Source organism: Elgaria multicarinata, chromosome 6 (assembly GCF_023053635.1).
Source record: "Elgaria multicarinata webbii isolate HBS135686 ecotype San Diego chromosome 6, rElgMul1.1.pri, whole genome shotgun sequence".
NCBI lineage: Eukaryota > Metazoa > Chordata > Lepidosauria > Squamata > Anguidae > Elgaria > Elgaria multicarinata.
In genome coordinates, this window is record NC_086176.1 from 118,345,060 (window position 1) to 118,416,038 (window position 70,979).

General features: G+C 47.1%; 3 protein-coding genes across 5 annotated transcripts in view; 2 read left to right on the forward strand and 1 right to left on the reverse strand.

The window, feature by feature from the left end:
- Positions 1 to 13,094: 13,094 nt before the first annotated feature.
- Positions 13,095 to 20,285, forward strand: NUDT2 (nudix hydrolase 2). 2 transcript variants are annotated; one of them, XM_063128716.1, is made up of 3 exons: positions 13,095 to 13,234; positions 15,486 to 15,633; positions 19,884 to 20,285. In XM_063128716.1, the coding sequence occupies exons 2-3, from the start codon at positions 15,498 to 15,500 to the stop codon at positions 20,195 to 20,197; spliced, it is 450 nt and encodes a 149-aa protein (XP_062984786.1). In that variant the 5' UTR covers positions 13,095 to 13,234; positions 15,486 to 15,497; the 3' UTR covers positions 20,198 to 20,285. The 2 variants fall into 2 exon arrangements, with proteins under 2 accessions (XP_062984786.1, XP_062984787.1); XM_063128717.1 differs by having other exon boundaries at positions 15,491 to 15,633.
- A 3,918-nt stretch (positions 20,286 to 24,203) lies between these two features.
- LOC134400387 (uncharacterized) lies at positions 24,204 to 46,132 on the reverse strand. Of its 2 annotated transcripts, XM_063128718.1 has the most exons (6): positions 45,540 to 46,132; positions 34,644 to 35,114; positions 30,732 to 30,872; positions 29,066 to 29,122; positions 27,726 to 27,816; positions 24,204 to 25,302 (listed from the first exon to the last, which is right to left on the reverse strand). In XM_063128718.1, the coding sequence occupies exons 1-6, from the start codon at positions 45,592 to 45,594 to the stop codon at positions 25,095 to 25,097; spliced, it is 1,023 nt and encodes a 340-aa protein (XP_062984788.1). In that variant the 5' UTR covers positions 45,595 to 46,132; the 3' UTR covers positions 24,204 to 25,094. The 2 variants fall into 2 exon arrangements, with proteins under 2 accessions (XP_062984788.1, XP_062984789.1); XM_063128719.1 differs by lacking the exon at positions 29,066 to 29,122.
- A 23,291-nt stretch (positions 46,133 to 69,423) lies between these two features.
- LOC134400388 (myogenesis-regulating glycosidase-like) overlaps positions 69,424 to 70,979 on the forward strand; it is a 2,568-nt gene continuing 1,012 nt past the window's right edge. Inside the window, exon 1 of the mRNA XM_063128720.1 lies at positions 69,424 to 70,979. This exon is cut by the window's right edge and continues 1,012 nt beyond it. Within this exon, the coding sequence (XP_062984790.1) occupies positions 69,607 to 70,979 (1,373 nt within the window). The 5' untranslated portion in view covers positions 69,424 to 69,606.

The window sequence follows — 70,979 nt, forward strand, 5'->3', positions numbered from 1 at the left end:
TCTTAAGCATACTACTGCTGCTCCTGAAATCAAATATATTTATTTCAATATATGTATATTTTCAAGCTTAGATTTCCTTTTTATTGTGTACACTCCCTAAAACTTTCTCAAGCGTTTATCAATCATGAGGGACTGACCTGGTTCGCATGACACGACAGCCCACTGTGGCTTAATTTACCCGCCGGAGCTGTTGCTTTGTGCCGAGAGCCCACGGGTGTTGTTTTTGCATGGAGCCCATGCCACACTAGAGGCCTTCAAGAGGCAGCTGGACAAGCATCTGTCATGGATGCTTTAGGGTGGATTCCTGCATTGAGCAAGGGGTTGGACTCGATGGCCTTGTAGGCCCCTTCCAACTCTGCTATTCTAATGATTCTATGTCATGGGAACCCAAGAGGCAAGGGTTGTTTGAGAGTCTGTCGTGTTGTGCGAACCCTGCTGCCTGGGTTCTTGTGACATGACAAGCCATGGCAAGGGGGGTGGGGATTGCCTGTGGGCGCCATGGGAAAATTGCTTTCTTCCCAAGCAATTTTGTTTTCTTAAAACTACATTGTTGGAGAATGATCTCATAATTGCTTGACAAGGCATGCATTTGTTTGATCTATAGGGAGGGAAAAGAATAGGTTGCCGTGTCATGCGAACCAAGCCACTATCCAAATACAGGTGATTTAATTCCAATTTATTACAAGTTATTCATGCTTCCCTCTCAGGTTTAAATGCTCCCAAAAGGAAGGATGCACTATCATAAAATAAGTAGAAAACAACTCCCAAACTATATAATATTGCTTTATAATACTTCTGGTATACATATGAAGCTGCATTATACCGAATCAGAACATTGGTCTATCTAGTCCAGGATTGTCAACACTGATTATGGGTTCCACCAGTGAGCTACAGCTTCTCCTTGTGTGTTGTGACCTTTACTGTTTGGGTTGTTTTTATTATTTTGGGTTGTTAGATGCTCTGTGTTCCAGTATAGGAAAAGAGGATGAGAATCAAAAATGCTGAATAAACAAAAAACAAAAAAACGTATTATCTGATTCTTTCCACACGGCATCACCTTTTCCCTCCCTACAGATCAAAGAAATGCATGCCTTGTCAAGCAATTATGAGATCATTCTCCAACAATGTAGTTTTAAGAAAACAAAATTGCTTGTGAAGAAAGCAAACCATTAGCTGCTCTGCTCTGTCTGGATAATATCACTTGGGATATTGGGGATAAAATACATGCACAGAGAAATAACTGAAAATTATTTAGAGGATAGGGGAGGGGTGACTTTCAAAGAAAATATCCATGAAGCTGAAATTATCACTAGAACAGCAACTCATTTTAACAACCTAGAAAGAAGAACCCCTTGCTGTATGGGGGATTTCTGGATCGTGAGGTGCAGAGAGCACTTCCCACATAATTTTTAGTTTGCATTTGGAAGAGAAAAATACAAGGAGAAGTTGGGAAATTCACCTGATCCACTATAGTTGCGACATTGTGCAGAATGATATTAAGGCTTAGGTCTGTAATACTAAATATAAGTCGTTTGGAAATAAGTTCCACTGAAATCAACAGGACCTACATCTGAGTAAGCATGCATAAAACAAGGCTGTAAAAAAGCCCTTTCCCCCTCTCTGAAATGTTTATTTTCATTACTACATCTTGGCAATGCGCCCTAGCAGCTCAAGAAATAGCCATCTGTAATTTAATGCTAGTCCCTAGAAATACAGCTGACTGGCCATGCCACCACCCACCAAGAATGCATGGAAGACTTTATACAGGTTTTGTGTGTTTGATTGCCATCTTGGGAGGGCTTCTTAAATAAATAAATAAATTCTGAGCCACAAGCAGAACCATATCAATTTACAATGCAAATCACTTTTAAGATGCATTCCACCTTACATTAAAACCAAGGGCATAATCCTCCCTCCTCTCCGGTAGACTGGATGGTATGCTCAGTCACCGGATTATGCCCAAAGTCATTTCAAGGACATCACATCCTAGAGCCCATTTACACAGTCAGCTATCCTGAGCCATGTTTACGCTGACTCTGTTAATCTACTTTTTATCCCACCCATCCTCTAAGCAGCTCAGGGTAGCACACATGGTTCTCCCCCACCCTCCATTTTACCCTCACAACTACCCTGTGAGGTAGATTAAGCAGAGTGGTCCAAAGTCACCCAGTAATCTCCATGGCAGAAGGAGGAACTGAACCTGAGTCTTCTGATTCTAAGCCCAAGCACTCTACCCACCGTGCCGTCACTGTTCTCAAAACGGCTTCTGTCCCCACGGGTCCCCTATTCCCTTGCGATTCTCACACAGATACAAGCAATTTTTTCAAAAGCAAATAGCCCTTACTCCCAACTACACAGAGGAATAAACAGCAGGCTTTCTTCAGAAAAAGGAACCACTGTCCTGTCTTCAGTGCCACCTGCCGGTGCGAGTAGGAGACAGCTGTTATTTCATCATGTAAATATTGATTAGACCCACGGCATTTGATTATGTATGCACGAGGCAAAGGTATCCACAGATGGATGACAACAGCAAAAAGCAGACAAAATCTAAGACTGACCTCCAGGAAAATAACTTTACAACAGTTTCATGCTACATTCTGAAAAGCATTTACGCCTCCTGGAAGCTAGTTCTATGGCAGGCTGGCCGGCCAGTACCCCAAGGGAAGTTGTTCATAAGAATAAACGGCACCAAGGGAGGAGATCTGGGTTAGTGCATGGGGAGGAATTTGTCACCCAGATTTAAATTTCAGCTCCAGCAGGAGCAGCTGTTGCTTTTATTTCAGTTTCTTCTCTCTCTCTTTTTTTTTTTTTTTGCAATGCAAAATGGTCACAGGACACATAGCAGAACAACAAAGCCAAGCAGGATGGCTCCCTCATTCATGCTTTGTTCAACCACAGCAAAATAGCTCCATCACATCCTTTCAAAAGGAGCTGCATTTTGCATCTTCTGATAATGTATACAAATGCCACTTGCTGTAATGTATACATTTGTAATGTATACATTATGTATACAAATGACACTTGTTTGTTGGTTTAAGCCTTCCAAGCTTTGCCACAATAAATTGAGTTGTATTAAAAATATTGATGTCCCACCTTTCCATTTCTAAGAGCAACATAATAAGAAAGGAAACCTGATGAAAAATTCGGAGACAGGAGCACACCAAATAGTATAACTTGTTCTACAGTCTCAGTTTGGCAGGTCAAGGAAGGAAAGGACCCTCTCGTGCAAGCACCGAGTCATTACTGACTCTTGGAGGGATGCCAGCTTTCACTGACGTTTTCTTGGCAGGCCTTATAGCGGGGTGGTTTGCCGTTGCCTTCCCCGGCCGTTATTACTTTTTCCCCAGCTGACTGACAGGTCAAAGGCCTGTTGTAGTGGGAAAGGGGACAAAAGCACCAATGACAATAGAAGAAAAAGGGAGTCGTGTACTCTGGTGCTAAGTAAGGTTTAAAATCTTTAATAATGATTTCTTCAATAAAATAATAATATGTAAATTCAAATAAGACAGATTGACGCGTACACTAGCTCGATGTTTCGGGCTCTTAGGTCCTTCATCATGAGTGATAACAGGATCACTACCCTATTTGACATTCTGGCTAGTCAGCCCACGCCCTTATCTGAGATAAGTAGTAGCCGTTTATCCTTGAGCTACCATAGTTGGTATCTTTTACAGTTTAAACAGTCCTTCTGAGGATAATACAGCAAAAGAGATTCTACATTTTTTGGATAAACGAATTTTGACAATGATACAGGTCAGTCTTTGTTAGCTTCGGCTATTGGGCAGTATAAAAATGTAATAAAATAAAATAAAATGTTTGCGTCTGTGGGAGAGCAGAGAACTAGGAGAAACTGGCAGCTAAGAACTATTTATTAAGGGAAGCTTTTTTCGTTTGGCAAGTAGATAACCTATGGGCCGGGGAATTATGGTTATACGTAAGCTTACACAGCACATTAAAAATATTGGAGTTATAATATAGGCGCCCTGGGTTCAAGGCAGTGGAATCCTTCGAGAAAGACAGGTCGATTAAAAACTGATCGCTAAAAGGCGTTTGTTTGCATGAGTGTTGTTCTTCCTTCGTATTGTATATTGAAGATAATGTGTAAAAAGTATGTCTATTTTTAAAGAGTTGTTTTCTGATAGATTGTATGATTTGTTTGCAGCTCCTGATGAAGGACCTAAGGGCCCGAAACGTCGAGCTAGTGTACGCGTCAATCTGTTTTATTTGAATTTACATTTTTTTAATTGAAGAAATCATTATTAAATATTTTAAACCTTACTTAGCACCAGAGTACATGTCTCCCTTTTTCTTCTTAGGTCAAAGGCCTGGCACAAAAGGAAGAATTTTACAACACAACAGAAAACCATCAGAGATGGGAAGAGACGAACCCCCTCAGGCAAGCCGTTCTAAAGCCTGTGCATAGCTAGAGAAAACTCGTGCCCATATCTCTGTCAATCACACCTCAATTGCTGGAGAGACATCATGGAGACACACACAGAGAGAAAGAGAGAGAGAGAGTCCAATTGATTTTAATAAGTGGACAAGCTCCTATGAGAGGAACTGGTCCTTTCAGTATTCTGGCCTATATATTTATTTAGGGTTTACCAAGAGGTGTCTTTCTGCCAACGGAATGGACACCATTCGTGGACTGAATTCACCTTCATTCCTATCTGCCACCCAAATCTTCTCCAGAGGCTTGGGGGACAACACAGAGCAGATCTGGGGGACATGCAGGGGGCTGCAGAAGGGAGGTGGGGATGGAAATTCCAGCTGCACAATCAAATGTCTGCTTGGATTTAGCCATTATTAAAATATTACTGTACTGCTCCACAACAAAAATCAAAGATCAATTTAGATTAAATTTATAAATTTAAAATGTCAACATTTCGCAATTCTCCTCAAAATGCCTGGGCAAACAGGAACATTTCAGCACCTATCATATCTCCCCGTTCACCTTCTACCACGTGGATGAACATCACTTTGAAAGCAAGCAATGCTGGCCATTTGCCTAGCCCTCCCTTAGAATGTAGTGAACCTCTACACAGGAAATTTTTATTCTTTTCATTTAATTTTTAATCCAACAAAGTCCTAAACTAGAGGCGTTCAAGAAGCAGCTGGACAGCCATGTGTCAGGGATGCTTTAAGGTGGATTCCTGCATTGAGCAGGGGGTTGGACTCGATGGCCTTATAGGCCCCTTCCAACACTACTCTTCTATGATACTATGAATCAGAACATTGGTCTATCTAGTCAATGACCTAGGGAGGTGGTGGCCTCTCCCACACTAGAGGTCTTCAAGAGGCAGCTGGACAGCCATCTGTCAGGGGTGCTTTAAGGTGGATTTCTGCATTGAGGAGGGGGTTGGACTCGATGGCCATATAGGCCCCTTCCAACTCTACTCTTCTATGATTTGGTTGTTTTCCTGTTTCTAAATTCTGCTTGAATAAAGAGTTTGCTAAAACATGAAAGTGGGTGGGAAACATTGATCTAATAAAAGGGGAGGGGGGTTGTGACTCATTCTCATGGGTGTCTGTGCCCCAAAACTAGCAGGTTAACATTAGTATTTGACCTTATTAACTTAACTCCTACAAGAGCCTTATCAATTTCCTGATCACTCTCCACATTAATTTTAGTTGGATGATCTCACTGGAGAAGCCTCCCTACCACAACTGATATAGGACAACTGCTTCAAACAACAGCTGTTGTGGAGCCTGGAAACTTCTCATTTTCATGGTGCGTGAAATAAGTCTGAGTTAAACTTGGTGAGTGATTATTTAAAAATTGTTTCTTTCCTACAAGCAAGCCTTCCAAAAGTCCAAGGATGTTTTCCTCACTATGTATCTATATAAAGAGATTTTTTTCGTTACACACTGGGGAAGTTATTATTGCTTCGTTCCCTGGGTGTTGGTTGCTGTGTTAGTGGTTTCTGTTACATGGCAACCAGCTTCTTCCTTTCAAGTTATAGAAATGACCGGGGTGGAGGCGGGGGGAGAAATGCCCGTACTTCACTAAGAGCTTCTTGTTCCAGCTCAGGGAGAAATTTTCCAAAGTCTTAAGAGGGTCATTGCACTCTGCTGCTGGAAATTATGCTACTGGCAATTCCTAGAAAATTAGCAGCAAAGAGTACAAGGAACATGCTGCATTTTACGGAGTTTACCCATAGCTGAAGGCAGCACCAAGTATTCAGATAGGATGGCAACAGGCACAATGGACCAGCAAAGCCCCCTCAATGCATAAGTCCAGAGAACCCATAACGTAGGTGTATACTGAAGCTGGACCGGGACCCTAGGAGGGCTTGGAAAAAACCATAGTACTGGTATCAAAGTGGTTCTTCCCCACAATCTAGCAAAACTTCCTGACTGTTAGAGCAGTACGACAATGGAATCAGTTACCTAGGGAGGTGGTGGCCTCTCCCACACTGGAGGCCTTCAAGAGGCAGCAGGACAACCATCTGTCAGGGATGCTTTAGGGTGGATTCCTGCATTGAGCAGGGGGTTGGACTCGATGGCCTTGTAGGCCCCTTCCAACTCTGCTATTCTACGATTCTGTGAAAGTCTAAATTGGAGGGCGGCATGAATACTTCAGCACAGAAAACTAATCCTTTTGGCACACTGACATGAGACCCCCAACCCTGGAATAAATCTACTTGAGAGGATGCACAGCAGCAGACTGTTTGAAAGATTCAAAGGGTGTGTCGCTGTACCTCCCAAGTAAATTTAGTCAGGAGGAAGAGCACCAGAACATTATTTGAATCCCAAAGAGAGTAACTCATTACAAAATGGTGGTGAAGAAGCAGGATAGTGAATTCATTCACCACATTATCCCTTCTCATTTCAAGGAATGCACTGAAGGCAAATACTGTTTTGAAGAACTGCAGAAGGAAGGAGATCACTCTAGCTGTCCTATACTCCCATAACTCTACTGGAGCGTTGCAAATATGCACTAAAAGAGTGGTCACCCATTCATTCATATTCTGGTCACATGCCCCACTTCAACCCTTCCTTCTACCATCAACTGCTCCCGGCCTGTGGCAGCTGCCTGTCTCAGGCCAGAAGTAACAAAAGATGTGTAGACAGGTAAGTGCAGTTATCCCTCAGCTGCTCACCTGGGGGCAAGTGGCAAATTGCATGGCTCAACTACCCTATCCTGCCCCCTGCTACTAATAGATTAGTCACACCACAAGCACAAACCCAAAAGAATCAAGGAGGAGCCATGACAAAAACAGGCCTTCCAACAAAAGGAATAAGTTTAGCGTGGTATGCCAGCATGGCCAGCTGTGCCACACAAAGAATTTGCCACCACAAGATTTAATGTGCACATGCTTACAAAACCCCTTTAAAATATCTGCAGGGCCCCTCCCCAACGGCAGTGGCATTTCAGCAATTCCTGGGCATGTACAAGCGTATAGAACCATATGCTGAGTGATGCAAGCACAGAATCCGTTCTCTGTCTTTAGCCTGAAATTTTGATGCACAACATGGTGTATAAGACTACAAACTAAAAGATAACTTGAGGAAAGACTTCAAAATCTCAGTCTGTTTGGTTTTCCAAAAAGGAATGGTTAAAAACATATGAAGAGCCCTGCTGGATCAGACCAAGCGTCCCATCTAGTCCAGCACTCTGTTCACACAGTGGCCATCCAGCCATCGGCCAGGGACCAACAAGCAGGACATGGTACAACAGCACCCTCCCTGCCATGTTCCCCAGCAACTGGTGCACACAGGTTTATTGCCTTGAGTACTGGAGATAACACACAACCATCAGGGTTAGTAGGCACTGACAGCCTTCTCCTCCAGGAATTTATCCAACCCCCTACTAGGAGGAGGGCTGGTATTGACATTCAGAGCCCTAAACGGTTTGGGGCCATCCGGACTTCCTTTCCTGCCAAAGGAAGTGAGGCAGGTGGCTACTAGGAGGAGGGCTTTCTCCACTGTGGCACCCCGGCTGTGGAATGAGCTCCCCAGAGAGGTCCGCCTGGTGCCTACATTGTACTCTTTTCGTCGCCAGCTGAAGACCTTTTTATTCTCTCAATATTTTAACACTTAATTTTAACTTAAATTTAAATTTTACAGTTCTAACTCTGTATTTTAATCTTATATCCATTTTGCTGCGTGGTTTTATCCTGGTTGTGCTTTTGATACTATATTTTGTATTTGTGTTTTTAACCCATTGGTTGTTTTATTATGGTTTTAATTTTTGCGAACTGCCCAGAAAGCTTTGGCTATTGGGTGGTATAAAAATGTAATAAATAAATAAATAAATAAATAAATAAATAAATAAAGCCATTCAAATTATCTGGATCCCCATGGAGGTGTTCATGCAGCTTGGCCGTGCATCCGGCACCCATTTTGGCCACTGCAGTTGGAAGGTGCTGGGTGGGTCTTCAGCCAGCTTAACCCAACTCATGAGGGTTGGGAGACCAGCACTTTCTAGGACCACTCCTCAGGGCTCCAACATGCTGCTACTGCCTGGAATCAAGAAGGAAGACCAGATGCACCAGAGCAGGAAGACCAGATGCACTCTGCGGATGGGCTCTTTGGCCAATAAGGCCCCTTGGACAAAAAGTAGCTGTTATGAACATAAGAACATAAGAAGAGCCCTGAGGCTGGAGCAGACCGAGGGTCCATCTAGTCCAGGACTCTGTTCACACAGTGGTGAACCAGCTGTCAGCCAGGAACCCACATGCAGGACATGGGTGCAACAGCACCCTCCCGTTCGTGTTCTCTAGCAACTGGTGTAAATAGGCTCACTGACTGATACTGGAGCGAGCACATAGCCATCCGGACTAGTAGTAATTGATGGCCCTCTCCTCCAGGAATTTGTCCAACCCCCTTGGCCATCACTACATCCTCTGGTAGCAAATTCCATAATTTAATTATGTGCGGTGTAAAAAAACACTTAGAATCATAGAATAGCAGAGTTGGAAGGGGCCTACAAGGCCATCGAGTCCAACCCCCTGCTCAATGCAGGAATCCACCCTAAAGCATCCCTGACAGAGGGTTGTCCAGCTGCCTCTTGAAGGCCTCTAGTGTGGGAGAGCCCACCACCTCCCGAGGTAACTGATTCCATTGTCGTACTGCTCTAACAGTCAGGAAGTTTTTCCTGATGTCCAGCCGGAATCTGGCTTCCTGTAACTTGAGCCCGTTATTCCATGTCCTGCACTCTGGGAGGATCGAGAAGAGATCCTGGCCCTCCTCTGTGTGACAACCTTTTAAGTATTTGAAGAGTGCTATCATGTCTCCCCTCTATCTTCCTTTTCTCCGTCCTGAATCTCCCACCAATCTGCTTTATGGGATGACCCCCTTAGGTTCTAGTATTATGAGAAAGGGAGAAAAATGACTCCTTATCCTCATTCTCCACACCACGCATAATTTTGTACACTTCTGTCACACATTTCTAAACAATCCCAGCTGCTCCCTCATTGGGGAGTTGCCCTTGATCATTTTAGTTGCCCTTTCCTGCACTGTTTCCAGCTCTGCTAAAATTACAAGAAACACTGCCCCAACCCTGTTCAGTTCCATCTGTACAAAAAGGGCATGCTCAAAAGGAGTATAGCTTCATCATAGCAATATCCCACTCAAGATGAGGCAGCATCTTGGAACCCACAAATATCCCCAGTTTTTCATGTGCTAAAACTTTGCTCAGTATAGAAGGATAAATTCTGCAGGTGAGATAAGATTGGCAGAGATAAGACAGGAGCCAATTCCTATGCTTATTTCTTACATGACTAAACAGCTAATCCATGGTTAGTTGTTGGGTTAACAAGCAATCCAGGTTCAAACGACAAGCTCAGCAACCTATAACAGAGCTGCTTGTAGGTTACTGAGTAAAAACAGAAGTGGCAGTCCAGCTTTCTCTCGCTTGCCGTTACATGTGAACTGGGTCAGCGACCAGGGATAGGGCCTTCTTAGTGGTGGGACAGTTTTAGAATTCTCTTCTTAGAGAAAACGTCAAAGACTCTTGTAGTGTTTTAAGGTCTAACAAGTTTATTATGGAATAAGGTCTCAAAAGCTAATGCCATAATGCCACAGACTAACACAGCTTACCCCCTTTCTGGTAGGCTAGTGTGCCAACTATACCTGTTCCTAGAGATTTAAAGTACAAGGTAATTACCTTGTACTTTAGGATGGATTCCTGTATTGAGCAGGGGGTTGGACTCGATGGCCTTGTAGGCCCCTTCCAACTCTGCTATTCTATGATTCTATGACCTATAAAGCTCGAAACAGCTTGGGGCCAGGCTACCTGGAAAACCCCTTTCTCCCATATCTGCCTGCCTGGTCCTTAAGATATTCTGGAGGTGCCCTTCTCTCAAAATGTCGAGCCAGTGTGTGGCTGCTGTAAAGTAAACAAACTCCATATTAGGCATTATAAGAAAAGGAACTGAGAATAAAACAGCCAGTATCCTACTGCCCTTATACAAATCTATGGTGCGACCACACTTAGAATACTGTGTACAGTTCTGGTCACCACACCTAAAAAAAGGCTATTATAGAGCTGGAAAAAGTGCAGAAAAGGGCAACTAAAATAATTAAGGGGCTGGAGCATCTCCCCTATGAGGTAAGGTTACATCAACTGTGATCGTTTAGCTTGGAAAAAAAGGAGGCTAAGGGGAGACATGATAGAGGTGTGCAAAATTATGCATGGTGTGGAGAATGTGGAGAGAGAGACATTTTTCTCCCTCTCTCAGAATTCTAGAATCCAAAGGGGTCATCCCATGAAGCTGATTGATGGAAGACCCTGGCTGAATAAGAGGAAGTAATTCTTCACACAGCACAAAGTTAAATTATGGAACTCACTACCACAAGATGTAGTGACGGGCACCCATTTGAATGGCTTTAAAAGGGGGTTTGATCAATTCCTGGAGGCGAAGGCTATCTATGGCTACTAGCCCTGATGATTGTGTGCTATCTCCAGTATTTGAGGCAGTAAGCCTGTGTGCACCAGTTGCTGGGGAACATGGGTGGGAGGGTGCTGATGCACCATCCTTGTTCATCCCTGGCCAATGGCTGGTTGGCCACTGTGTGAACAGACTAGATGGACCCTTGGTCTGATCCAGTTTCGGGGCTCTTCTTATGTTCTTAAGCCTTTAGAGGTGCATTTGGTGGCAATGTGAAAGAGGGCATTTTGGGGGGCTGCTCCCAGGCTGTGGAATTCTCTCTCAAGGGAGGCTCCTTCTCTGCTATCCTCCCAACAGGAGTCAAAGGCCGCTTTATGCAAGAAAGCCTTTGGCTTGTTAGTGGGTCTGTGGGGTTGGGGGCTGTTTTTATTCTCTAACAGTTACGTTTGTTATTGTATTTTAACCAATTTTTCTCCTCTTGTTCCAAATTATAAGGATTTATAAGGATACTGTTGTTTTTATGCTTTTTATGTTTTTAAATTTTGTATATTAGTTTTTAATGTTTACTGTTTTTAACTTTTGTAAACTGCTCAGAGAGCTTTGGCTATGGGGCGGTATATAAATGCAATGAATAAATAATAAATAAAATGTATTGTTTCGTTGTTTTAACCCATTGTAATTGTCTTTGTAAGCCACCTTTTGGAATAAAGGCGGGGTAGAAATGAAATGGATTAAAATAGTGCTGAGGATGCTTCTAAAACGTTTATTTTTTTAGGCAGAAGAGCCAGAAGGCAAGCAGTTGCCACCCCCACCCCGACAACAGGATAATGCCCTATATGGCCTGGGACCAGGTTATTTGAAAGACCGTCTTCTCCCTTATGAGCCTGCCCGTGCTTTGAGGTCTTCTGGAGAAGCCCTTCTTTCAGTCCCACCATCTTCACAGGCGCGCTTGGTGGGAACATGGGACAGGGCCTTTTCGGTGGCTGCTCTGGAACTCTCTTCCTGGGGAAGCTAGGCTGGCTCCCTCCTTGATGGGCTTTCGGAAGCAGGCTAAAACTTGTTTGTTCCAGCAGGCCTTTGGAGAATAATCTGCCCCCCCATCTATGTTAATGTCTTATAATTTCGTTGTGTATTTTAAACGTTTATGGTTTTGTTTCTCCCCCCCCCCCCCCAATGTATGTTTTAAACTTTGTAAGGCCGCCTTGAGGCCCAGCATTGGGCAAAAGGCGGGATACAAATAAACATAATAATAATAATAATAATAATAATAATAATGCTGATGTTGCAAAAATCTCGCCTACCTCCAGAATTTCAATGTAGGTCGTGATCACTTCCTCCTCCCGCTGGAGACTTCGTTATTCCTCTGTTGCTTCCAGCATATTTAAGGTGAGTTCTTCTATTATAGTATCAACTAATCCCCCCGTCCCGCCTTCATTTTTTAATAAAAAAAAAATCAAGAGCAAATTGATATTAAAAAAAACACTTTAAAAGTCACTTAAAGTAAGTTTGCATGAATGCGAACGCATCGCCTTATATGTGCGACCTTCTAAATAAACTTCTAATATATATGTAAGAAGTACCAGCAGGTCTCTTCGGCTACCACGGATCTGTCGCCATGACAACAGGGCAAAGGCCAGGCCTGGCGGAGGGCCGCCCGTTCCTCCGGTGCCTTCTTACCACAGATCTCCCGCCCCGTTTCCCCTTTCCTCTCTGTTCCGGTTGCACGAAATCTGAAGCCCTCAATACCGCTCCTCAGAGCGCGTTTGGAACGCTCCATTAAGGCTTCCGCAACGCTGACTAGGCCGCGTCTCCATGGCAATATCACCAAGCCTGCGTTCAAACACTCGCGCCCACATGTCGCGCCGCCATACGTCACCACCACTGTCCAATAAGACGCCAAGCCGAAGAAAGAATTGGATGTAGTCCCATCTGGCCAATCAGGAAGGTGCTAAGAAGGCGGGAAGGAGGTGTCCGAAAGGCGGCAATACAGACTCGCTAATTTCTCTTCTTCTCTATTGGTCTGCCAATCACGATACAAAATCCAATCATATTTCTACTCCTAGCCATCGCTTACCCCCCTCGTTGATTGGATACTTTCTCCACGGCGGCGGGTCTTCAGACCACATGACTGCCCACCCCCGTTGCCTGCTGTTTAACTCTGATTGGGCCAAGTCGGAGGCCGCTAGGATTGGCAGGCTTGGAGACCAATGGAGTGCCCAGGTTCTGCGCAGGGCATTTGCCAGTCTTCTTTGGGCAGCCTTGGAGTGAGGAAGTCGGTCGGCGTGCACCGTGCTTGGCTGGCATGGAAAGGTGGCCGCGACGTGTGTGTCTCTGACTGCCCGGGACTAGCGACCTTTACTCTCGAGGAAGCCCATTGATCTCAGCAGGATTGGTTCCAAGTAGGTGCATTTGGAGGAGAATTTTTTTTTGGGGGGGGAGCTTCATTATAATGGCTGGGCCACATGTAATATATTTATATAATAATAATAATAATAATAATAATAATAATAATATTTATTTCTTACCCGCCTCTCCCTTTGGATCGAGGCGGGGAACAACATTAGAACAGGAATCAATACATCTTAAAAATTCATGATTTAACATTGATCTGGATAGGCCTGCCGGAAAAGGCTAGTCTTTAAAGCTGCCTTAAAATCACACAGAGAGTTAATTTTATGAATCTCCTCCGGCAGGCCGTTCCACAATCTGGGGGCGACAGAAGAAACTAGGGAAACTGATGGGAAACTGATGTCAGCTATTAAACGTTTTGTTTAAAATTCTTGGGAGCAGTGTCCAGTGCTGCACTACTACTGACGTAAATGGTGTTGCGATAACGTAAATTATTTCTAGCGCAATGCCAATAGTGCTTGCTGGCACCACCGGTTTCTCAGGCTGCTTCGGAATCCCCAGCCAAGATCAACCTGTGATGTGATACTTTGGTATGAGAGGCAAAAATAAAAGCATCCAAATCCCTCCTGTCCCCCACACCTGGCACACACAATTGGGCAAAGCCACCGTGGAAGTTCTCCCTCCAAAGCTTAATTGAAATGAACAGGAGTGCCATTGTGCACCTTATGTTAATTCAGTGCTGTTTGCACAGGATTGGAGGAAAGGAAAGGAACTTCTCGTGCAAGCACTGAGTCATTACTGACTCTTGGAGGGACGCCAGCTTTCACTGACATTTTCTTGGCAGGCCTTATAGCGGGGTGGTTTGCCATTGCCTTCCCTGGCCGTGATTACCTTTCCCCCAGCTAGCTGGGTACTCATTTTACTGACCTCGGGAGGATGGAAGGCTGAGTCGACCTGAGCCGGCTGCCTGAAACCAGCTTCCGCTCGGATCGAACTCAGGCCATGGGGAGAGTTTCAGCTGCAGAAACTGCTGCTTTACTGCTCTGCGCCACACAAGGCTCTTTGCACAGGATTACTTCTTGGTAAATTGTGCGCCAGAGTCCATCCTGCTCAGTATTGTTGAGACTCCCTGGTAGAAGCAGCTCTCCAGGGTTTCAGGTGGGATTCTTTCCGAGCCCTTCTTGGAGATGCCAGGGATTGAACTGAGACTACTGCATGCAATGCAGGATCTCTTCCACTGAGCTACATCTTCTCCCTTAATTGCACCCAGCACTTACTTACCAGGGCTGTGGAGTCGAAGCCGTGGAGTCGGAGTTGGTAAAAATGTACCGACTCCTAATAAATTTAAATTGTATATAGAGTTGCGATATGTATATTCACTTGAATTTTATATTCAAGGAAAGGAAAGGAACCTCTTGTGCAAGCACTGAGTCATTACTGACTCCTGGAGGGATGCCAGCTTTCGCTGACGTTTTCTTGGCAGGCCTTATAGCGGGGTGGTTTGCCGTTGCCTTCCCCGGCCATTATTACTTTTCCCCCAGCTAACTGGGTACTCATTTTACCGACCTCGGGAGGATGGAAGGCTGAGTCGACCCGAGCCGGCTGCCTGAAACCAGCTTCCGCTGGGATTGAACTCAGGCCGTGGGGAGAGTTTCAGCTGCAGAAACTGCTGATTTACCGCTCGAAAAAGGTTTATGTTACTTATGTACCTAACGGAGTTCATTTCTTTTAAAATGGTCATTTGTTAAGTCCTTTTAGGTGTTCAATTGTTTTTTACTTTTTTGTAGTTTTGACTTTGGTATCAAAGTATATACTTTAGATTTTTGAACTAGTAGAGAAAGTTGTTCCTGGTTTTCTTTTATAGTTTCATATCCTATTACTTTATACTCTATAGTCTTTTGATAAACCGCCCAGAGAACTTCGGCTATGGGGCGATATAAATGCAATTAAATAAATAAATAAAAATATAACCTCATTGTTTTCATTTTTGGGCTTTAATAAATAAAATTTAAAAACCAGAATGTCTTAGCTGTAGCCTTTAGACCCGGGCTTTAACAGGTTAGGGTTCTAAAAAGTTGCATGCTTGCAGTCGATGGAGGAAATACATATTTCCTATATCAATATATAATTAAAGGAGTCTGAGTCAGAGGTGCCATGAATAAAGGAGTCGGAGGCAGCATGAATAAAGGAGTCGAATTGGAGGTTTTATGTGCCGACTCCACAGCCCTGCTTACTTTGGGGGCTGCCCGTCCCCCCCTCAGAGCCTGCACTTGCTAACACCACGTTCTCATGTTTGTTCAGGGTAGGACGATCATGGCCTTAAGAGCATGTGGCTTGATTATCTTCAGGAAGCTGCGGGAGGCATCGCCCACTTCTGCTCTCGGGAACAAAATTGAGTACCTCCTCCTGCAGACATCCTATGAGACTCATCACTGGACCCCTCCAAAAGGTGCACGATCCTGTTTATTTGAAGGAGCTGCTTCAGCTTTCATTGTGCCAGCAATTTTGAAGATATTCTCAGTAGGGCTTTCGCTCAATGGAACAAAGAATTTTAGTTTATTTAATTAATTAATTTATTTTTATTTATTACATTTTTATACCGCCCAATAGCCGAAGCTCTCTGGGCGGTTCACAAAATTTAAATCAAGTCTAATTTATTTATTAATATTTTTTATATACTGTGCTATATCTACAATAGATTCCAGAGCAGTGCACAGACGTATAAACAATAAAAAGAAAGCAGATTTTAAAAAACCAAATTAAAATTGTTCAATTTAAAACAAAGGACCTGTAAGAACAGCCACGAGTCAGTTGAGTTGAGGAAGGCTTCTCGAAATAGTTGTTTTCAGGAGGTGCTGGAAACAGCCTAGTGTTGGTGCCTGCCTGACCTCTGGGGGCTGGGAGTTCCAAAGAGAAGGAGCCACCACTCTAAAGACTCTACTCCTGGTAGATTCCAGACAGGCTGTAGGTCCATGTGGAACCACCAGGGGTATGTCCTCCAACAACCTCAGTGATCGGGCAGGTTGGTAAGGGAGAAGGCGCTCTCTCAGGTATCCCGGTAACAAGTTGTTTAGGGCTTTGTACACTCGTACCAAGTTTCTGAGAAGTTGGAAGCTTCATAAGCATTCCGTGACGTCCCCTCTAGTCCTCATCCCTTTCTGTAAGTAAATGGAAATCCATGTAACTCAGTGGTTTCCCAATTAACTAAGTGCTGTGGACCCTTTGTTTTTCAAATGCCAAGCCATGGATCCCCTACTTTTGAAAATTTTGTTATCTCTATGGTAGTTACCTGTGCAAAGCAATTTTTTGGAGAAAATAAGCAAAGGATTTTAGGTATACTAAAAAACAGACCATAAAATTTGTGATATTTGTGGTATTAACACACAAAAATGACAATGTTTTAGTTAGGAATATAAAGACGAATTTAATTTTGCTAACATCTAGTTCACAATTGAACAAATTATGACATGTCTAGCAGCTACTAAACCTAAACGTGATGGGAGAAATCGTGCCTCTTTTTGTCCCAAACAATCCCTTCCACATCCAGTTCAATATTCCCTACTTTTAATCTCAAATCTGGATCAACATCGAGACGATTTCTATGCTTGTTCTTCATATAACAAAATGTCGGAAATGTTTGTTCACAAAGATATGTGGAACAAAAGGGAGCTAGATGTTTCAAAGCTTTTTCACCTAACTTCTCATAATCAGGAAAAACGTTCCCCCAGAATTGGTCCAGCCTATATTCTTTGAAAAATGATTCAATGAACCATCACAAGCCACGTCAACAAGTGCATCCTGCTTTTCCGCAGATAGAGTTGTTACCTGTACATCACCACATTCATTGATACTTGGCTCAACAATACTACAAACGAGAAGGATCTTGGAGTTGTTGTAGATCACAAGCTGAATATGAGCCAACAGTGCGATATGGCTGCAAGAAAGGCAAATGCTATTTTGGGCTGCATTAATAGAAGCAAAGGTTCCAAATTACGTGAGGTTCTGGTTCCTCTCTATTCGGCCCTGGTTAGGCCTCATCTAGAGTATTGTGTCCAGTTCTTGTTTCCACAATTCAAGAAGGACGCAGACAAGCTGGAGCGTGTTCAGAGGAGGGCAACCAGGATGATCAGGGGTCTGGAAACAAAGCCCTATGAAGAGAGATTGGAAGAACTGGGCATGTTGAGCCTGGAGAAGAGGAGATTGAGGGGAGACATGATAGCACTCTTCAAATACTTAAAAGCTTGTCACACAGAGGAGGGCCAGGATCTCTTCTCGATCCTCCCAGAGTGCAGGACACGGAATAGTGGGCTCAAGTTAAAGGAAGCCAGATTCCAGCTGGACATCAGGAAAAACTTCCTGACTGTTAGAGCAGTACGACAATGGAATCAGTTACCTAGGGAGGTTGTGGGCTCTCCCACACTAGAGGCCTTCAAGAGGCAGCTGGACAACCATCTGTCAGGGATGCTTTAGGGTGGATTCCTGCATTGAGCAGGGGGTTGGACTCGATGGCTTTATAGGCCCCTTCCGCTATTCTGTGATTCTATGAAAAGGATTCCTTATCCACGAGTTTTCAGGATTAGGTGCAGGGAAGTAATCTCTGAAGCTAGTCGCTAAATCACGCAGGTACTTTCGCGCATGACGTCACCGTCGAAGCAAACGGAGCACGGGAGACAGTGTATTTTCTTTTATTAAAATGCAGAACCTGCAGAGTTAATAGGTGAATGGTGCCACGGACCCCCTGGGTGGGTTACGCGGACCCCCTGGGGTCTACGGACCACCAATTGGGAACCACTGATGTAACCGAAATAAATCACCGCATCCCCCCCGTTTCCTACACTGTCCATTTCCTCTGGTCTGTTGTCTCCTCTTTGCTGAATTACATCAACCTTCCCCAAGCAGGTGCCCCCTACATGTTGGAATACAGCCTCCATCATCCCCAGCCAGCATGTAGTTGTTGTATCACAGATGAAGATTTTGGCTGGCTGTTTCTGTTCCGGAGGAACTGAGCTTTCGGCATTCTTTCTCGTTGCCTGTGCTTTTCTTAGGCCTCATGTGGTTTGCTGTGTTTATATTCCTGTCCAGAACATATTGGTGAGAACGTCGCATCTGGCTTTTCTCAGGAAGAGCTAAAGCCAGCTTGAGAATAGGTTATATTTATACCTGACTTATAATGGGATCTTTGTGGTGGAAATCATGATGCAGCTGGCGGGGTGTTGCACAGAGTAAACATGGCCTGCCCAGATGTACTTCTCCTCGTACCCACCTCCTTTTCCTAGGAAGACTTTAGAAAGCAACAGCATCCTTCATTTTATTGTATGACTATGGGCAGAATCCGAGAGGGCGCTTGTACCCCCGTTGAATCCTTTATGCCCCACCAATTCCCTTTCACAAGTGGTAGGGTCCCATCAATTCCGTTGCACAAGCGGGACACAGCGCTTACACAAGGGAGATTTAGTGCTTCCTCTGAGAAGCCCCGAAATGAGCGTTTCAGCTAGTTTCTGGAAGGAGGCACGTCGGCAGAAGCTCTTCTATCTGAGTCCTGCCAACCTGCCTCCTTCCAGAAACAAGCAGAAATGCTCCTTTCGGATTGCCCCAGAATCACTCAAGTTGCTGTTAGGTAGGGGCTGCTTGTGTGACGGAACTAGCGGGCCGGGAGCGTAAACGCCGTTTAGATCCTGCCCACTGATTTTCTTACATTTTTGCAGTAGTAGCTATTGCAGGCCTATTTACTGGTTGATGTTTATATTACCGTATTTCTTCAATTCTAAGACACACTTTCCCCCCCATATAAACAGCTCTAAAAATGGAGTGCGTCTTACAATCGAAGAAATATGGTATATAGGTTACAATCCTATGCATGTTTAGACAGGAGGGAAAGTTCTACAACTCCCAGCATGCCTCAGCCAGCATGGGGCATGCTGGTTGTTGTAGGACTTGGTCCTATCTGAACATGCATAGGATTGCACCCTTAAAAGCTTAGACCCAGCACACCTTACAGCAGCCTTTCCCAACCTAGTCCCTCCAGATATTTTGGACTCCAACTCCTGGCATTCATCACCTTCTCCCTTGTAACCCATTATGACCTCTGAGATCCCCCAAAGATGCCCCCTTCTTAAAGATATGTCCAGTTCAGACAGCCAGGACACCCGAAGAGATGTCCTCAGTGGCTGCTGTTCAGATTGTGAGCCTGTGGACAGGGCCCTGCCTGTTTTACTTTTGTACAGCGCCTGCCTGTCCCAAGCCTTTAGAATGGAGTGGTCTATAGCAGCGGTCCCCAACCTTTTTGGCACCAGGGACTGGTTTCATGGAAGACAATTTTTCCACGGACTCGGCAGGGGGGAGTCCTGGCTTCGCTTCGGCTGGGCAGGCGAGATGGCGCCCCGCACCCAGGTACGCTGGGGTGGGAGTGGGGGTAAAAGCAGCTCACCTGCGCAGTCCAGTTCCTAACAGGCCACGGACCGGTGCCGGTCCGTGGCCCGGGTGTTGGGGACCCCTGGTCTATAGTCTGAGTACACTGGAGATACCATTAAATGCAGCTAACGAAGGGTGGTGACAGCATGAACCAACCACAACATAGCTGTGTTTTTTTCATTTCTGTGCCAGCATGCAAAGCATTTGGAGCCCTATGTAAAAAGAAGAGCAAAGACAGCACTCTTTTTTAAATTTTTCTAAAACTGTAGCGTTCCCTTCTTTTATCAGGTCATGTTGATCCTGGGGAAGACGATCTGCAGACCGCCCTCCGGGAGACGCAGGAGGAAGCAGGGCTGGACCCCACTCAATTCACAATCATCGATGGGTTTAAGAAGGAGCTGAACTACATTGTGAAAAACAAACCAAAAACAGTTATCTACTGGCTAGCTGAAATGAAGGACAACGACACAGAGATTAAACTCTCATCGGAGCACCAGGCCTTTCGCTGGCTGACCCTCGATGCGGCCTGCAGGCTTTCAGAATACAAGGACATGCAGTGTACCCTCAGAGAGGCACATGAGTTTCTCTGCTCCAAAACATGAGTGCTCTGAGGGAGTGCGCTTAGTGGAAATGCTGGCTACTAGTTCCATAAAAATGAAAGCAGAAGGTATTGGCAAAGGATGTACTATAATGATAGTACATCATTACTATCTAATTAATGATAGTAATGTCTAATTTTTGTCTAATTTTTGTAAACTGCTTTGGTTTCCTTCAGAAAGCCTGTATCAAAGTGCAATAAATGAATAAATACTTAAAGCTTGGATTCTCCTATTCCTGTGCATTTTTAGAGGGGGGCATTTAGCATGATCTGAACTCAAACTGTAGCTCCCAGAAGGATTTTTGCCTAGTTCTATTTGCTAAGCTTGAGACTAGGTAGAGACAAGTGACAAATTAGAGTCCAGATTTAGTTCAGTTTATGGAGCCTCATGATGTACAAATTCCTAAAAGACAGGTTTAGCAACGGCTTTCAGCTACAGGAGCTAAATGAACGTTCTAGAGGCAGCACACCTTTGAGTACAGGATGGGGGGAGCAAATTAAAGAGGAAGGCATGCCAATCTCGGTTGTGGGCTTCCCAGTGGCGTCTGGGGACTGCTGTTGGAACCAGAATACTGGATTTACGGACCTTTGGTCTGATCCATCAAAGCAGTTCCTATGTATTTGTACAGAGTGTTCATAATGATGGAAAGCTAATCATGCACACTCCGTTTGCACCTCTCTGGACTTCCATCAGGGTTTTGTCAACACTACCATGCAGTTGTGCTCTTCTGTTGAAGTGTATTTATTTATTTATTTATTTATTTATTTATTTATTTATTACATTTTTATACCGCCCAATAGCCGAAGCTCTCTGGGCGGTTCACAAAAATTAAAATCATCATAAAACAACCAACAAGTTAAAAATACAAATACAAAATACAATATAAAAAGCACAACCAGGATAAAACCACGCAGCAAAATTGATATAAGGTTAAAATACAGAGTTAAAACAGTATAATTTAAATTTAAGTTAAAATTAAGTGTTAAAATACTGAGTGAATAAAAAGGTCTTCAGCTGGCGACGAAAGGAGTACAGTGTAGGCGCCAGGCGGACCTCTCTGGGGAGCTCATTCCACAACCGGGGTGCCACAGCGGAGAAAGCCCTCCTCCTAATAGCCACCTGCCTCACTTCCTTTGGTAGGGGCTCACGGAGAAGGGCCCCTGTAGATGATCTTAAGGTCCGGGTAGGTACATATGGGAGGAGGCGTTCCTTCAAATAACCTGGCCCCAAACCGTTTAGGGCTTTAAATGTCAATACCAGCACTTTGAATCGGGCCCGGACCTGGACTGGCAGCCAATGAAGTTGTAAAAGGACTGGCGTAATGTGATCTCGCCAGCCAGTCCCTGTTAGTAAACGGGCTGCCCTGTTTTGTACCAGCTGAAGCTTCCGGACCGTTTTCAAAGGCAGCCCCACGTATAACGCATTGCAGTAATCCAAACGAGAGGTTATCAGAGCATGGATAACTGTAGCTAGGCTATCACTGTCCAGATAAGGGCGCAGTTGGTATATCAGCCTAAGCTGATAAAAGGTGCTCTTTGCCACTGAGTTCACCTGTGCCTCAAGTGACAGTTCTGGATCGAAGAGCACCCCCAAACTACGGACCCGATCCTTTAGGGAGAGTGCAACCCCGTCCAGGACAGGGCAAACATCACCTCGCCGGACAAATGAACCACCCGCTAACAGTACCTCCGTCTTGTCTGGATTGAGTCTCAGTTTGTTAGCCCTCATCCAGTCCATTACCGTGCCCAGGCACTGGTTCAGAACAGTCACTGCCTCACCTGGGTTTGATGAAAAGGAAAGGTAGAGCTGGGTGTCATCCGCATATTGATGACACCTCAGTCCACATCTCCGGATAACCTCCCCCAGCGGCTTCATGTATATGTTAAACAGCATAGGGGATAAAATAGAGCCCTGCGGAACCCCATGGCTTAGGAGCCACGGCACAGAGCAATAATCCCCCAGCACCACCTTCTGGAATCGGCCATCCAAGTAGGAGCGGAACCACTGCAACGCAGTACCTCCAACTCCCAGTTCAGACAACCTATCCAGAAGGATACCATGGTCGATGGTATCGAAGGCCGCTGAGAGGTCCAGGAGAACCAACAGGGTCGCACTCCCCCTGTCTCTCTCCCGACAGAGGTCATCCCACAGGGCGACCAAGGCAGTTTCCGTTCCAAAACCAGGCCTGAAACCCGATTGAAATGGATCTAGATAATCCGTTTCATTCAAGAGTGCCTGGAGTTGTCCTGCAACCACCCGCTCAAGCACCTTGCCCAGGAAAGGGTTTTGTCAACACTACCATGCAGTTGTGCTCTTCTGTTGAAGTGTAGAGGAACAGGCATGTAAGAACATTCCTGTTTGACCAGGAACTATGTTGCATAGTTGGCTGCTACTCATGGCTGCTACTACCAAACCACATCTTGACACCCATTGCCATTGAGTTATGAGTTGGGTGTGGGGCAGGTGTTCAACATAATGTATTTATCCCAGAGGTCCATGCACTTCTCAGATACTACTGTGGTGGTCAGTGGTAGCCATGGTCACCTAACTTCTCCCCAGTAGAGAAGATCTCTTGCCTCCTGTTTCATGTGTAAACCCACACATTCTTGTAACAAGGGACGATTTGGAAGTACGAGGCACAGGTACACCTCCTCATAGAATAATAGAGTTGGAAGGGGCATATAAGGCCATCAAGTCCAACCCCTTTCTCAATGCAGGAATCCACCCTAAAACATACTTGTCAGATGGTTGTCCAGCTGCCTCTTGAAGGCCTCTAGTGTGGGAGAGCCCACAACTTCCCTAGGTAACTGGTTCCATTGTCGTACCGCTCTAACAGTCAGGAGGTTTTTCCTGATGTCCAGCCAGAATCTGGCTTCCTTTAACATGAACCCATTATTCCGTGTCCTGCACTCTGGGAGGATCAAGAAGAGATCCTGGCCCTCCTCTGTGTGACAACCTTTTAAGTCTTTGAAGAGTGCTATCATGTCTCCCCTCCATCTTCTCTTCTCTAGGCTAAACATGCCCAGTTCTTTCAGTCTCTCTTCATAGGGCTTTGTTTCCAGACCCCTGATCATCCTGGTTGCCCTCCTCTGAACACGCTCCAGCTTGTCTGCGTCCTTGAATTGTGGAGCCCAGAACTGGATGCAGTACTCTAGATGAGGCCTAACCAGGGCTGAATACAGAGGAACCAGTACCTCACGCGATTTCGAACCTTTGCTTCTATTAATGCAACCCAAAATAGCATGCTCAATGTCCAAGTTTGTGAACCACTGAGAATGTGGCCCTTAGTGAAAGATTTATAGCGGTTAGATGCTTTGTACAGCCATGAAGCAGTTGGCAATGCTGTGTACCCACCATGTTCAGAATGCCAAATTTGGCTCGTTAATTGCAGATGTCATTCATTCCGGACACTTGGTGCCAAGAAGAGGAAGGTCTTTGGGCCTCCAGTAGTGTGATCCACACAAGACAGTAGCCAGTCATATGAGGAATGGTTGTTTGTTTAATCCCATTCAAATATATCTGATCCATGTGCAAAACAAACTGGATTTGGGTGAACGTGCCTGGTCAGCGACATACAGTACAGCTGAGCAAAGAGAAGTGGTGTAGTTTAATAAAACACCGTGAGGAACTACAAACCAATATCTTACAAGTAGACTAGTTCCATTGTTGAGTTGTTTTTAGGATATAACCGTATCATTATGGTGTTAACATTATTTTCATTAGTCACTTCTTGCCGTTGAAAACCGGAGATCACAGCAAAGCAAGTCACTAAGGGACACCTGACTCTCACCTGCCCAATCCCCGTTGCTCATGGGCTCTCAGTTGCTGACACTTCCTTCATGCCTATTTTATCTATAGCAGCCTTTCTCAACCTGGGGCGCTCCAGATGTGTTGGACTGCATCTCCCAGAATGCCCCAGCCAGCTGGCTGGGGCATTCTGGGAGTTGTAGTCCAACACATCTGGAGCGTCCCAGGTTGAGAAAGGCTGATCTATAGGGTGACCCAGCCTCCCAGGCAAGGAGCCATGTTCCTGCATCGTACAAAACACCGCCAAGCGGTTCTTGGTGAGGTTAAGTAGTAGGTCGCATTCATGATTATAGCAACTGTTAGCTTCCCAAAAAGGGCTGTGTTAGCAGAGTGAAAAGTTAGATGGGTAGCCATATAGTATTCCAGTGGTCCTTTGCTGCTTTTCAGCTCGGGGTTGTAGGTAAGCCACTCGCTTGGGGTGAGTAAAGATTAACCCCAGGTGACCATGCACAAAAAGCTGGTTCTCCATTGTTAATCTCAGCGTTCAGGCCCACAGATGAATAACATATGAGTGTCCCACTTTTTTGTCTCGGTAGATTACAAACCCTGTAGTGAGATAAACCCAAGGACCTGAACTATGGCTCCAGGTATTAAGCCCCATTAAGGCACCTGGTGGTTCATTCTACAGCCAATTCATAGTGCTACGGCGCTAGTGGAGCACTGTACCATCTCAGTGGGTGGTGCTACCTCACATTACCCCCCAGGTGAAGATTGTCAATGTGCCAAATGGCGTACAAATTCACTTTTTGCCAAATATGGAGTTGATTCCAGGCAGACGTATCCCCCACTGAGCTGGTACAGTCCCCACGTGAGGACTATGCCATTTCAGAATGGCAAGCACGAACCTAGACTTTAATTACTTGGTGCAGGCTATTGCCAAGGCACTGACAAAATCTGGGCATCCATTTGTATATCTTAGACACATTCAGATTCTGTGTATGCCACTGAAATGGTGCAATATAAATGTGATTATAAAACAAATGCCTCCTGGTTTCCTTATCAAGGCTGTTATTCTAACGAAGAAGGCTCTGCAGAAGTGCCGTATACTCAAGAGTGCAATAAAAAAAGGGGGGGGCTTGAAAGCAACAGACGTTTAGCACATCTGATCGTTCGTGCTGTCGAAGAGCGGGGTGATGGTTCCATCCTTCCATTCGATCAAGATCTCACCGTGCTTCAGCGAAGGAGATGGGGACGCTGGGATAATCGGCGTCTTGGCACTGTGGCTGGCTGTCCCAGGTAAGGGCAGCTGCTGTTCCTGGCGCACCTGGCGTCTCTTCAAAGCGGACAGCATCTTCTTCTTCCTAGGGTCAGGAAAAACACGTTTTCAGGATACTTGCAAGATGAGCTGACAACACGAACATTTCTAAAGGAAAGCTTTCATGTTCGGAGGGTTAAGGGCAGCAGATTTAAAAATTTTTTTTAATGCAAGTACTTATTAAAAACTGCAGATGTCAAGTGGCGAATGAATAGCTGCATTTCCTCCTGGGCGAGAGAGCGAGAGACCTTGCTTTACATCTTCTGTTGATGTAAATTACCCTAGAATCTATTTTGATGAAGGTCAGAATACAAAGATTTGAAATTAAAAAGACACTTGCTGTAACATCTTTAAGGGCGCAATCTTGTGCATGTTTAGACAAAAAAAAGTTGTACAATTCCTCAGCCAGCCATGCTGGGAACTGTAGCACTTATATTATTATTATTTATTTATTTATTTAGCACCAACAATGTACTTGGTGCTGTACAAAGTATACAAATAAAACAGTGATACCCTGCCTAGAGGCTTACAATCTAAAATCACATTAAAACGTATGAAGGGGGGGGGAAGGAGTTCACCAAGCAGAAATAAGAGAATAATCATAGTAATAAGAACAGCCTTTTTCCTGTCTAAACATGCATAGGACTGCACCCTAAAACAGAAAATATGTTTTTCTTCTTTAGAACTATTGTTTTTCCTTAGATTTATGCCATGTAATTGCCTAATTAATTAGCAGATGTACTTTGCATGAGCTTATTATGTTAGAGCAGAAAGAAAATTAGAGGGAAAGAATTTGAGGCTTACTTATTCACAGTGTAATACTATATGGGTCTACTCAGAAGTAAGTCTTAATGCGTTCAGGTACTTAGTCCCTGGTTCAGTGTGTATAGGACTGTAGCCTAAGTTTTAGCTAGACAGAGAGATTCCTTTGCCAGCGGAATCCACTCTGAAGGGGAAAACAAAAACAATCCAGAGATCATTTCCTGATGTCCAGATTCCAGCTGGACATCAGGAAAAACTTCCTGACTGTTAGAGCAGCATGACAATGGAATCAGTTACCTAGGGAGGTTGTGGACTCTCCCACACTAGAGGCATTCAAGAGGCAGCTGGACACCCATCTGTCAGGGATGCTTTAGGGTAGGGTGACCAACTGTCAGGATTTCCCCGGATTTGTCCTGGTTTTTGTTCTTTCCATGGTGTCAGGGGGGATTTTCTATAATTTTCAATAATGTCCTGGAATGACACACCTTCCCCTTTAAGGCTGCCATTAGCATGGCAGGAGGGAATGACATGCTTTCTTGAGGCACATCATTCCCCCACCCCGAGCTCCAATTGAGGTCTTAAAGGGGAAAGTGGGTCATTCATGGACTTTATAGAAAAGGCCCCAATTGGAGTGGATGGTGGTGGTGCAGAATGAAATCCTTTCCCCTCCTCCACTCCAATCGAGTTCTGTAAGGTGGCGGGGGAATAACATACTTTCTGCAGGACTCAGAAAGCTGCTTCCCCCCACACACACACACTAGGTGTCCTCTTTTTTGGTTTCCCAAATATGGTCACCCTACTTTAGGGTGGATTCCTGCATTGAGCAGGGGGTTGGACTCGATGGCCTTGTAGGCCCCTTCCAACTCTGCTATTCTATGATTCTATCAGGAAAAAAATCCTTCCTGTTAGAGCAGTACGACAATGGAATCAGTTACCTAGGGAGGTGGTGGGCTCTCCCACACTAGAGGCCTTCAAGAGGCAGCTGGACAACCCTCTGTCAGGGATGCTTTAGGGTGGATTCCTGCATTGAGCAGGGGGTTGGACTTGATGGCCTTGTAGGCCCCTTCCAACTCTAGTATTCTGTGATTCTATGATTCAAAGGAAATGTAGGCTGTGTGATTTGTTTCTGTCTAAATTTGCCTACTATTGTGTCCTAAGAACACTGATGTGGCAGTTAAACTGTGCTCAAGCACTTAATGTGCATGAATCAGGAGCCACGCCTCCGTGGAAGAGCCCCTGCCTGGCATGCAGAAGGCCCTGGGTTTGATCCCCAGAGGCATCTCCAGTAAGGCTAGGAAAAAAATGCCTGAAACCTCAGAGATCTGCTGCTGCTGCTGCCTGTCAGTGTCGACCACACTGAGCTTGGATGGACCAACGGTCTTGTCTCCATATAAGGCAGACTCCCATGTTCCTAATCCTTTTGTAATCTTTACAACAGCCCTGCGAGGCAGGTCAGTGTTATGACCCTCCGTGTCGTAGACTGAGGCTGAGAGACAGAGAGTGCATTGCTTCTGATCCTGCATGGCTCTTCTTATGTCCTTATTTGAAGTGGGGGTCTTCCTGCCTCGCAGGAGAGAAAAGGGACAGGATGACATAAAGAGAGGTGAAAGCTGGGTGATGGGATGGAAAAGTCTGTGGGATAAAACAGGGATGATGGCAAGCAAAGAGACCACCCCATGACTGCTCCGCTCGCCCCCGCCAGCTTACCTGTTGTAATGGATGTTGAGCATGAGTATGATCACGCCCAGTATGAACGCCAGCGGGCACAGGACAAGCATGACTGTTTTCCAGCTGGTACCTGAAAAGGGAGTTGCACCGAACATTTCATCGCTTGTTTCCTATCAGCCTCCACCATTCAAGAGGCAGCTGCACAACCATCTGTCAGGGATGCTTTAGGGTGGATTCCTGCATTGAGCAGGGGGTTGGACTCGATGGCCTTGTAGGCACCTTCCAACTCTTTGATCCCCCCCCCACTTCGAAGGATCAGGTAGCTAGCAGGAGTCAGGGAAGACGTTTCCCTGCTGTTGACGTCATGCAAGCACTGGTTTCTGGTAGGGCAACATCAAGAACCCTAGCGGATGGACACCACTGGATCCTTCCCACAATTCCACACGAAGGCTGTTTCCCCATATTTTGGAAATATCAAATCTAGCCGTTATGCAGATATGTCTAGGTTTTACATTTCAAAGGTTTGAAGTGCAACTCAGAGGTTCTCAAATTAAAAGGCTCTGAGGGTGGGGACAATCTCTTAGAAGGCCCTCAGGTTCCCAGGCTCGAAAAGACCCCCACAGCATGAGCCCTGTAGATCTGCTACCAGTCAGAGTGCATAAAACCAGGCTAGATGGGCAGAAAGCCTGCCTGGTATACAGCACCTTCCTGTGTTCAAGAGGCAGCTGGACAACCACCTGTCAGGGATGCTTTAGGGTGGATTCCTGCATTGAGCAGGGGGTTGGACTCCATGGCCTTGTAGGCCCCTTCCAACTCTACTATTCTATGATTCTATGTTGCTGTATTTTTATCTCATCTGGATAGACAAAAAGGACTTATTCACAGTGCATGTTTAGCTTGTGGAATTCGCCATCACAAGATGCCACAGCTGCTAGGTTAAATGGCTTTGAAAAGGATTAGACAAATTCATGAACAAGGAGGATCAGGAGAGCTCTGTCTCCAGGTATTGAACCTCTCCTTGCGAGATACTGGGAACAAATCAAAGGAAATGGCCATTATCTTCATGTCCTGCTTGATGAGTGCCCAGAGCCATCTCCCTGGCTACTGTTGGAAACGGAACCAAGGTACACTGCTTCTGAACAGGGGGGTTCCATTAAGCTCCATGTTTCGTATTTGTTTAATCCTTTTTTAAAGCCTGATCATCCAAATCAACCCAGCCGATCAATGGGGTGACAGATGTCACAGCCAGATGGGCGTCACAACCATTTTTAAAGCAATCTAAGCCAATGTTCACCACCACATTTTGTGTCTGTGAATTCCAGAAGTTGTTTTTTTATAACTGGATTTTTATTCAATATTCCTTTGGGTTTCCATCATACCTGGATGTCGGGAACCCGCAGCCTTCCTCTGGTGCTTTTTATGATGAGTATGCCTTTCTGGCAGGGAGGGGAAAAAAAGGGAGAATGAGACAGGATGTTTGTCCGTTCCAAAGCAGCCATACGGCCTGATTAGAGGAATGCATCTCAAGATCCCTTGCAATGACGATGCTTGAAGGGGCATAATTTGGGTACTTCTCACTTGAGTGTCAGTGGTGGAGGTTTAGCCCGGTGCTCGCCCCGAGCTCACCCCTGTGCATCCAGATGATGCACAGGGGATCCCAGGGTCAGGCAGGGGTGAAACCTCCCTGGGTGTGGAGTAAATGAAACCCCATTTAGCCCGGTTTTTCCTGCAGTCCCGGCCTCAGGTCAGGCTGAGGCCGGGACCGCAGGCGTGTGGACCGTTCCACCGCTTTTCCCGGCTACTGCACTTACGTGCGAGTAGCTGGAAAAAGCGGTGGACGGGCCACAGCACTCCTGTCCCCTTCCCCCAATTCCCCCCCACAACATCCCCTGGCCTCCAATACCCCCCTGTCCCCATGTCCATGTCTCACCCTCCCGTCCCCACCTCCTGTGTTCTGCTGCCGCCGCCGCCACTGTCCCCAGCCGGCGTTTCCTGTTGTCGCCATGTCCGGGCTGCAGGACATGGCGACAGCAGGCATCACAGGCCGGACATGGCAACAACAGGAAACGCCGGCTGGGGACAGTGGCGGTGGCAGCGGGACAGAGCGGCTGGGGACATCGGCGGTGCGGTGGCGGCAGGACACAGGAGGTGGGGACAGGGGGGGATCGCAGGCCAGGGGAGGTCGTGGGGGGGGGAATCAGGGGATGGGGACGGGGGGAACCCTTTTTTTTTTTAACACCTTACCTTTCCGGTGGTGCGCTCCTGCGCACACCGGCGCCTTTAACAACAACAACAACAAAATGGTGGACGCGACAGGGCTTCGTTGCATCTGACGTGTAGATAGGTGCGACAGCCCGTGCTAATTGTAGCGCGGCCTTGACGCGCCTGAAGCACCGATTTTCAGGTAGGTCTAGCAAGACCCTTGATGTCACTTCTATGTCCTATCCATCCCCACACGCAGGGCACTGGCCCTAGATCAGGGATGGGGAACCCACAGCCCAAACCTGGGCCCTAAATAAGCATTAGTGGTACATAGAAGGCGGCAGCGTCTCAGGGTTCAGCACTCGGGGGATGGGGTAGAGAGGAACACAGAGTTGGCTGAGAAAGGAAAGTAATTTTTGCTTTTGGCGAATTCTGCAACTGGAATGCTTCTCCTTTTCCTTTTTTCCCCCTTTTTTTTTAAAGAAGGTGTAAGCGCACATTTTAAAGTGTCTATCTCAATGGTGGTCACTGGCTGAGGTGGCTTTAAAGTGTAACTACACAAATCCATAGAAGAACTTACTAGGTCTGTTGTTATGAGCCGTGAAAGCCAAAGGGAACTTCCAGCTTTATCAGACCTCTGAATGCCAGGTGATGTGGAGCTAACGGCCTAGAAGGACTGCTGCTTTCACACCTTGTTCAGCACTTTTCCCAGAGGAATTTGGCTGACCCCAGGATGCAAGACCAGGGTGACCAGGGTGCTAGACTACTTGGTCCAGGGATCTTCTCCTCTAGGGCTCTCCTATGCTCCTGTACTTTGGTCCTGGTCCTGTTTGTGGTACTCACCTTGATCTACTTTCAAACGTACATCTCCATTCTCTGGAAGAGTGCTGGTGAGGTTAGGTTCATTTTCCAGAACGTTGGCTGGAAATGTGGTTGCAGAGGCCACAGAGAGGGTGTGAATTTCTGTTGAAGCCACAGTTTTACCTGGTGGGTGGGGAATACCAAAGGTTAGTTCTGATCATTTCTTCAGTGTATGAAAGGTAGTGATAGTTGTTGTTAATTAATTAAGTAATAGCTGAAGCTCTCTGGGCAGTTTACATAAGATTAACACAATAGTTGTGTTGGTCCATCAGAGGGGGGGAAAATCCCAAGAAATTGCAGCCGGGTTATGCTTTTATTGTTGTTGTTTATTCGTTCAGTCGCTTCCGACTCTTCGTGACTTCATGGACCAACCCACACCAGAGCTTTCTGTCGGCCGTTGCCACCCCCAGCTCCCCCAAGGTCAAGTCTGTCACCTCCAGAATATCATCCCTCCATCTTGCCCTTGGTCGGCCCCTCTTCCTTTTGCCTTCCACTTTCCCTAGCATCAGCCTCTTCTCCAGGGTATCCTGTCTTCTCATTCTACACTTTCTGTCGGCTGTCGCCACCCCCAGCTCCCCCAAGGTCAAGTCTGTCACCTCCAGAATATCATCCATCCATCTTGCCCTTGGTCGGCCCTTCTTCCTTTATTAGGACCAATTAAAATGTCACGAAATAGATAGCAAGCTTCACAGAGCACTTCTCCAGGTAGGATGTTAAAGCTACCTGCGGGGGCAGTGGGAAAGGGAAAGTAGGCTACACTAAGGCGGACTTGCTGGACTAGTCTCTGGATGTGCAAAACGATTTTGGGATGTGTCAAAGGCTACTGGGGAAAGAAAATGGGAAGGACCCAATGGAGTCTCAACACAAGCGCTACTGATGTTGCACTAGAGGAAACGAAGGCTTGCCCAGCATCAATAATGTTGAACAAGAGCTGGGGGCTGCCTATATGGCTTCAGTCCAGGTTGTCTGAAAGACTGTATTCTCCCTTATGAGCCTGCCCGTGCTTTGAGATCTTAGAATCATAGAATCATAGCATAATAGAGTTGGAAGGGGCCTACAAGGCCATCGAGTCCCACCCAAAAGCAGCCCTGACAGATGGTTGTCCAGCTGCCTCTTGAATGCCTCTAGCGTGGGAGAGCCCACCACCTCCCTAGGTAACTGGTTCCATTGTCGTACTGTTCTAACAGTCAGGAAGTTTTTCCTGATGTCCAGCCGGAATCTGGCTTCCTGTAACTTGAGCCCTTCTGGGGAAGCCCTTCTTTCAGTCCCACCATCTTCACAGGCACGCCTGGTGGGAACATGGGACAGGGCCTTCTCGGTGGCTGCTCCAGTGCTCTGGAACTCTCTTCCTGGGGAAGCTAGACTGGCTCCCTCGTTGATGGGCTTTCTGAAGCAGGCAAAAACTCCTTTTTTCCCCCAGCATGCCTTTGGCGAATAATCTGGGCCTCCGTCTAGGCTAAGGACTTTTAAAATTGTCATGTATTTTAAATGTTTAATGTTCTAATATTGTAATATATTTTTAACTTCTGCATATTTCTTTTCATAGGTTTGAAAATGTATATGTTTTAAATTTTGTAAGGCCGCCTTGAGTTCCAGTATTGGGCAAAAGGCGGGAATAATAATAATAATAATAATAATAATAATAATAATAATAATAATAATAATAATACACAAGGAAAGCCCTGTGTGTGTGTGTGTGTGTGTGTGTTGGCACTGTGTCAATTCTATGAGGCAGCAGCTACCTTGGGGCTTTCCTGGGAAGCTGTGGAGAAAAAAATTCTCTGGAATGGGGTAAGTATTTATTTATTTATTTATTTATTTATTACATTTTTATACCGCCCAATAGCCGAAGCTCTCTGGGCGGTTCACAGAGAACTGCCCAGAGTTCTCTGAAGTTGCAGAGTTCGCAACCACCGTCTATCCTCACCTGGAGTCACGCCGGAGGCCCGATTGGTCGCCGTCTTCCTGGGCAGAGGGTGGGCACGGCTGCCGGAAACCCCGTGCTTTTGCTGTAGCGTTGGGATTAACCACCACCACCCTGAAGCAGCAAAGGTCCAGGGTTTTGCTCATCGCAGGGGCAACCGGCCCCCGTATCGGCAGTCGCCTGGTTAACACTAGTGCAACGTAAATAGCGCCAGCAGTGGGACACCATTTGGATCCTTCTCGTAAGGCTGGCTGTTCCCCCAATATTGTGAAAATATGAAATCTAGCAGTTATTTGGATCTGCGGGTGGTTCATCTGACCGGCGAGGTGATGTTTGCCCTGTCCTGGACGGGGTTGCACTCCCCCTAAAGGATCGGGTCCGTAGTTTGGAGGTGCTCTTGGATCCAGAACTGTCACTTGAGGCACAGGTGAACTCAGTGGCAAAGAGCACCTTTTACCAGCTCAGGCTGATATACCAGCTGCGCCCTTATCTGGACAGAGATAGCCTCGCTACAGTGATCCATGCTCTGATAACCTCTCGCTTGGATTACTGCAATGCATTATACGTGGGGCTGCCTTTGGAAACGGTCCGGAAGCTTCAGCTGGTACAAAACAGGGCAGCACGTTTACTAACAGGGACTGGCCGACGACACCACATCATGGCGGTCCTTTTCCAGCTTCATTGGCTGCCAGTCCAGGTCCGGGCCCGATTCAAAGTGCTGGTATTGACATTTAAAGCCCTAAACGGTTTGGGGCCAGGTTATCTGAAGGAACGCCTCCTCCCATATGTACCTACCCGGACCTTAAGATCATCTACAGGGGCCCTTCTCCGTGAGCCCCTGCCAAAGGAAGTGAGGCAGGTGGCTACTAGGAGGAGGGCTTTCTCCGCTGTGGCACCCCGGTTGTGGAATGAGCTCCCCAGAGAGGTCCGCCTGGCGCATACACTGTACTCCTTTCGTCGCCAGTTGAAGACCTTTTTATTCTCTCAATATTTTAACACTTACTGTATTTCTTCGATTCTAAGACGCACTTTTTTCCCCATATAAACATCTCTAAAAATGGGGTGCGTCTTAGAATCGCGGGTGCAATTATTATTCTTAGAATCAAAGCTTTTTTTCTGTTGGTGGTACTGAAATTAGTGTGCGTCTTACAATCGATGGCATCTTACAATCGAAGAAATACGGTAATTTTAACTTAAATTTAAATTTTACTGTTTTAACTCTGTGTCTTAATTTTATATTAATTTTGCTGCATGGTTTTTATCCTGGTTGTGTTTTTCATACTGTATTTTGTATTTGTGCTTTTAACCTGTTGGTTGTTTTTTTATGGTTTTAATTTTTGTGAACCACCCAGAGAGCTTTGGCTATTGGGCGGTATAAAAACGTAATAAATAAATAAATAAATAAATCTGTCCAAGTTTTATTTTTTAAAAAGGTTTACAAATTAAAAAGATCTGGGGGTCAGGAAGACCACTCTTTGTCTGAGATCCTCTTAAAAGGATCTTGGGTGGAAAACTTGAGAAAAAAACCCTCTGTGTCCTGAGATCCTGTAGAGCTGCTGTCAGTTCCTAGTTGGCATTACTGGGCTAGTTGGACCAGTGGTCTGGCTCATTAAAGGGCAGTGTGATCCATTGCTGTGGTTAACCAGCAGCACGAATACCTGCACCCAAAAATGCAGGTAAGAACATAAGAAGAGCCCTGCTGGATCAGACCAAGGGTCCATCTAGTCCAGCACTCTGTTCACACAGTGGCCAACCAGCCATTGGCCGGGGATGGACAAGCAAGACATGGTGCAACGGGACCCTCCCACCCATGTTCCCCAGCAACTGGTGCACACAGGCTTCCTGCCTTGAATACTGGAGATAGCACACGACGTGAGCAAGGAACACAAGCCAGTTGTGTACAGCTGTCAAGGATGAGAGCTCAGTAACGGATCAAGTGGTTTTCTGTGGGTCCATCCATCTTGCCTTACTTTGGCGGGCCCACTCCAGGGTGCCTATGGATTCCTCCAGCGGGCCGCTGGGTCCAGGAGCCACTGCCGCATCTACAGCACAGACAATTTCCTCCGTCTCTGTCTTCCACCTGCTGAACTTGTTCTTCTCCAGGGACAGGAAGGCCTTGTGCCCTTCAGGCTTGGTGCTGAGGTGCAGCCCCAGACCTTGCAACGTGAGGTGGCCCTTCTTGCTGCACACCCAGGTCTGCCCCACTTGGTCTCCACAGGCCTCCAGCTGAGCCGGTGCAAATTCTTGCGGTGCGGAGACCGTCAGGCACCGCCCAGTTTTCTGGTTGACGATGGCCCGGGTGGCCGCGTCCCAAGCCCACTGGTACTGTGGGGACTCTGGCTTGCAGTCGGCCAGGCTGATCTTTTCAACTTCGTGGGAGGTGGCATGGATGCACTTTGCCAGACGGACATTTTGGATGAGGAAGCCGTCCCCTTCCAATGCTGTAGGGAACAAAGCGCAACAGGTATCACATTTACGTGCATAATTGTGAGTTCAGCTATCCCAGGCATGGGAGGACTTCAGGCTTGAGAGATCTGCTTTGTTTTTTTTACTAGAACCCCAAGGTCCACCAGTGGAAGCCAGGGGCAAGATAGTCAGTGAGGAGCAGAGCCAGATGCAAAATGGCGGCTCAGGGGGTCCAAGTCAATTATTCTCTGTGCTCCGTGAGCCGTACACTGTGATGGCTGGCCTGCCTATTCAAATCTACATGTGAGTTACAATAGGGTGACCTTCTGGAAAGGAGGACAGGACTCCTGTATCTTTAATAGCTGAATAGAAAAGGGAATTCCAGCAGGTGTCATTGTTTTGCATGCAGCACCTGGTGGAATTCCCTCTTGTTAGAAATAGATAAATATGTTACTTTTTCATTTTACAATGTTTAACATAAGGAGAAAATATAATGGCTAACGCATTATTAAAATATTATTATAAGGGCTTCTGAAAAGGGTCAGCTAAAAGCAATGTTACAACTGAAGCATTATAAGAAAAACAGGAAAACAACCCAACAGGTGCAAGAGCCGTTAGACTGTTCAGTTGAAGTAAAAGAGAATAACACAGAACTTGTGGTTAGGACTGGTGGTAAAACCGAAAACAGTAGTTGATAACACATCTGTTGTTTCTGAACTCATGACCTTGTGGTTAGATGATAGGGGAGGAGATGATTAAAAAGTGATTAAGAAGGTATGCCCAGAAGAATCAAAACCAAATATGGACATAAGTAAATAAGAGTGGGTGGAATATCAAATGAGGGAAGCAAGGAGGTAAACAGAGGCGGGACCAACAGGTGTACCGGGATAGGCTGTAACCCCTTGAGTCTCTGACCAATGAAGAGACCGGGGAGGGACCACTTCGGCCGGGCTAAGGGATAAAATGGTTTTGCTCTAACTGGTAGGTGTGCCTACCTGCCTAGACACCCAAACTTGCAAGGTTGCTCAATAAAACAGAGTGTTTAAACTTTCACCACTTTGTCCAAACATTTTCATTTCAAATCGTGTTTCTAACACTCTTCATCACAACAGTTAAATCTGCACAAGCCCTGCCCTCTTTTGTATCAGGCCAAGAGGGCAGGGCTCCTACAGCTTTAACTGTTGTGATGAAGAGGGAATTTCACCAGGTGCTGCATGCATACAAATGACCCCTGCTGAAATCCCCTTTTCTATGCAACTGTTAAAGATACAGGAGCCCTGTCCACTTTTCCATATGGTCACCCTAGTTACAACAGATAAAGATTGTAACATCCTAAATTTTGGAGGGAGGGCAGCTTCTTGCTGTTGCTGTTGCTAAACAGTTGGAAGTCAGATTCCCTTGCCGGCCAACTGGAAACCATCCAGCGATGGACCAGTAGGTCTAGAACGACCTTCTGCCTGCCTTTGGGCATCTGATTACTATGACTGGGGATTTCACGCAGGGTGCCTTCCTCCCTAACCTGGTACCCTCCAGATGTGTTTGCCTACAGCTACCATTATCCCCAGCCAGCATGGCTGTTGGACTACAACTTCCATCATCCCCAGCCAACATGGCCATTGGCACTAGTGCTTTTGCCTGATGGGATGGGATAGGAGTCAGGGATTTGACAGAGAGGAGCATTAATGTTCCCTTTACAGCTGCTGAGGTTTCACCTGGAGACCTGGGGGTGGGGGTGGGGGCGGAATCTCAGATCACTGTCCTGCAGGGGGCTTGTGTGCAGGGGCAAAGGACGCATTGTTAACACACATTTCAAAAATCCCTGATCTGGAGGCAGAATAGACAACGATATGCGAAATGTTCATTCGCAGGAATCTGCCAAGGTTGTAGAATTCAGCTTTTCTAGGTGCGATTCTAGGTGCCATTGGACCTGGAAAAGTTGAATTCTGCAACCTTGGCAAATTCCTGCGAATGAAGGTTATTTGCATATTTTGGCCTATTCTGCAGGACTTACTTTGCTTACTTTTAGCATCAAGCAACTACACAAGTCCGAATACATGGGCTGGCTCTCACCTGAAACCAAAACGGCACTCCCCACTCTAAGTAACGTGTGTGGCACAATCCACCGGAAGTCCTCCTGTATGAGCCCTTTGAATGATGCAAGAGGTGCTCAAGAACCCAGCTGCACTCTTATGCAGCTCCTGTACGGTTCAATGGAGCCTGAGCAGGAGAACTTCCACAGGGGCCAGATCCGTCCCTCTCCCATTCAGATGCCTTTAATAGAGATGTGAAGGCCCGGGGAAAAACCCAGAAAAATTAGGGGGGGGAAAACTGTTTTTTTCCGTTTCCTCCTGAAGCCTTTTCTGGTTTCCCCCGCCCCCCCCCCCAAAAAAAAAAATTGAAAAAATTGAAAAAAATGAAGAAAAAACGGATTACGGGATGTTTTATTTTAGCATGATGAATAAAATGTTTAAAACAAGGTGTTCAGATATTTACTTCTCCAAATGATTTCTAAAAACTGTACGGTAACAGATTATTACAATGTCTGTGCACCAAGGACAAGCAAGTCCTAGGTTGCAAACTGAGACTACAACTCTCAAATGCAAGAGGAAGATGCATTTCTGCCTCTAGGGGGCAGGACTGCCACGGAAGCAGAGATTGAAACTAATACTGATAGCTATACGTCAGAAAATGAGTCTGATTAAATTTCATGCATATTCATTGAATCTTGGTCGTCCCCCCCCCCATTTTTCTCAGTTCTTTTTATGGGAATGGGGGCTTTATGTCTCGACACTGGAGGACTAGCGGAGACATAAAAAATTTCTTGTTACTAATGTTGGTGGTTTCTTCAGTTGTTGTTTTTTAAAATTGTGTTTTGCCTGCTGCTCATAAACTGGCAGAACCAAAGAGGTTCCTTACGGTTCAGGTGTTCCTAACAGTTCAGGAGCTTGTAGCTCCATTTGTTACCCAAAATAAGTAAAAAAAAGTAAATTAAATTTGTAATAATTGTTTGAATACAATAGTTTTAATATACCAAATGTAATAATTTTATGCCAAACCAACTTGGACATAATTACATTTTATGTTCCTGAAGTAACAAAGTAACTTTCAATCTGTAAAAAATGCTAATATTGCATTATTTAATTTTTTCTGAAAATTTCCGTTCCCACCCACCAAAAAAAAAACCCAATGGAAGAAAACCTGGTTTTCCCCCCACGGCTTCAAAATTTTGGGAAATTGTACATCTCTAGCCTTTAATCAGCCCCCCTGAGGCAGCTGCTCCATTTTGCCTCGTCCCGGTAGGATCTACGAGATGAACACATGACGAGGAACACGCAGCGGCCTGTGTAGAATCTCGCCGCCTGGGAGCGGAGCTCTGGCTGTGCCAAGTGAGGCACCCAATGGGCCAGGTGCGAGCGAGAGGCGTGCGGACACACGCACATGGTCTCCCATTGTGTTTCCAGCGGTGGGCTGCCTCGCAGGGCTGTTTGTCCGCCCTTCCTTTGCTACTGAATACGCACCGGCCTCTACGGAATTTCCTCTCCTCTATGCGTTTAACTAGGCATCGCTGTAGGAACAAACATCAGGTCCATAATATAAACAGGAACCACGGTGCAAAAAGAGCCCACAATAGATGAAAGGCTTATTTTCTTAAAGGGAACTCGAGATGCCCCTTAGATGCTATGCCTGGGTTTTGTTTACGGACACAGGAGGAAATGAGGAAGCTGGAGGGCGAGGATGTCTCAACCCCCCACTGAAAATGGAAGAAGGCAGGCAGAGAGAAAGTGGCCCCATTTCAGCTTCGAAAACGCACTGCCATTTATTTACGCCTCACGAGAGAGTTGCTTCGGGGCCCTAGGCAGGTCCGGTGCCAGACTATTTTGCGCCCTAGGCAAGGTGAGCTACTTACACCCACACCCACCCACCCACCCACACACCCACACACCAAAAAATGCCAACTTTGATTTTTAAGAACATATGTTTCCTGGAAAAAATAAGAAGCACAAAACTTGAAACTGCTAAATTTATTTTAAAGTGCAAGAAATACCTCATGCCAATTATAGCAAACAAATTGGAAAGGGACGTCTAAAATGCATTATTTAATAGGAATATCACCTCCAAATCATCCCCCCAACTCACACGCGTGCGCACACACACACTCAGCATCACTCACTCCAAACAAACACACACATGAACACATGCATTCACTCAAAGACCCCATGCACCCCATTCACCCATACATTCTCTCTCTCTCTCTCTCTCTCTCTCTTCTGGGCGCATTCCAGAAGTCCGAACGTGGAGCCACCCCACTCCCACCCCAGCGTTCCTGGCTTTGCTTTGGCTGGGCGGGCGCCGGGCGCCATCTCGCCCGCCCAGGCCCAGCTGAATCCTTGGGTCAGGCCGGCTCATAGCCAACGCACGTGAGTGCTGCGCTGTGCCCGGCGCCCCTCTTAGCTTGGCGCTCTAGGCGGCCGCCTGAGTGGCCTCTATGGTAGCACCGGCCCTGGCCCTAGGTGAATAATCCAAAGGCACTGTGCAGCTTTTCCATCTTTTCCTTCTTAACGGATTTCCAGTGGCAAGAGAAAAAAAATGGAAGAAACACAGAAGGGTTATGAGAGGAGAACGATAGAATCTGGACCACCATAAAAATCCTTGAAGGGTGATGGTATGATAAAAGCTTCATTTGGAAGCCCCCACCCCCATCCGAGGGCACAATAAAGTCCTACTACTTCCAGCGTTCCCATTGGCCCCCTTTGGGATTGGGGGGCATGCACAATTTTCTCCAAGCTGGGAAAATTGTGTATCCCGCCCCCCACTGCTGCTTTAATGGAAGCCACCATTAATCCAGTGCAGCCTTCCTCAACCTGGGGCGCTCCAGATGTGTTGGACTGCACCTCCCAGAATGCCCCAGCCAGCTGGCTGGGGCATTCTGGGAGTTGTAGTCCAACTCATCTGGAGCGCCCCAGGTTGAGGAAGGCTGATCCAGTGGAGGGAAAGGGCACGATCCCGGAAGCCAAGGAAGAACCATGCCCGATCGCTCTCGGGAGTCCGCTGTCCTCAACTGGACCCAAGTGGACGCTTGCGCCATCCCTAACCCCTGGCCACGCCCACTCTCTCAATCCAAACTGTACCCACCACGGACAGACCACAAACAACCATGGTGACATCGGAGCAATGTAAAAAGCCGTGGTAAAACGGCACAGTGCAGTTTCATGGGAAATGGCATGACGTGGCAGCACGTAGGCAGCTGCGTCATATAAACAATGGAGCACAACTGCACAGCCACAATGGGGTATATAGAGAGTGTATAGACAAGCCCAGAGACAGAGTTTTTGGAGCTGGGAGGTGGCTGGACATAAATCAGCTGGAGGTGCAAGGAAGAGCTCTCTGCAGGGATTTGCTGCTTGCTGTAGGAGTATCCGTTAATATTCCACTAGGCTCTGCTTGGTATATTTGTAATAAAGGTTACACAAGGACACCTTACGTCTCCAATGCTTTATCAAGCAAAAGAAACTAAGCCCTGGAACTTCCATCCACTTGGGGGAAGTGGGAGGAACAGTGCATAACAGAATATAATGCCAGAAAAGATTAAGGGGAGACATGATACCACTCTTCAAATACTTAAAAGGTTGTCACACAGAGGAGGGCCAGGATCTCTTCTCGATCCTCCCAGAGTGTAGGACACAGAATAACGGGCTCAAGTGACAGGAAGCCAGATTCCAGCAGGACATCAGGAAAAACTTCCTGACTGTTAGAGCAGTACGACAATGGAACCAGTTACCTAGGGAGGTTGTGGGCTCTCCCACACTAGAGTCATTCAAGAGGCAGCTGGACAACGATCTGTCAGGGATGCTTTAGGGTGGATTCCTGCATTAAGAAGGAGGTTGGACTCAATGGCCTTTTAGGCCCCTTCCAACTCTACTATTCTATGATAGGTTTGTGCCATCTGTATCTGCTGCCATGTCCCAGGGAATGATTTGAAGCCTCTTGGCCTGCTGAAGCTAAGTCAATCTGGGTTTGATCGGTGCGTAGATGGGAGACTGGCTGGGACCCCCATATACCAGCTGCTGGCAGGGGGGATGATGGGAGTTATAGTCCAACTATATGGAAGAAGGCACTAACTTGGGGAACGCTGCCACATAGACTGCCTTGAACCTCCTGCAGGAAAGGGGCAGTAATTTATTTTATTGTATTTAAAATATTTTCAGACTGGCTTTTAGGGTCAAACTCTATTGAGGTGGCTTCCAACGTATAAGAATCTCCATTTAACAACAATGTTCACAGTAAAATATCAATAAACCAGCACTATCACTATCAGAGAGATTCAGCTATTGGGCGGTATGGGATTGCAATAAATAAGTGATAGCACTCTTCAAATACTTCAAAGGTTGTCAAACAGAGGAGGGCCAGGATCTCTTCTCGATCCTCCCAGAGTGGAGGAATAACGGGCTCAAGTTAAAGGAAGCCAGATTCTGGCTGGACATCAGGAAAAACTTCCTGTTAGAGCAGTATGACAATGGAATCAGTTACCTAGGGAGGTTGTGGGCTCTCCCACCTTCAAGAGGCAGCTGGACAACCCTCTGTCAGGGATGCTTTAGGGTGGATTCCTGCATTGAGCAGGGGGTTGGACTCGATGGCCTTGTAGGCCCCTTCCAACTCTGCTGTTCTATGATTCTATGATTAAACAAACACACTGTATTGGTATAGCCTATTATATGATTGTTAGAAACAAGTAAGGTCACTATGTTTGTGGACTGTCCAGTTTCCATTTTGGTATAATTTTATATGGTTTGTTATATAATTACATTTTTGCAATTACTTTTTATACTTTGTAGTATTGATTAGTTGTTTTATCAAATTTTGTGAAAGTTTATTTATTGGTAGGGCCATCCTAATATTGCACTTTACAAGCGCTCTCAAACCCATTTTGCTTTTGTGTTGACTTTGGCTTAAGATAGGGCCTTTATGAATAATTGTTAATAAACAAACCATCAACCAGTAACAGAATTCAGTGCAGCAAAATAACCATAAAACTGGTGAAACAAATTAAAACCATTGCAGCACCATATCAAAATACCAGTACAATAACATCCTTTTGGGTGGAAGGAGTTTGCAACAGATGGTTCTTCTAGAGTCTGCTTATAGGCCTGCAATGACGTGGCCGTACACACTTCAGTCAGAATAGTTACACCAGTGTGGGGCCACTGCTGAGAAGCCCCTATCCCTTGTACCTGCCAACCTAATTAATCTCCCAGCTGGGCGCATGGCTAGAGCATATGAAGCTGATCTTAAAATATGGGCAGTTTGTTCTGGGTCATCAATACATGTAATCAATGAATAAAAGAATCACGTCCCTGTTGCAATTTGTGCAGTGTTCCCAGGAGAAAGCACAGAGCCAGTGTAGGTGACTATAGTATCAATGGCTACTAGTCATGATGGCTTCGGTATTGGAGGCAGTAGGCCTAATAATGCACGCTCTTCTTATGTTCTTACGATGAACTGATACTGCTGTTAGAAAGCAAAGTGAAGAGTACCAACCAAGCTGACCATCTCCCTCACGACTAGCGCCATGGACTTTTTCTTCTTCTTCTTTCTTTTTTTAATGTGAGACTCTGGGGGCTTGTGCTTCTCTCCCTCTCAAACCTAGGAAGGAATGTGCAACTCTGTCTTGAAAAACAAAAAGTAGCAGAATGGCATTTCTTACGACAAAAGGCTACTACTCCCCTATACGCTTCCGGTTGGAATTCAAGGTGCTGGTACTGACGTTTAAAGCTCTAAACGGCTTGGGACCTCGATACTTGAGAGAGCGCCTCTCCTTATATATGCCTGCCCGAGACCTCAGATCTGTTGGAGGAGCCCTTCTCCGCATCCCACCAACGCAACATATACGTTACGATGGGACAAGGGAGAGGGCTTTCTCTGTGGTGGCACCCCGACTGTGGAATGCCCTCCCCTTGGAGGCCCGATTGGCGCCAGCATTGATTGCATTTCAACTCCAAGTAAAAACATGGCTTTTAAACAAAGCCTTTGATGGCTAAATTCACTGGCACATTGTTTTAACTGCTTCTATTGCTTTTAAATTATATGTTTTAACTTGGATCATGGTTTGATTTGTTTTTAGCTGTGCATATTTATTGTTTTATACCGTATGTTTTTATCTGTACGCTGCCTTGAGATCTTAGTGATATAGGGCGGGATATAAATGTTTTAAATAAATAAATAAATAAATAAAATATACGTTACAGGACACTGTGCTGGACAGAGGACAGTGCTAAAACAGTGCTAGTAATGAGCCCCACCTGCCCATGGCTACCTGGAAGGGACCTCCGATTTGTGCAATTGGGTTAATACAGTTCCCTCCAAATTAACGGAGCTAAAGGATCTGTTTCGCGCGTGCTAATTTATTATTTGATGACATTTTAGCCTGCCCTTCCTCCAAGGAGCTCAGTTCTGCATACAGAGGAGTTTACTCTATTTTATCCTCACAACGTTCTTGTTTGGTCAGCTAGACAGAGAACAAGTGATTTGCCGGAGGCCAACCAGGGTTTCACGGCTGGGCATGACCCGATTGACAGCCTCGTGTCCCCGGTTCAACTCCCAGCACTCTGTAGGCTCTACTCCGCTAGATCTGTCATTTGGGATGTGCCCTTTGTATCTTCACGACTTGCATAACCTTTGCAGCCCCCAGACTTTCCTGAGATGACGTTCAACATCTGCTTCAGACATCCTACAATACTGTGGGCTTGTGCGTACAAAATATCTCACATTGCCAGGAGAATCAGCATTACACTGCAGGGTTTTTTTTAAAAAGGAAAGTTTCCAACTGCACAAATTTATTTATTTATTTATTTAAAACATTTATATCCCGCCCTATATCATTAAGATCTCAGAGCGGCGAACAGATAAAAACATACAGTATAAAACAATAAATGTGCACAGTTAAAAATAAATTAAACCATGATCCAAGTTAAAACAATATATAATTTAAAAGCAGTAAAAGCAGTTAAAGCAGTTAAAACAATTGTGCCAGTGAGTTTAACCATTAAAGGCTTTGTTAAAAAGCCACGTTTTTACTTGGCGTCAAAATGCAATCCATGTTGGCACCAATCGGGCCTCCAAGGGGAGGGCATTCCACAGTCGGGGTGCCACCACAGAGAAGGCCCTCTCCCTTGTCCCAACATAGCGTATATGTTGCATTGGTGGGATGTGGAGAAGGGCTCCTCCAACAGATCTGAGGTCTCAGGCAGGCATATATGAGGAGAGGCGCTCTCTCAAGTATTGAGGTCCCAAGCTGTTTAGGGCTTTAAACGTCAGTACCAGCACATCGAATTCCGACCGGAAGCGTATAGGCAGCCAGTGCAGTTCCTTTAAGACAGGTGCTATGCGGTCTCTGTAAGATGTACCTGCCAGCAGTCTAGCTGCTGCATTTTGCACTAGCTGCAACTTCCACGTCGTCTTCAAGGGCAGCCCCACGTAGAGTGCATTGCAGTAGTCTAATAGGGAAGTTACCAGCGCATGCACTACTGTGGCTAGGTTGTCCCTGTCCAGGAAAGGCCGTAGCTGGCGGATCAGCCGAAGCTGACCCCAAGTATCCCGTGCCACAGAGTCCACCTGGGCATCCAGTGACAATGATAGGTCTAGGAGTACTCCCAAATGCCCTGTCAGACACCCACCCCCCACCCAAGACAAACACATATTTCTATTTCATGACTGGACAGGTTATCACCAACACTAGAAGCACCTTAAACTTACAAGACAGATTGACAGGGCCATACGGATACCCAGGAAGGATGATAGACCAAGAGAAGTACACCACCCGTTGTCACCTACAGTCCCCAATTGAAACCATGTCAATGAGCTCCAACCCATCATCAGCACAGACACTTCTCTCTCACAAGCCTTGGGAGGCAGAACAAACCTGGCCTACAAACCATCTCCCAATCTGAATAAGATGCTAACCAGCAACAGTACACAGGACAGAGACACTGACCAGAGGGACCAGACCATGCAATAGACCCAAGGGGGGCTGACTCTGCCCCCACGTCTATTCAGACAACACTGTCACAGGACCCAACAGCATCAGTCACACCATCAAGGGCTGTTTCACCTGCATCCTTATATAATTTGCGTTACATGCCATCCCTGACTTTGTCTATTGTTAAGTTCTTAATAAACACATACACATAACACGTGTCTTATTTTTCACCACTTTTTTCAAGTGCACATTATCAGATTTCCCACTGCAGATTTTTTTTACCCAACTGCACATTTTGTGTCCAACTGCACACTAACCCCTGCACCCCCTAGCATTAAAGCAAAAGAAGCAGAAATTGGCCAGGGGAGACTAACGCAAGCCCTTTCCATGAGTGGGAAATGTTTAATTAATGCTTAATCGTATTGAGCAGGAATAAATCTATATGCACATATTCAGAGTAAAATAAAAGCAGAGAAAACAAACTCACCATGCACCCAGAGAAGGAGGAACATCCAACTTGGACTCCACTTTAAAAACTCCATTGTCTCCCAACAAAGGGCAGGGAGGGGGGAGGAGAAAGAGACAGAGAGAGACTCTGAAAAGGACAAGTTGAATTGCAAAGTGGAAGTTGCTTTCCTCTCCTTTCATCCAAAAGAACAGGAATGAAAAGGAAAGAAGTGAAAGGACAAATATACAACTTTAAGAGAACAAGTTATTTCCGCCTCCTGCTTTAATGCCAAAGATAGCAACAGGCATCTGATGACCCACGCGAGAGAGGGACACGAGAACCCATCCGAGGAAGGGTGCGCACTTCTTCCCGGCGAACGAGATGTGAAGTTGCCAAAGAGTTGCCTGTTCTTGAACTAGTTCCTGCGGCTGAAAGGGGATGGAACTCTTGAGCATCACAGAGCTCTTCTTCGGGCAGCATGAAAGGGAAGGAGGACCATGTCTTCCCTTTAAGCTGCTGCAGCAGCAACTGCTTCCCAAAAGCCAATGGATGTAAACTTCTAGTGGACGCAGTGGCGATGGGGCAGGAAGGAGGAGGGAGCAGAATGCTGTTGTGCTCAGGTCTTTAGAAGCGGAGATTTAGTGACAGAATGCTAAACTACTTGAGCTGTTGGGAGGGGTGGTGGAGATACTGCTGGGAAGCTGGAGGAGGGCCAAAGGCATCCACTTAGGCCTACAAAGAGAAGAAGAAGAGGAGGAGGTATTCAAGCTCCCAGACTGGGATGTTCCCTTTCACTGCTGATCCCTATTTGCACTGTACTGCAAGCGTGTTGTGGTTCATTGCATCTGAATGCAGGAAGCTGCTTTATGCCACTGGTTCCTCTCGCTTGTCCGCGGTTACTCTCCAAGGTCCCAGGGGGAGCGGAGAGGTCCCTTTCTCAAGCCCAGCTGCCAGATCGTTTTAACTGGAGGAGATGCCAGGGGGAGGCTGGACCTGGGCCCTTCTGTGTGCAAAATGAATGTGTGCTAAAAAAAAAAACTTGCTTTTTCGGTTGCTTTAGAAAAGATGGCAGTGGAGAGCCCAATCCACCTAGACTGATGCATCAGCTGGAGGAAAATAGAATCGTCACGTGCATCCAGGCTTCCGGTTTCTCCCACAACTTGCCGGTAATATTTGTGGGAGGACACAGTGTTGGCCTAGACAATTGACCTTCGGCTCTGTCTGTGTTTGTGCTCCATTTCCTGAGGCTCCTTGCACAAATGCCTGCAATATGTGGAAGTGGTACAGCATAGAATCATAGAATAACAGAGTTGGAAGGGGCCTACAAGGCCATCGAGTCCAACCCCCTGCTCAATGAAGGAATCCACCTTAAAGCATCCCTGACAGGTGGTTGTCCAGCTGCCTCTTGAAGGCCTCGAGTGTGGGAGAGCCCACCACCTCCCTGGCTTGGACCAGTCTTGCCCTCCAGTTGTGCTGGACTGAACTTGGGAGCGGTAGTTCAACACATCTGGAGGGCACCAGGTTGGGGAAGTCTGGTTTGGGCTGCCCTCCGCCACCAAAGTCTTCCGGTTTTATTTTATTTTAAATTTTCTTTTAAATATGATGTTGTTGACACCTTGTACACACGTGGTTCATCACTTAGGGTGGTCAGGTGCAAAAGAGGGCAGGGCTCCACAGAAGAGGAGACTTTGCAGGATGATCTACGCCGGCTGACATTCCCTCTTTGACACAAGGAGAAGGAGTGTGGTCTGTCCTCTTTTGCACCTCTCCAACTAGTTTTCTTCCCCTTTCTCCTACTCAGATCCAAGCCTGGGATGATTCCAGTCCAGGCTTTTATCGCAACATCGCCTTGCATCATTCATGGAATTTTATGGGGGTTCCAGACAATGACGTCTTCAACCCATAATGCTCCTGGCGTCCTACTGCTGCTGCTTCTTTTTGCTTACTGCTGAAAATCCGATGAAGAGAAAAGGACGTTATAGCGGCACAAGGCCTTCTGACTGGCCGTGCTGGGAGCTCTCCATCTTGGGATGACGCGATAGAAATTATTAGATTTATTAAATGTAATAAAACAAATAAATAATGCTGAATTTTGAATTGGCCCCAGAATAGTTGTTTTAAACCGATATTGTTTTTAAATGGATATTTTTTTAATGCTTTTGATAGCTTTAAATTTTTGTATATCTGTTCTTAATGTTCATTGTTTTTAACTTTTGTAAACTGCCCTGACTACTTCGGCTATGGGGCGGTATATAAATGTAATAAAATAAATAAATAGATGAAAAGTAGAACTGAGTGTCATCTGTATCTTGCTCAGCCCCCAAACCCCGAATGACTTTCCCCAGTGGTTTCATGTAGACATTAAAAAGTATAAGGGACAAGATAGACCCCATCGCAGGTGGGAAATACAAAAGCTGATGTAAGTGTCTCCACTGACGACAGATTCATTTTTCTGTATCTCTTATAACATTGCTGACAACTAGCTAGGCCCAGCAATGGCGCACACAGGTTTGCACACGCAGAGTATCTTAAGGACACATGATTTCTGTGACTGGTCTTGCAACATCCACCATGAGGACTAGAAGATGCGGGGACCATCTCCATGGGAAAAGTCCAACTGAGGGGAAACCCCTACCACCGAGGGTTCTTTCTGAGTTGTGGTTGTTCAGAGGCTGCACAGAGGCCTTTATGATGCGCTCCAGAATGCTTCTGGCGTCCTGTTCTTATCTAAAACCAGCACTGGCAAGATGTCCAATGCCATGGTTGCAAAGTGAACTTTGAATTTGTTACAAGTATGGAGGAGACAACTTTAGATAGTGTGTCCTTTGCCCTTTGGAAATCCTTTTTAATCCTGGGCAAAAATGCTGTCTTAGTCCTGGTTCTCTATTCCATCAGAAAACTTCTGCAAAGCTTCCCTCTGTGGGTGAAGACTTACGAATGGCCCCAAAGAAACTGCACCCGTCTTTGGGTCTTCCCTGACATTTTATCCAAGTTTTCATCCGTCACAGAATGGGTAAATATGACATTCGTTTCTTTGACTGCCCCATTGAATGTATAAAAGAGGTGTCATAGCTAAGTTGATATTTCTTAGTAATAGGGTGAATTCACATGACCCATGCAATTTGCTGGGTCAAACATTCCCAGATTAAGAAGCCAGAATTCTATAATTAGGGTGTGTGTGTGTGTGTGTGGAATCAACAGCTAATTAATTCTGCTTCTGTTACTCTAATTTTCATGGAATTTTATACAAAAATAAGAAAAAGAGGACATGGGCCTTAACTAGACCTAAAGATTATCCCAGGCAAATGGAGGGATTGTCCCTGCCTGTTCCCGGGATCCCCTGTGTGTCATTTGGATGCCCAGGGATGACCCCGGGGTGATCCCGGGATATAGGCCTGGTCTAGCCATGGCCATGGACATATTTACAGGCTTTTCTGGGCATTCAAACTTTCTTGAGTTCCTCATGAGAATTAGAAACTTTTTTTTCATGTTTTTAAAATAATCATTTATAAATTTGAATATATCCATAGCAATGAATACATATGAAATGCATATATATGAAAATACAACTCACTAACAATTATCATAGAATCACAGAATCATAGAATAGCAGAGTTGGAAGGGGCCTACAAGGCCATCAAGTCCAACCCCCTGCTCAATGCAGGAATACACCCTAAAGCATCCCTGACAGATGGTTGTCCAGCTGCCACTTGAAGGCCTCTAGTGTGGGAGAGCCCACAACCCCCCTAGGTAACTGATTCCATTGTCGTACTGCTCTAACAGTCAGGAAGTTTTTCCTGATGTCCAGCTGGAATCTGGCTTCCTTTAACTTGAGCCCGTTATTCCATGTCCTGCACTCTGGGAGGATCGAGGAGAGATCCTGGCCCTCCTCTGTGTGACAACCGTTTAAGTATTTGAAGAGTGCTATCATGCCTCCCCTCCATCTTCTCTTCTCCAGGCTAAACCTGCCCAGTTCTTTCAGTCTCTCTTCATAGGGCTTTGTTTCCAGACCCCTGATCATTCTGGTTGTCCTCCTCTGATCACGCTCCAGCTTGTTTGCGTCCTTCTTGAATTGTGGAGCCCAGAACTGGACGCAATACTCTAGATGAGGCCTAACCAGGGCCGAAGAGAGAGGAACCAGAACCTCATGTGATGTTGAAGCTATACTTCTATTAATGCAGCCCAAAATAGCATTTGCCTTTCTTGCAGCCATATCGCACTGTTGGCTCATATTCAGCTTGCGATCTACAACAATTCCAAGATTATGCATAGGATGAGTTCACAAGTAATGCTAAGCCACCCTGAGAATAACCTACAGTGGGTGGGGGGCTAGTCTGTTCCTCCCAACATTATTCCTTGCCTGCTTGGTGGCTTGATGGTCCCCTGGGGTTGCTAGCTCACAAGGGAAATTCCTCCCCCCTCAAAGGGATTTAAATTTCTGCGCCCTTATGAATGTGGGAATGCTTTTGCATTGGGGTAGAGGCGTGTCTGGCACAAGTCTGCAAGACCTCCTGTCCACTATTTAGCCAAGCATAATTATATCCTCTTCTTGTCAATATACTTGTCAGTTTCATCCTCCACCTCACATTTCCCTTGCTAGTGAACACCATAGCCAGATCTACACTAAGCAGGATATGACACTTTGAAAATGGTTTGAAAACTGTATATGGAGTGTGTCCTGGGCCCCAACGGTTATAAACCATTTTAAAGCAATAGTGTAGATCCTGCCCTTATTTTTTTTAAAGGCTGCTTTACTTTCTACTGAAGTAATCACACCTTGCCCCTAAAATGCCTTCTCTTCTGCAGCTTTTAGTTCACACACACCACCCGTGGTATCTGATGCTTCCCTCCACTGCAGCCTTCCTCAACCTGGAGCGCTCCAGATGTGTTGGACTCCAACTTCCAGAATGCCCCAGCCAGCAGCTGGGGCATTCTGGGAGTTGCAGTCCAACACATCTGGAGCGCCCCAGGTTGAGGAAGGCTGCTCCACTGGGTTCCGTTGCTAGCTGACAGATATGCATATGGGCTAGGGTGACCCTATGAAAAGGAGGACAGGGCTCCTGTATCTTTAACAGCTGTATTGAAAAGGGAATTTCTGCAGGTTTCATTGGTATATATGGAGAACCTGGTGAAATTTCCTCTTCATCACTCTTTGACACCAGTTAAAGCTGCCCTCTTTTAAATCCGGTCACTTTATTATAGGTCCTGCAGCTTTAACTGTTGTGATGAAGAGGGAATTTCACCAGGTTCTCCATAAATACAAATGACATCTGCTGAAATGTCCTTTTCTATGCAACTGTTAAAGATACAGGAGCCCTGTCCTCCTTTTCATAGGGTCACCCTACATATGGCAGGGTTTTTTTTAAAGGAAATTTTCCAACTGTACAAACGCCTTGTCAGACACTCCCCCGCCCCCTCAAGCCAAACACATTATTTCTCTTTCACGACTGGACAGATTATCACCAACACTAATAGCACCTTAAACTTAAAGACAGATTGAAAGGGACATACAGATACCCAGGACGGACAACAGGCCACGAGAAGTACACCACTGGTTGGCATCTACAGCCCCCAATAGAAACCACTGCAACGGATCATCAGTGAACTCCAACCCATCATCAGCACAGACACTCCTCTGACACAAGCCTTGGGAGGCAGACCAGTCCTGGCCTACAGACAACCTCCCGACCTGAAGCAGATGCTAACCAGCAACAGTACATAGGACGGAGACACAGACCAGAGGGACCAGACCATGCAATAGACCCAAGTGCCAACTCTGCACCCACGTCTATTCAGGCAACACTGTCACAGGACCCAACAATGTCAGTCACACCATCAAGGGCTCTTTCACCGGCATCCTTATATAATTTGTGTTACATGCCATCCTTGATTTTGTCAATCGTAGGGTGACCCTATGAAAAGGAGGACAGGGCTCCTGTATCTTTAAGGTGCAGGAGCTATACTAGAGTGACCAGATTCAAAAGAAGGCAGGGCACCTGCAGCTTTAACTGTTGTGATGAAGAGGGAATTTCACCAGGTTCTCCATATATACAAATGACACTTGCTGAAATTCCCTTTTCAATACAACTGTTAAAGATACAGGAGCCCTGTCCTCCTTTTCATAGGGTCACCCTAGTCTATTGTTAAGTTCTTAATAAACACATAACACATGTCTTATTTTTTTCACCACTTTTTTCAACTGCACATTATCAGATTTCCAACTGCACATTCCCCCAACTGCACACTAAAAAAAACCCCCTGGCATATGGGTTGCAGAGCAGTAAACGTCATGGCAAAGCAGTGAAGCGGAGGGGGAAATTGTGCAAATTTCAAGGCAGAGCAGTAAAACCAAGGAGAAAATAGGGCAATTTTCAAGGCAAATGTGCAAATTTCATTGCAGAACAGTAAAACAGAAGGAAATATTTACAAATTTCAAGACAGAGCTGTAAAACTGGGAGGGGGTGTTATGCAAATTTGCATATTTGGCACGCAGTACAGAAAATAAGAACTCATCGTCAGCACCCATCAGTTGATCCAAAATAAAGATTGCATTATCTGTTCATGTCCACCACAAAAACATTTTCTTATCAATTATTAGGTCTGGATTGACCCATAAAGTCAATTTAGCACGAGAAAATATTAATTGACATGACATTAAACACTACACTGTCACTGTAGACACTATGGGAGGAAGCACATGTATTCTTGTGTAGAAACTGATGTCATCCATTTAGAGAGAGGAACCAGACAAGAAGATTCCAAAACTGACCAAGATGGAAAATCCGGAAAGACCAAAATTCAGTATGAGTCAGCAGATAAACTTGATGATATAAAGCAAGATACAGAAAAACAAATCCACCTTCTTTAATTGAAAGTTGCATCCTTTCCAAAGGTAGTTTTGGCAGAGAGGAATTCCCCCACCCAACAAAAACTAATAATTACAAAACAAAGCATTGATTTTCTTAAATATTTGCCAGGTATAAATAAGGAAAATTTGATTACTTTGAGAACTAGAAACAGATTACTTTAAAAATTCAGAATGTGGAACTGTGTGCTCATTAGTGGGTTCTGTGCAAACAGTCCTTGGGGGAAAGGGGAAACTGACATTTGGATTTGATCAAAGAGAGATGAGGGCTGCTTTAGCAGCAGGGATGCAGAGATGTGAGAGTTCTTGACTGGAGGACTCTAGCAAGGAGAGATGAAGGCCTTATAAAATGGCTCAGGTGATGGTGAAACTTGGGAGGGCCCAACGCATACCGAGATAAGAAGGTGGCACAGAGTAATTTGTTGTGTGGTTATTCCATCGTTTTCAGTATAACCAGACCTCTCTCCTATTATTATTCATTCTTCATGACAGGTACGTCAAAGAAGCAGAGACGGGCAGCAGGAGACCGTAGGAGAAGGTAGCAGTCTTTCTGACCCCCAACATCTTACGCTGTAGCACCTACTCTTTATTATTCTTTATAAGGAAAATCCATGTCCTGCATTCCTACAGAAACTTATAATGGCTCACAATTTAAAAAACAAAACAAAACACAGAACAGCCTATTTCCAAATAAAACAAATAGCAACTTCCTAAAATAGCAGCAACAGTTTAAGATGTTATAGAATAGGGTGACCATATTTGGGAAACCAAAAAAGAGGACACCTAGTGTGTGTGTAGGGAAGCAGCTTTCTGAGTCCTGCAGAAAGTACGTTATTCCCCCGCCACCTTAAAGAACCTGATTGGACTGGAGGAGGGGAAAGGATTTCATTCTGCACCACCACCACCCACTCCAATTGGGGCTTTTTCTATAATGTCCACGAATGACCCACTTTCCCCTTTAAGACCTCAATTGGAGCTCGGGGTGGGGGAATGATGTGCCTCAAGAAAGCATGTCATTCCCTCCTGCCATGCTAAAGGCAGCCTTAAAGGGGAAGGTGTGTCATTCCAGGACATTGTTGAAAATTATAGAAAATCCCCCCTGACACCATGGAAAGAACAAAAACCAGGACAAATCCGGGGAAATCCTGACAGTTGGTCACCCTATTATAGAAGATGCAGCATCAAATTAGAAGCCTGCTGGAAGAAAACTATCTGGGTAATAGGACCAGATAGAATTTGGGTGCGACAACTGAGAAGGCCCCATCTCTCATGCCCAGTCACGACACCTCAGAGAATGGGAGTGGGATGGGAAGGACACAGGAGGGGGTCTTGGAAGTGGAACCAATTTCTTGGACAGGTTTGTGCGGAAGAAGGCAATATAGGAAGTACCCTGTTCTCAGGCCACTTGGTGGTGGTGTTTCTATGCAGAAAGCAGGTTAAAATCTGAGAAATACACATTTACTCATTTATTTCATTAATGGCACAACCATTCACTTGAATCTTGGTGGGATTATTTGGTGTTGCTGCCTCCTGTTAAAAAGTCAGTTAGCAGAGAAAAACAAAAGGCAGAACTGAACGAATGTTTAACAGCCCCACAGCCACATAGAAAAGGGAGACCACACCCTTCTTCAGTGAAGAAAAGTAGGGTGACCCTATGAAAAGGAGGACAGGGCTCCTGTATCTTTAACAGTTGCATAGAAAAGGGAATTTCAGCAGGTGGTATTTGCATATATGCAGAACATGGTGAAATTCCCTCTTCATCACAACAGTTAAAGCTGCAGGAGCTGTACTAGAGGGATCAGATTCAAAAGAGGGCAGGGCACCTGCAGCTTTAACTGTTGTGATGAAGAGGGAATTTCACCAGGTTCCCCATATATACAAATGACACCTGCTGAAATTTCCTTTTCAATACAACCTTTAAAGATACAGGAGCCCTGTCCTCCTTTTCATACGGTCACCCTAAGAAAAGGTAAAATGGTTCACTCACAGTTTCTTGCATAAAAATGCAGGTACAGCGTGCAGTTTCAAAGAGGAGTTTGTTCAGCCCGTTTGTGTTCTACAACACAGGCAGGAGAGAGAGAGCAAACACATTTGTGAACCGCCCAGAGAGCTTCGGCTATTGGGCGATATAAAAATGTAATAAATAAATAAATAAATAAATAAAATAAAATAAAATAAACATTTGCTCCCAGCCATGGAGGAGATGAGAGAGAGAGAGGTGGCGGGGGGGAGGGGGGAGAAAGGGGAGGAGCAGGAAGCCGCACTGAAAGCTATAGAGATCCTAAGGTTAGCTGTGGCCCAAATCCCCATGCATTAACTAGCGAACTGCAGCCCTGGCCCCTTCCTGTAACTCGCAGGCGAGGCTGCGATATTCCCAACAGGTCTTCCTTTTCCTTTGCAGGTATCAGGCAGCAGCTTTTTGCCCGGCCACCCAAGAGTGCCCCCCAGAGCTCCATCCGTCAGCTGCTCTGCGATGATGCAACCTGCCCGGTGTGTGAACGTGTGGCTCAAGAGGCCGCAGAACTCCTTCGTTCCTGGGGAGCCGACAGCCGCCGTGGTGCCGCTGGCCTGGGGTTCCCACTCCCCCCTGTGCCTCGCGTGCGCTGCCCTGTCCTGCCCGGTAGCTCTGCAGCGAGCAGCCAAGATTCCTTCCCACAGAGCGCCAGTGAGCCTGCTCCCGCCTCTGGCCATTTCCTCCTTGCCCCAGGGAGACCAGCCTCATCCAGCGTGTCGCCGTATGTCCCCAGCTTCTCAACACGGGAAGAAGAGAAAACGTCCCGTGTTCCAAAGGATTCTCCCCGTGCCTGGGAGGAAGGCAGTGACTTTTCCGGGGACCAAGATGGTCTGACGGAGGACCTCTTCATCTCATCCTCTACCACATATGAGTCATCATCTCTCCTTAGTTGGACAGAATCCACCTCTGGCCTCTCCGAGTTCTCTTTCGGTCGCTTGAACGTCCGCAGGTCAATGAAACGCCATAAACAGCAGAAGGGCTATCAACGCTCCTCCACTGCTGGGAGCGAGGCCTTTGCAGAGTCCCAGATCAGCGAAGCCGAGAGTGTCTTTCTCCAGAGAAGAACGTATTCCCAGAGCTCACTACGAGAGGCCCGCCGTGGCAGAGTAAACGAGAGCATGGTGCTGAGAGCGCAGAGAAAAACTTCGTCTCGGGCGGTGACCCGATCTAGGGTGCTCCCAACTGGAACCGGCAGGACGCAGATGGCTGAATTTACAGCCATTAATATCCCCTTTGTGGAAGCAGCGGTGACGGCGAGCTTGGAATTGCACTTGCTGGCGAAGAGAACGCAGCACCTCATGGGTCTTCCCTCAGCCCTGCTCAGGTCTCTCAGAAGCTTCATGGCCTCTGCTCCATGTTCCACTTCCCGCAGGCGCCTCTGGGAAGTTGATGTGCTGAACAGGGCTGAGGCTCTCTCCTTTTTGCCTGTTGGGACCAGGAAGAAGCTGGAGCTGCACCTGAAGAAAGTGGTTCAGCTGAAGCGGTGGCGGCTTCCCCGGAGGGTGCAAGAGGCCCTCAGGCACATGAAGGTGCCCTTTCAGCCCAGGGAGGGGAAGCCTCCTTCGCCAGCCCGGAAACGGGGGCTCAGGGCTGCCGGCCAACCACCAAGTTCAAGAACGATGCAGGCAGCCTTCTCAGAAACCCCCGGTGTTGCTGAAATTCTTGACTTGAGCACAGCTCCCAGCTCCCAAGCAAATCTCCAGACCCACATTGTGAAGAAATCTGTAGAGATGAGGCTGGAGGTTCTCCCGGCAATTGTGGGGCAATCTCAGAAGGTGACAAATGCAAGAGTGAAGGGTTGGCCTCTGCCCAAACTTGTCCCACGGGGTCGAAGCCACCCTCAGATGAGGAACGCGCTATGCTTGAGTCTCCGGGGGAAAGCTGATGCTGTCGAGATGAACGTGAAGAGCAAATGGATCCATTTCCTGTGGTGTCTTCCAACACTGTACCTGCAGTCCCTGGCCAAGATGGTCCCCGGTGCCCCTGCACTGCCAGCCGCCCCAACCTGGCTGCATGCCTTGGCTGAGTTTGGCCACGCAAAGCCTCCCTTCATAGCACCCGACGACTGGAAGAGCTTGGAGTCCCATGTCCTCCAGAAGAGACTCCAGCGCCATTGGAACCTGCCCAGCCTGGTGCAACGGTCTTTGAAACGGTTTCTCTTGCCTGCCCCGTCATCACCGACGCGCTTGGCCACGGTGGTCTGGGACCAAATCGCAGTGCGGGTATTCGTTGGCATCGACCAGCTCCTTTTCATCTGCTTGGAGACCAAGCTGCAGCTGGAGGCTCACCTCAAGAGCAAGATCATCGAGAGGCAGTGGGGCCTACCGAGACGGGCACTCGAATCTCTGCAGGTGTTCATGGCAATCTCTCCCCGACTGACCAAAGCACCCCAAGAGGATGAGAAGGCCGTTGCGATACCTCTGATAGGGAATGGCAAGGAGGAGGCGATGAGGTCGAACTCCTACAGGAAGCCTGTGGTCTCTTCAAAGGACCGTTGCCCAGAGCTGAGCTGGGACTGGAAGCAGCAGGCACTGCAAAGGCACCTGGCCAAGAGAGCCCTTGAGAGCCAGCTGGGCGTGGCTGCACCAGTCGTTCGGCGGTCTCGGGAAGCCGCCCGCCGGGCCTTGAAGCAGGCACTCCCTAAAGTCTTGCCGCCTGGGTCGAGGCCTCTAACACTAAGACCCCAGCAGCTCTTTTTTGTGGACCAGGCAGTCCTGGGCCACATCCAACTCAACGCCAGCCACAAAGATCTGGCGTACCGGTGGGGGCTGCCGACGATGTACAAGAAGTCCCTGGCCCAGCTGTTCCAGCACCCACCAGCACCAGCCGCCCTCTTGCCCAGTCGGTCCGCCGCGTTCCGCTCCACTGCAAGAGAGACCCCGTTCCTGGGCCAGGGCACCCGAGAGGCCCTGGAGTGGCACGTGAGAAGGAAGACCCTGCAACGCCTCTGGGGGCTCCCAGGTCTCATCCAGAGATCCCTCCGGTTCCTTCTGCCAGCCGCCCCTGGTATTTGCCCCCAGAAGGTCAGGCACAAGGAGGTGGCCGTTTTCCCAGCCGAACTCTGCTTCCTCAGCAAGGCCAGCCAAAGGGATCTGGAGAGGAACGTGCAGAAAAGAGTCATTCAACAGCAATGGTGGCTGCCTAAAAGGGTTCTCAAGCCCGTGAGACTGCTCTACCAACGCGATCAGCCTGGGAGTCTCACAGCGCCACCGTCGTCCTGGGGTGCGGGTGCCAGGACGAAAGGGCGGAGAAGCAAAGAGCCCAAAGGGATGGCTGCTTCAGCCCCACGGCTGCTTCCCACCTCACAGGTTGGTGTTCAGGTGACGCTGCAGCTCCACCTGGCCAAGAAATGCCTGGAGGTGCAGTTGGAGAGTTTCCCGGCTGTTGCCGCGTGCTCTTGGAGATGGACAGCATGGATGTGCCGGCAGCCTCTGCCCAAGTTAGTCCCCCACGGCTACAAGCCCTTGCAGCCCCGGACGCTCTTCCTGCCCTTCGTGCACGCCGAGGATGCCAAGAGGATGGAGGTGTGCCTGCGGCGTTGCCACCTGGGTTCTCTCTGGGGGCTGGGGCCACGCTATGTGGAAGCCCGGAGCGTCCTGACCCCTGGGCCGCTCTCCCAACCCCTCCGATGCAGGACGGATGTTCTTGAGCTGTCCCAGGCTCAGCCCCAGTTTCTCCAGCTTTGGGAACTGGAGTCCTTGGAGCTGCACGTGAGAAAGAGGAGGCTCCAGCACGAGTGGGGCACCCCGGTCTTCGTCCAGAGCACTCTCAGGGCCTTCATGCAAGGGCTCCCCCCAGAACCTGCCTTCTGCAACTCCAAGATCCACATCCGCGCCCTGGAGCAGCAGCTCTCGTTTCTCCCCTGGGGCACCGGCAGTTACCTGGAGTATCACGTTCAGAGGCTGAAGCTGCAGCGGCACTGGGGGCTGCCCCAAAGGGTGCTCAGGTCCCTGCGCTCGCTGTTCCCAGAAACCGGAAGTGGTGGCCTCCGCCAAGGGAAGAGGATGCTGTTGGCGAGCAGCTTTCCCCAGGAGCCCAGCTGTGGGGCTGGCACAGAAGCTCGGGCTGTGGGTGCCGTTAGTCCTGAGCAGGCCAAGAAGGAAGCCAGAAGGACGGAGGCGGCAGGCTCCGGTCGGGCTCAGCTGTGGCTGAGACTACAGGGCGGGGTCTCCTGGTCTCCTGGGGTGAAGCTGCCTTTCCTCACAGATGAGGCCTGGAAATGTCTGGAGTTCCACACCCAACACAAGAAACTCCAGCATGCCTGGGGCCTCCCATCTGCTGTCCTGAAGTCTCTGCATGTGTTTGCTCCATTTGCCCTGCGCCCAAAGAAGCGCACAAAAAAGGGGGTGACCAAGGCAGGCCCATGGGTGGGGGGAGAAGTGCGACCCCTGGCCCAGAAGGTTTTGTTCCTTGGCCCAGATGCAAAGGAGCGCCTGGAGGCCCACATGAGGAGTTTGGCCACAAAGCACAGATGGGAGCTTCCAAAACGTGTCGAGCAGTCGCTGAGGAGATTCCGGCCTCCTGGTCCCCCTCCCCGATCTGGAGTGGATCGGTCGCAGCCTCCCTTGCTTTGTCAGTACAAATCTTTCCAGGTACCTATGGGAGATTCCCAGACTGATGACGACACGGAAGTCTTAGTGGAAGAGGCCAAAGCCAGGAGAAGGGCAAAAGGAAAGGAAGTGACCTTCTGGCAAAGGGAACGAGGAGCAACGCCACGTATGGGCTTTAAAAAAACTGCTTTCTTATGGGCTGAGGGAAAGCTACTCTTCCTCTCAGTTGAGGACCAGGACCTTCTGGAGTTCCATGTCCAACACAAGAAAATCCAGCATGCCTGGGGAAAGCCCTTCACGGTGCTGAAGTCACTGCATGCCTTCGCTCCATTTCCATCTAAGCCAGAGAAGCGCACAGGAGAGGGTGTGACCAGGACATGCCCACGGGAGAGAGAAGAAGTGGAAATTATTCCTCAGAGTCTCCTTTTCCTTTGCCCTGACATAAAGGAGCGTCTGGATGCCCACCTGAGACATATAACTGCAGAGCACAGGTGGGGCCTTCCAGAACGGGCTCAGCAATCGCTGAGGGCGTTTCTGCCTCCCAGACTCCCTTCTCCATCCAAGCTGGATCGGTTGCACCCTCTCTTGCCTCAGCCTTCCAAATTATCCCAGGTAGCTGAAGCTGCTTCCCAGCCTGGAGATGGCAATGAAGAATCATGGCTAGAGGCTAAGCCCAGAAGAGAGGCCAGGCAGAAGACAAGGAGGAACATCTACCATGAGGAAGAGGAAGCAACACCTGCCTGTGCTGAGGCGACAACTTTCCTGTCTCCGGAGGTGAAGCTGCCTTTCCTCACAGATGAGGCCTGGATTCTTCTGGAGTTCCACACCCAACACAAGAAACTCCAGCATGCCTGGGGCCTGCCATCCGCTGCGCTGAAGTCCGCGCAGGCCTTCGCCCCATTTCCCCTTGAGTCACAGATGATAGCCCAGAAGCGTCTGTGGGATAGAGGAGAAACGCACACTGTGATGAAGCCGCTCTTGTTCCTCAGCCCAGACGCAAAAGGATGGCTGGAATCTCATGTGAACAGTATGGCTGCAGAACACAGATGGCGCCTCCCAAAACAGGCTCAAGAAGCACTGAAAGGATTTCAGCTTTCTGTGCCTGCTTCTTTTTCTGGAGAAATCGGGCCCAAAACTCAGCCCCATGGCTCTAGATCTCATGTGGTCCCTGTTACACGACCCCAGTTGGGTTCAGAAAGGTCAGTGGAGAAATTCTGGGGCAGAAAAGAGGCTCCAGAGGAGCTGGAGGAGCAGAAACTGCTGGCGATAACCACATCGGCCACCTCAGCAATGAACCTTTCTAGAAGTTCTGTGGTGGAGTCACCATTCCTCACGGACAGTGCCCAGGATCGCCTGGAGTTCCACGTCCAGAAGAAGAAGATCCACCGTGAGTGGGGGCTGCCAGTCACTGTTCAGAAGTCCCTGCATGCCTTTGCTCCAGTAACCCTAGAGCCACAGAAGAGCCCACAACCTGCCACAGGTGAGAGACACGCGGCAGCGAGACCAAAGGACATCGTTGCAGAAAGGAGAGGGGCGATTGCCAAGACGTATCTTAGAAAGGAAGCGACTGTGGGCGCCAAACACCTGCAGTCCATGAATCAAGGCATGAAGAACCAGCTGGAGACCCACATCCGAAACCTGACCCTCGAGCACAGATGGCGCCTTACCAAATTGGCCCAGGAGTCCATGAGGGCATTTATTCCTCAAGTTGAAGAAACAGAAGAAGAGGAGGAACAACCTTCCATGTGTTATTGCCACAAGGCTCACAGTGGATCAGACTTTTCGTTTCAGGCCCAAACAGAAAGCGAATCCAGGACAAGCTTGGAGGATCCACATTTACATCACTCGGAGCTGTTTTATGGAATAAGACAAGACAGGGGGAAGGGCTCTCGGCTGGATTCTGACCAGCCATCTGTCTGTCCTGCCACAAGACCCTGTCAAAGGACAAGGGGTGGCTGGACGGCTGGGCAAGAAGTCCCCCAAACGAGTGCCTTGCAAGGGAAACCTTTGCAGAGATTTCCGACGAATTTATACCTCAAGGAGGCCAGACGAGGGCAGGGTTCAAGGACTGCCGAGAGGACATGGGGGCCTGGGATTCCGCCCCCCTCTCTGTCTGCTTCCAGAGCCAAGAAATATTTGCAGAAGGCCAAGCTTTCGTCGGAACATCTGCCCAGCTCCCTGAGCGGAAGACGTGCAAGCGAAAGGATCCCTCCGAGAGCCAGGGGCAGAAAACCCATTCCATGCTCTTCCAGGACATCGATTGGGATGACGAAAAGGGTTCCACGGAAGCCGGACCACGGCCACCACCCAGGCAGGCTGAAATGGGGGCCAAGAAGGTCTTGCAAGATACCTGAATGTCTCTGTCCATGCCATAGATGTTGGCATTTGACCACATCGAGGAAAGACTCCAGCTCCTCGTTGCAATCGGATGCAAAACAAAGATGGCAGCTTCAGCAGCAGCAAGAGAGAGCCCAAGGGAAGGCTGAGGAGGTAGAGGCAGGGGCCTTTTCTCTGCCATCAGAGGACAGTGAACGACAGAATTCTAGTTTGTCCTCGGGAGAAAGCACGAGAGATGTTTCCCTCCCAGAGCAGGGAGCTGCCTGGGCATATCCCGGGCCTTTGGAGACAGCATCCCTATGTGAGGAATGCCATGGCCTGAAGTTCCCCCCACACCTTCAAGGAAGTGAAGACTCCATGGGGCACCCAGCCCACCAAGGTGTCCAAGCCTCTGAGGAAGATAGGACCTCCAGTGGGGCCTCCCAAAGCTCAGGGCAGTACCTCCCGCCGGCCCGACTTTTATCTCAAAATCTAGGCCTGGTGGAGTCAGTGGGTGAATGCCAAAGGCATCCAGCACCTGGTTTGGTGCGAAAGACAGATGATGATTGGGGAGGCAAAAGAGGGGAGGGCGGCACCTTCTCCATCTCCAAGGAAGAGAGGCCTTTGTCTACAGGGGGCATGTCCCAGTTTAGCACAGAATGTGAGTGGGAGAGAGTAGGAGACTGGGACGGCGACGAAGAAGGGGTTGCCACAAGTGAGGCCCTGGGAAAGGAGGCGAGAAGCAGCAGCAGCAGCACCAAGGGCTCAGAAGAGACAGCCAGTGAAGAGAGGGGCAGTCTGAGGCGTGCAGATTCCTCAGCAGCCAGACAGCCTCAAATATCTCCAAAGAATGCTGCCCCTTCCTCAGCAGCCCCACTCGAAGAAGCAAAAGCCAGCCGAAGGAATAGGGAGTTCCATAGCACAGCAATGGAAGTCGCTTCTGGACCACCTGAACACCTCGTTGCACCACGATCGGCTACAGCTGAGGTTCCGGAGCCCCCCAGGCAACTCTCTGCATCCCCAAAAAGCAACCTGCCATTTGGAACACCAAAAGAGGGAGAGACGCCCAGGACGGAACAAGCACGGAGCAAAAGACCTGGGGAGCCCAGCCACTGCCCTCAATTCGTAAGCGGTGTGTCGTCCGCTGATGGGAAAATGTCCATCATCGGTAGAATCCTGGAGAAAAAACTGTACCTGCCGAAAGGCCTGTGGCGCTGGAGACAAGTCTCTGTGTCCTCAAAGAGCGTGGTCTCCAGGAGGGAATTTTATCAGAAGGAGAAAGAGGCAATGGTGAGCCGGGGAACACCAGGACCCCTGCAAAAACCTCCTACTAGCCAAGGGGCATTTGCCAAACACGGCAGCAGTCCGCTCTGTGGGACACCAAGAAGGAGAGAGGTCTTCAGGCCGAGCAAGGGATCTTGGGACCATGGCCACCAGCCTCAGTTCATAGGCGGGGTGTCTTCCACTGATGAGAAATTGTCCATCCTTGGTAATATCCTGGAGAGGAAATTGTACCTGTGGGACGGGCTGTGCATTTGGAAGAAGAGCTGTCAAAGGCCAGGGATTGCTCTGGAAGCCAAGGGAACCGGGAAACTAGTTGGGAGGTGAGGAGGAGAATTCTGGTCAGGTGCTTAGTTGAGAGGTTATATTTTGTAATATGTTTGGACCAATAAATCTACTTTAGTAGCGCTGTGTTCAGGCACTGCAATGCTTGGGACCCAGTCTCCTGTTCCTAGGGCTGGTCTGTGCGTCACCTGTATCTGTGGTTTGGCGCAGGTGGATAACAGTGGCCAAATCCTTGATCTGTGACCCTAGATCCTTGCTTGGCACAGTGTGCTCATGGCCGGGTGTGTTCTCTGTCCTTCAAAAAGGCAGGAGGTGGGGAGAGAAGTGGACATTCTGCCCCAGAGGAAACCAACAATGTTAGGAAAGAAGAAGGAAAGCGGAATTCTCCAGCCCATATAAATTATGCACAATAAATCAGTTCAAGACAAGAATAGAGTCACCCGGACAGGCAGTTCTGCTCCCAAATGTATTTTCCAGTGATGCACAGCTGCTGCAGTACAGGCTATTAAACTTAAATCTCCTCTTGAATGAGACATTAATCGTGTCGCACTGCTTGGTTTGGATTAGAGATGGGCTCCCCTGGGCATTTCTTGGGCTGTTTTGGGGATGAAACAATTTATTCCCCTGCCAAATCAGAAACAATACAGTACATGTCCTGAGTCGATTGAAAGTGTCCAGATAATAAATGCCCCCCTCTCTACCACCCCCAGAATAAATAAAGGCCCTTTACTTAGGCCATAGCTAGACCTAAGGTTTATCCCAGGATCATCCCATGTTCGTCCATGCCTGAGCCCTGGATGCTCTGTGTGGCACTTAGATGAACAGGTTTGACCCCAGGACAAACCTGGGATAAACCTTAGGTCTAGCTATGGCCTAAGTAAAGGGCCTTACTTAGAATCATAGAATAGTAGAGTTGGAAGGGGCCTATAAGGCCATCGAGTCTAACCCCCTGCTCAATGCAGGAATCGACCTTAAAGCATCCCTGACAGATGGTTGTCCAGCTGCCTCTTGAAGGCCTCTAGTGTGGGAGAGCCCACCACCTCCCTAGGTAACTGGTTCCATTGTCGTACTGCTCTGACAGTCAGGAAGTTTTTTCCTGATGTCCAGCTGGAATCTGGCTTGCATGCACGGGATGTGTGAAGGTAGTAGAAGCAACCCTCAGGGAGAAGGGACATTTCTCTCCATCATCATGGTGTACTGTGGAGCAGGAAGGGGAGGAGGAATTAATTTGGTTTGCATTTTAATGTGAATTTACCTTATTTCACACTTTTGAACTGCTATGCAAACCAAAATTCAGTTAACCTTCAAATTTCTCTGAATTTTGTAATGGATGCAGTTCTCCAGTAAAAAAAACAAAAAACATACAAAATGCATATATTTTGGGAAAGCGCACACAAGAATATGTCTATTCTTGAAAATAGCATTAAAATACATTATCTTTGGGAAATTACAAAAATGTGCATATCAGGGAAACCGCATACAAAAAATGCATGCATTAGGGGAAATATGCACAAAACCTGTACTGATTTTCAGACTCAAACGAAAATTTCTCAGAGTTTGGAACAAAATGGATTTAAGGTTAGAGAAAGGAGAGAAACTGAAATTGATGGAACATTCATTGAAACGTATCTGGAACCTTAATCACCTGTGCAGGTGTCTTTTGGGGATGTGGTTATTGTTTTGTTTTGGTATCTTTTCCTATGGCAATCAATCATTGTCTTTTGTGTGTGTGGTGTAATTCTAGAAGGGGAGCAAAATCACCACAAGAATTTGAAAAGTGGCAAATAAAAATTCTCTTCCTTGCAGTGGCTGATTTGTTCAGGTTTCTACAACCACGGTGAAATCCCAATTCAGACACAAAAGTGAGAAGGATAGAATCATAGAATAGTAGAGTTGGAAGGGGCCTATAAGGCCATCGAGCCCAACCCCTTGCTCAATGCAGGTATTCACCTTAAAGCATCCCTGACAGATGGTTGTCCAGCTGCCTCTTGAAGGCCTCTAGTGTGGGAGAACCCATGACCTGGTTCCATTGTCATACTGAAAGCCAGATTCCAGCTGGACTTCAGGAAAAACTTCCTGACTGTTAGAGCAGTGCGACAATGGAACCAGTTACCTAGGGAGGTTGTGGGCTCTCCCACACTAGAGGCCTTCAAGAGGCAGCTGGACAACCACCTGTCAAGGACACTTTAGGGTGCATTCCTGCATTGAGCAGGGGGTTGGGCTCGATGGCCTTATAGGCCCCTTCCAACTCTGCTATTCTATGACTCTATGATTCTATGATAAGTTTTTCCTGATGTCCAGCCGGAATCTGGCTTCCTTTAACTTGAGCCTGTTATTCCGTGTCCTGCACTCTGGGAGGATCGAGAAGAGATCCTGGCCCTCCTCTGTGTGACAACCTTTTAAGTATTTGAAGAGTGCTCTCATGTCTCCCCTCAATCGTCTCTTCTCCAGAACTGGGCCTGTTTAGCATGGAGAAGAGACGATTGAGGGGAGACATGAGAGCACTCTTCAAATACTTAAAAGGTGGTCACACAGAGGAGGGCCAGGATCTCTTCTCGATCCTCCCAGAGTGCAGGAAACGGAATAACGGGCTCAAGTTAAAGGAAGCCAGATTCCAGCTGGACATCAGGAAAAACTTATCACAGAATCATAGAGTCATAGAATAGTAGAGTTGGAAGGGGCCTATAAAGCCTCTTCATAGGGCTTTGTTTCCAGACCCCTGATCATCCTGGTGGCCCTCCTCGGAACACGCTCCAGTTTGTCTGCATCCTTCTTGAAGTGTGGAGCCCAGAACTGGACGAATAGTGAGGAACCAGTACCTCACGCGAGTATCTCCTGCACTGCTAATGTGCTGGAGAAAACAAGGAGGGAAGGAACCCATATGCTAACAATGAACCATTGATATGCGGTATAAGTGAGTTGGATTTAGGCTAATTTAGTTGCACTTATTTCCCATTGAAATAGTTGGGGCTTGCTACATCATGCTTAACTTTTCACATAAATTTCAATGGGACTCAAGTGCAGCCAACCTAGAGGGCCATCTTGGGCCTGTCTGCTATGAAGTCCCACTGATTTCAACAGGGCTTACTCCCAGGCAAGTGAGTATAGTCTTACAGCCTTGGTCTGGATTCAACCCAATATATTTAAAAGTATGATATCCAAGGGGCTACGAACTGTGCATGTCATGCAAATGAATAGGCTGTTCTAACATTGCTGGGAAACTTGGCAAGTAGCAAAAGGGTTTCCACTTATACAAGCAAAAGCCAGGTTTTAGCCAAAAACTATTTGGGCTTTGGGATGGGATGAGAGAGAGAGAGAGAGAGAGAGAGAGACAGAGAGAGAGAGATTGCTTTCTTCTGCTGCCACCTTCAGGAACTAAGATGATTTGCAGCCTGGGAACTTCTAAAACACCTCTCTGTGACCCTGTACTATTTGGGCTGGCCATTCTCTAACAAGCAAAATTTATGAGACTGCCTCGGTGGGGAAGCTGGTCAGGATTTATTTATTTATTTATTTATTTATTTATTTATTTATTTATTTATTACATTTCTATGCCGCCCAATAGCTGGAGCTCTCTGGGCGGTTCACAAAAATTAAAACCATTCAAAGTATAAAACAACAGTATAAAACCATAATATAAAATACAATATAAAAGCTCAACCTGATAAAAACAGCAGCAATGCAAAATTACAAATTTAAAACACCGAGTTAAAATTTATTTATAGACTGTTAAAATGCTGGGAGAATAAAAAGGTCTTCACCTGGCGTCTAAAAGCATATAATGTAGGTGCCAAGCGAACCTCCTTAGGGAGCTCATTCCACAGTTGGGGTGCCACAGCAGAGAAGGCCACAGCAGAGAGGGATGGAACTCAGGAGCAGCAGGAAGTGTGGCAAAATGTGAATGTTGGCTTGAAAACAACAAAATGTCTGTGGCACCTTAAAGACGAACAATATTTTATTATTAAGGCAACAGCTTTCGTGGCTAAACCCAGTTTGGACCTTTCTACACCTAAGGGTGTAGAAGGAGGGAGGGAAGAGCATTGTGGACTTACCTGCTTCTGCGATCCTCCCTGGGCATCCAAACAGAAGCATGACCATAGGCATACACATAGGGTGTGCCGGGTGTGCCCAGGCACGTTCCTGATACTACCTCTGATTTCCCCCATGAGCTTTTGAGGAAGACAGGAGAACTATGTACTTTGCAGAGGCACCAGAAAGTGCGCTTTCCTGCCCACCCCCCACTTAAAGGCCCTGATTGGAGTAAAGGTAGGCTGACACTATGAAAAGGAGGACAGGGCTCCTGTATCTTTAACAGTTGCATAGAAAAGGGAATTTCAGCAGGTGTCATTTGTATGAATGGAGAACCTGGTGAAATTCCCTCTTCATCACAACAGTTAAAGCTGTAGCAGCTATACTAGAGTGACCAGATTTAAAAGAGGGCAGGACACCTGCAGCTTTAACTGTTGTGATGAAGAGGGAATTTCACCAGGTTCTCCATATATACAAATGACACCTGCAGAAATTCCCTTTTCAATACAACTGTTAAAGATACAGGAGCCCTGTCCTCCTTTTCATAGGGTCAGCCTACCTTTACTCGCAGCCTTCCTCAACCTGGGGCGCTCCAGATGTGTTGGACTTCTGGGAGATGCAGTTCAACACATCTGGAGCGCCCCAGGTTGAGGAAGGCTGAATCAGAGCCTTTAAGTGGGGGGCAGGAAAGTGCACTTTCTGGTGCCTCTGAAAAGTACATAGCTCTCCTGTCTTCCTTAAAAGCACATGGGGGAAAGCAGATACAGGAGCCCTGTCCTCCTTTTCATATGTTCACCCTAGTAAAGGAGGGGAAAGTGCACTTTCTGGGGCCTCCAGAAAGTGCGTAATTACCCCCCCCCCCATGCTAATGCAGCCACCATTACTGTGGTGGGGGAGAATTACACACTTTCTGGAGGCCCTAGAAAGCTTACTTTCTCCCCCCACCCTTAAGGCCCCAATTGAAGAAGTGTGTATGGGGAGAAAGTGCACTTTCCCCACCTCTGCTCCAATCAGGACCTTTAAGGTGCATACCCTAAAGAAATGAACTGCACACGCCTAAGAGCACGACATCCCAAAATGGAAGATGGACACTGCACCCATTGTGCCCACCATTTTTTTTTAAAAGAGGCAGGAGCCGGGAGCACAATCACGCTCCAGACAGATTGTTGACCGGGGCTGGTTACAGGGAGCCTACGATCCCCCTGTTAAAACAGCTCCACTGGCTTCCAGTCTGTTTCCTGGCACAATTCAAAGTGCTGGTTATGACCTATAAAGCCCTATATGGCTTGGGTCCAGGTTATTTGAAAGACCGTATTCTCCCTTATGAGCCTGCCCGTGCTTTGAGATCTTCTGGAGAAGCCCTTCTTTCAGTCCCACCATCTTCACAGGCGCGCTTGGTGGGAACATGGGAGAGGGCCTTCTCGGTGGCTGCTCCAGTGCTCTGGAACTCTCTTCCCGGGGAAGCTAGGCTGGCTCCCTCCTTGAGGGGCTTTCAGAAGCAGGTGAAAACTTGCTTGTTCCAGCAGGCCTTTGGAGAATAATCTGGTCCTCCATCTATGTTAATGTCTTATAATTTTGTTGTGTATTTTAAACGTTTGGGTTTTTTTATATTTCTTTTCCTAGGTTTTACAATGTATGTTTTAAACTTTGTAAGGCCACCTTGAGGCCCAGTATTGGGCAAAAGGCAGGATACAAATAACAACAACAACAACAACAACAACAACAACAACAACAACCAAACAAACAAAACACAGCCCTGATCCCACTCCCCACCCTCGATGTCCCTGGACTCTCCCTGGCCCGGCTCCTTCCCTCTGATGAACCTTGCTACTCACAGGGAGGAAGGAAGAAGCCAAGGACTCGGTTATCCTGGGGAAATGGAGGGGTCTTCCCTGCCTGCTCCCTGAGGAAAAAAGAATGGATAGAAACAAGATGGAAAAGTCAGTTACAGTCAGGTAGAAAGCAAACATTCCATTTCAATTTAAAGGGACATCTACAAGAGTACAGTAAACTACAAGGGAGGACTTGGACTCCTTCTTCATCACAACAGTTAAAGCTGCAGGAGCCCTGCCCTCTTTTGTATCTGGTCAAGAGGGCAGGGCTCCTGCAGCTTTAACTGTTGTGATGAAGAGGGACTTTCACCAGGTGCTGCATGCATACAAATGAATCTAGTCTCATTGAACCACAAGAATTTCCTGAACAGCCATTTAAAAAAATCTGGCAAGACATTCATTGAGTTTTTATCTTTGCAGCTGAGAAAATATTGTCACTGTTAAGGATGCCAAAGCAATGCATATAAACAGCAGCCGTTGAGAGAGATGTCACCACCAGGGGTCTCTCCATCCTTATGCGGTCGTTCTTGAAGCCTTTCTACACTCAGTGGAAAGAATTTGCACCACCCAATGTCCTGCCCCCCCTGGGCCTTTCTCCAAGAAGCTATTTATTTGCTCCTCTACCTTCCCCCACAACTTGGCCAGGGCCTGATGGAGGAGTTCTAGCCTCTCTCTGCCTGGGAGATTTGCTTGCATAATAATGTTTGATCAGCTGAGTCAAGCAGAGCTGCAATCGGGAGGACACGGGAGCAACATCAGAGAAATATTGCTCCCAATATAAATTCATCTATTAGACAGCTTGGCTGAGATCTGTAGTTTCACCGTATTCTAATGCAGTGATTTGTATTCTTGGATATCAGGGATTTGCAGGAGACACACACAACAAAAGTCACATCTTTTAGGTGCTGATCACAGTTATAAGATCTGTTATATCATGGAAACTCAACCCTTCCATCGTCGAGGAAAAGGAGAGAGGTTGCAAAAGGAGGATATCTCCGGTACAAAATTCAGCCTTGGGGCTCGGGCATTGCAGCAGCTTCATACTGGAGGAGGTGCCTTATTAGTGACAGGATTCGTCCTAGCTGTGCTGGTTGGCTGTTGCTACAGGATTGCTCTTAAGAAGACAGACAGGATGAAGAAGATAGAGCAGTTGGACCTACAGCAGGATGGGCTGACCATCGGAAGACAGAACGGAGAGGTGGTCTTCAGGCTGGCCTTCCAATCAGGTATCCTTGACCTGGAGTCTTGCTCCAAGGAAGAGAACCTTTTAACCTGTACTGGGACAGACAAAGGGAAGTTTACCTTTATCTTACAGATGGTCAAGCCTGAGAATGTGATGATGTGCTATTACATCCGCTGGGAAGAGCATTTGACCAACTCAGTGGTGGAGCACAAAATGTTCTGGGAGGACGCCCATTGGTACGGAGGCTATGAGATGAGCGAACAGCACTGGCCAATCAAACTCCCAGGATACCAGGAACCCATGCCGTTCGTGACTAGTGATGTGTATGCTTTCCGGAACAGCTTTGGGGCCATCCTGGAGAGGTACTGGCTCTCCTCCAAAGCAGCCGCCATCAAGATTAATGACTCTGTGCCCTTTCACCTAGGGTTCAACGCCACTGAAAGGTCACTTGTTTTCCAAGCCAGGTATAAAGATTCTCCCTATAAGCCTCCTTTGGGTCAGCAACCTTTCCCAGAATTGAGTTACCACATCTGTATAGGTTCAGACATTACCTCTGTCCACAAATACATGGCACGGAGCTATTTCAAAAAACCTTTGAAGGTCCCTTCAGAAAATATGTTCAAATTTCCAATCTGGTCGACATGGGCCATGTACAAAAAAGAGATTGACCAGGAAAAGCTTCTGGAATTTGCCCAAACGATTCAAAAGTACCATTTCCAATACAGCCACATCGAAATAGATGACATGTACATGCGGAATTATGGAGACTTTGACTTTGACCCCTTAAAGTTCCCTCGGGTGACAGAAATGTTTGAAAAGCTGAAGAAAGATGGATTTGCTGTTACCCTCTGGATACACCCCTTTATACATAAAAATTCCCCAAACTTCGAGGAGGGGATAAAGAGGCAGCTTTTGGTCACAGAGCCAATCGGGCCGTTCCCTGCCATGGTTGAGTGGTGGAATGGCATTGGCGCCATATTGGATTTCACCAACCCTTCAGCCAGGGAATGGTTTCAGGGGCACTTGATGCAGCTTTCCTCAAAGTATGGCATCTCATCCTTCAAGTTTGATGCTGGTGAGACGTGCTACCTTCCTGATTCGTTCAGAACCTTCCAGCCATTGCT

Excerpts from the sequence above, each read along its gene's own strand:
- LOC134400387 (XM_063128718.1), bottom strand. The coding sequence starts at position 45,594 with ATGGAGTTTTTAAAGTGGAGTCCAAGTTGGATGTTCCTCCTTCTCTGG. Across the intron at positions 35,115-45,539 it reads CCTCCTTCTCTGGGTGCATG|CATTGGAAGGGGACGGCTTC; the intron begins GTGAGTTTGTTT and ends TGTTCCCTACAG. Across the intron at positions 29,123-30,731 it reads ACGTTTGAAAGTAGATCAAG|AAAGGCATACTCATCATAAA; the intron begins GTGAGTACCACA and ends CCTCCCTGCCAG.
- NUDT2 (XM_063128716.1), top strand. The coding sequence starts at position 15,498 with ATGGCCTTAAGAGCATGTGGCTTGATTATCTTCAGGAAGCTGCGGGAG. Across the intron at positions 15,634-19,883 it reads TCACTGGACCCCTCCAAAAG|GTCATGTTGATCCTGGGGAA; the intron begins GTGCACGATCCT and ends TTCTTTTATCAG.